We start from the raw sequence: 66,806 nt of genomic DNA on the forward strand, positions 1-66,806 counted from the left end.
TGTTAATGCGCTGAATTAGGTTGAAACATTTATTGGTTTGAGTTACCTGGTCTCCATGACTTATACAGACCTTTCCAAGATAAATGCATCAGTTAGACCTTTATTATGTGATTCATTGGCAGTGTGTGTAACTGTGTATTGAGTGTGAATAGACTTACAGTAGCAAATGTACAGAATAAAAGTCCATAAAAGGACAATGCCCCTGGAGCTGACTGTGTTGCCAAAATCCCATCCAATCCAAACAATGACATGCCATTGTTGACCATTGGCATAGAAGCCAGTATAGGGCCTTGTTCTTAAATGAAATATGCTATCATAGGGGAAATGTATGTAATAAATCTGTCGAGTGCTTGTGAATTGTATATGTTTTGTAAAAGTTCAATCTTTCTTTTTATATAGCTGTTATAAAAAGAATTCTGTTTTTTTTTGTAAGATGCTTTCCATTGGGAATTTATGCCACATTTATTTGCAATGGAATTTTTTGCTGGAGTCAATTTAGCTGTCTATGATTTCATACCTTTTTCTGCCGTATATTGCCTCATTTGTAATGTCAAGATGCAAGACTACAACTTATACAACTTATTAACAGCAAGTTTCCAATAGAAAACATTGCATGTTCAGCAGGGCAAGCAGGCCATTCAACCAGACTGAATTGAAGGCATAACCCACTGGGCACAGACATCGGTTTAATGTGTTGTTTGGATTTACATTTGGTTGAGTTGTCAACTAATGTGAAATGAACAAAACATTTCACCATGTCATTGGATTTAAGTTGGGTGAAAAAAAAAAAATACCCTGACGTTTATTCCGTTTTTTTAAATCCAATCAGTTTTCCATGTTGATTCAACGTCATCACATTGATTCATTTGGTTGAAATGATGTGGAAACAACGTTGATTCGTCCAGTTTTTGGGACTCCTCGGACTAGAGATCTTCACGGGTTCAACCGAACCCGAATACCCGAGACCCGATCTGGGACCGGGTCCAAAATTCAAACTTTCCCCTCGGGTCTGTGTCGGCTTCTGTGTGATTGTCATCAGGTCTCGGGTCTATGATAGGGGCGGCAAAATAGGGCGCTACAGATGGCTAAATCAGTCTGCTAATACAGGACTACTAAAGGCCCAGTGCACAAATCTTTTACATTTGAATTATATATATTTTTATTCCGATTTTTCAGGGGGTGCTGCAGCACCCTCTACACTGCTACTTCCCGTGGTAATGGGGTCTATGTAACTACAGCTGATAGACCCGAGTGGACCCGACCACAGCACTGCTTAGAATATAGAACATTTATTTTATGCTAATACAAGGAATTTATTGACTTATAGAAGGCTTAGCCAACATATAAAGACCTATTCATTAACCAGAAGAACAACTTGGCTGATTTAAAAAACAATGTCACTGGGTCCAATCAGGTCTGGTCTAGATCGGGTCTAGGTCTGGTTGTTGTAGGATCGTTCGGGTCCGGGTCTGATTGCCCTCGAGTCTGTTTGGGTCCAGGTCCAGGTCCAACTATTTTGCCCTGCGAAGACCTCTACCTAGAACTACTGCTGATTTTTAAAACTCAGTTAATGCACAAGTTACAGTAAGGTGACCAGAAAACATTAAAACTTTGTAGCCTAAAAAAGTTATGTACTACTGTATATAGTATACATAGGCCTACTGTTTAATTTTTTTTAGCCCCTGTCCTGCAGTCATTTTTTTTCACATCCCTACAATGAAGTTCTTGTGTGCCACTGTCTGCGAGAAGCCACGGAAATGCCTTGGCGCAGGAGCCGGAGACGTCATGGATTCCTGAGTGTGGGCTTTGCAGGAAAGCCCTGAGTCTCCGAGATGGAGCCGCTCCAGGTTTCCATGGCAAAGCGCATAAACAGGAGGAAACACTGAGGGAATCCCGTTATTTTACAGCATTGGACCATTATAAACACCCAGAGCGGGGAAGGAAGCCGCTCTTGATACTCAAGTAATCCTTAGAGCAAGGAAAGAAGTTCAAACCATAACCATAGCTTGCTGGAGTCTATTTTAGCTCCATGTTTTTGAATTTATAAAGGAGTATTGGAAGTCTAATATTTCATTTTTATATTGCCTTTTTTATGCAAGTGGGTTTCTACTGCTATTATAGCAGAATAGTTTTTCATTTTTATATATATTTTTAAACTTTATTTTCAAATGTTTAGAGAATCTTGGAGACTGGCACAGTACCACACCATGAGGTCGATGGATCAAGGTATGGATGCCGCGTGCTGAATAGTGATAATCTGGTAATTTATCAACCCTATTGATTTTCGAGTAGCCTAGTCCTAGACATGTGTTCATATATAATTGTACATTGTATAATCCACAAAATATGATATATTGACTGTGTAGTTGTATATCGTGTGTGGCATATCTGGACTGCCAGGTAGTGGGTTGGGTATCTTACTGATGCACATGAGTTGATCAGTTTATTCCATGGTGATTCCGCTATTTGCCTACATGCCCTGGACAGCGGCGAGGGGAACACTAGCGCTATGTAAGGTAGGCTACGCTACTGTAGTGTTAGACTTCACGTCATTGTAGTCACATGAAAATGAGCCTTCAGGTTGTAGTAGATTACATTTACATGTTTAACTATGAAAATAAAACATTCATGACTGCACGCTATAATGAGCAGTAAGGTATCAAAATTCATACTAACAATATAAGATGTATAATAGACATTGTTATCTGTTACCTAAAGCCTTATGGGGTTAGCTATGATAAAATATTAGCATTATGAATTGTGACTGATATGTGCACGCGCTCAGTGCACCCTGGGGAGTTCATCTTCTATGTTGACAATACCAAGGCAAGATGTGTATGGCTATTGAACAGTTTGGTTTGGGATGATTAAGGACATGATTAAACCTGCTTAGCTGATGTTTTGGTGGTGTCGAGAGGTGGAACTGCTTTGGACGGAGCGGTCAAATCGGTGAGCAGCTGCTCGTGTAATAGCTTTCTCGAAGACATACCCATCCCACTCGCGTTGGAAGTTCACGGCGAGAAAATGTAGGCTATATAGAAATAATTACGCTCAAATGGGAAATAATTAAATAAAACGATGTGTAGGCTTACATCTCACATCACATCTCAGTGTTCGAACTTGTAAACAAGGCTGCATGGGATTTATCTCAATGCTACTCGGCGCAGACATGGCAATGTAACGCCGGAGCAGCTTGTGGATTTGACAGCTCTACGCAATTCCTCCTCCCACACCGTCAAAACATCAACTAAGCAGATTTCGGCTAAAGCAGATCTGATTGAATCGGGCCCTTAAGGTCATCAATCATAAAAATGTGTAGGCTCTTTTTTTATTTATTACTTTTGACACATTTCTGCTATCAAGGCATAATTGTTCAGTTATTCCTGTTAGGAACAATTAGGACCCCTCCCAGACATATTTCCTACTTTTGCTGTAGGCCTAAACTTTCACAATGTACCTATTGTTGTATGGTGTTATGGCAAGATGTTATTATAACGCTATAACTTTACAATGGTTGTTATAGCTGATACAGTAGGGTTTACAAATGTAATACCTACACATGGTCTTAAACTTGTTCCACTTGTTTAGACACGAAGGAGTCGAATTTTTCTGTCAATTTTTCTCTAGCCTGATCCTAGCTAGATCTGTCTATGCTGTCTTACAATCTCATATGTTCATGGTCATGCCAAAGCACAAACTGACCTGGGACCAGCAGGCTAGCTCTCTCAATTCAATGTATATCAGGGCCGGTATTCATAAAATACCATTTCAATTCCCCTTGTCCTTGTAAGGGTGTATGGCGACCTGTGCGCGAGCGGTTCGCTGATGTGAACGTTGTGAACAGAGTGCCCCATGGTGGAGGTGGGATTATGGTATGGGCAGGCATAAACTACTGACAATGAACACAATTGAATTTTATCAATGGCAATTTGAATAAACAGAGGTACCGTGAGGAGATCCTGAGGCACATTGTTGTGCCATTCAACCTCCGCCATCACCTCATGTTTCAGCATGATAATGTATGGCCCCATGTTGCAAGGAGCTGTACACAATTCCTGGAAGCTGAAAATGTCCCAGTTCTTCCATGGCCTGCATACTCACCAGACATGTAACCCATTGAGCATGTTTGGGATGCTCTGGATCAACATTTGTTTTCCAGTTCCCGCCAATATCCAGTAACTTCACAAAGCCATTGAAAGGGAATGGAACAACGTTCCACAGGCCACAATCAACAGCCTGATCTACTCTATGTGAAGAAGATGTGTCATGCTGTCATGCTGTCATGAGGCAAATGGTGGTCACACCAGATACTGACTGGTTTTCTGATCCATGCCCCTACCTTTTTTTAAGGTATCTGTGACCAACAGATGCATATCTGTATTCACAGTCATGTGAAATCCATAGATTATGGCCTAATGAATTTATTTAAATTGACTGATTTCCTCATATGAACTGCAATTCTGTAAAATCTTTGAAATTGTTGCATGATGCGTTTATATTTTTGTTCAGTGTAGTTTATAAAGGGTTTAAAAGTAATTAATTAATGTATTCATTAGAACATAGACCATACCAGTAAACCCCCCAAACAATACAGAAAAAAAGGTCATTCATAATTATGTAATAATAATTATGTATAATTATTCATTTTATGTATTGACTCATTGATACAGCATGGGTGGGTGAAAATGCTGCAATTACTGTAACTTTTAATTCAAACTGTAAAGATATTGTGCACAATAGTAGCTTACAGTATGCTATAGCCTACTTGGACACAATATCTTTGCAGTTTGAATTAAAAGTTATAGTAAGATACCTAGACTATATATGTCATGCGTAATTGTTTGGTGCCAAACACCCGGGGGCAGCAGCACTTCAACTGTACCACTGATGCAACTCGTCACTATGAAGTTGTGCACCTGCAACTGTTCTGTCAGTGATCATAGGGAGGCGTGATCACTCCGCGTTTGACACCTTGCATCGTATTTATTTACTTTTCTGAAATAGACACCCCTTGTCTCACCATGCGGTTAAGTTTGAAACAGGAAGCTTAAGCTACTATTACGATACTGATCGTTCTTTTCAAAGCGTTTTACTGATGCATCAGGGTCGCATCATCGCTTCAATCGAGCAAGTAAATAGTCTCTCCGCCTCCAACGCCTCTGACATCGCATGGCCTTAGTGGATAAAGACAACAGCCAGCGTAATATCATTGATTCTACAAACTATTTATATTTCCTTTCGTTTTTCTCATAACTTAACTGAGTAAATAAGACAGATGAACTCGTTTTACGACGGAAAAAACCCTAGTGATTTAGGGTTGGAAGAGGAACTGAGTCAAGTGAACTGCCAAGATGAGTTGGAGTTTGACTACCTGTTTGAATACGAACCACCTTGCGACAACTTTCCCGGGGAAGATCAAGGTTTGTCCAAAGGTTTGTCAAGTCTCCCACGCGCTTTTCAACTTTTATATGCGTTATAGTACTTTAACGACAAATTACTTCTTAAACAATGTTCTGCTCTCAAAAACGTTTTAATTCATTGGCGTCATTGAAAACAAATATACAGGAAGTAATTTTGACAGTTACTTTTCTTCCACTTCTAGTTCTAGTAGTCATTACTAAACATAAATAAAAACGTTGACAAAAATGATACGATTGATCCTGTATTTCTTATGCATGTTTGTATACATTGTATAATCACACTGTAAAATAAGATGTTGATTCATTTGTAAGGCAACCAGCTGCAACAGGATTGTGAGTTGGCTCAACATTTGGGCATATAGCTGAACCAACATACATTCTCAAATTGAATTGTATGGTCATTCTACTTAGAATTTTAGATTGAGTGAACATACAATTCAACTTCAGAATTGTTTTGACATTATTTGCATATTTCCCAGTGTGCTTTGCCTTTTGAGTGAATTGTACTTACAACTCATGACTGTATTTGTCAGCAACAGAGATTATGGCTTTCAGTCCTTTAGCCTTCACCAAGTGAGTGTCTAAGTGAATATGTTATCTTTACAATTAAACTCTGACAATACATTGCAAATGGCCGTTCATTGAGAGCCTAGATATATCCTAACACAGTGGTCTGAGACTCCTGTTTCAAGTCTCCCTACTGGTTACCAGTACTGATGTGCAGTTCAAACTACTTGTTTTTGTAACAAATCATTTTACTGACTCTAGATTCATGATTCAACAAATGATACAGTTGGATTCGATCTCCATCTCAACCTAAAATAAAAGTTAAAGAATAGGATTAAGCCAGTGGCTCAGATGGAACTATCCAAGCAATAGATGCATCTTCTTTAAATGTTGATATTTGGTTGCGTTGTCAACCAAACACAATTCAATATTACTTTTGTAATACAGTAAATAGGCTAAAGTTAAGGCGATCTTACAGTATTTATTTGTCTTTAAAATTAGTAACACATCCCTGGACACATTTTGAGATTACTGTAACAATAAATGTCTTCTTATGCAATAATAGAACATGTGCATGTTAAAGATAGCATGGAAATGTCACAGGTCTGTGGAGATCTTCACAATTGATAGAACAAGCTGAGCAGAATCTCAAATGGCATTGACAACTTGCACCATGTACTTAAATAATCAATCCAGGTAATTTGGTTGTGCTAGTTTATGAAGCACAATGATAAAACATTAAGTTGTTGTAAAATAAACAAAATATCTGACATTGTATTCCCATTAAAAAAATGATCGAAAGCACAGTGATATCACATTTAGGTAACAACTAAACCAAAAATCAGACATTGATTTTCCATTGGAATTTGGTTGTGTTTTTAGATGGTTGAAAGTATAGTGATAACTCATTGGGAATTCAATAAACTTTTGACTGTCTTTTTGAGGTTGGAATCTCATTGATCAACGTATCAACCAAATATGAAATGACGTGGTGTGCCCAGTGAGTAGCAATCACAAATGTACATCGTTTGAAGCACACAGTCTCAGCCACGAATGACAGCTCCAATAAGGCAATTATGGTGAGCGAGAGGCTTGTAGAATCACTCAGGACCCACCGGTAGTGGGTCCTGCGTGATCTGGGAATTACTGAATCCAAAGAACTAAATGTTATTTTGACTAAACGAGTTTAAAAGATCAAAGTCAATAAAAAGAGCCAACCTTCCCATCACTACTTTACAGGCCACATCACTTTGCAAGTCACATTATGCTGGCTTGCAAAGTGATGTATATTTTGTATTGGAATCCAGCCAGAGTGAGGATATCCAACAATTCATCCCAGGTGCCTGGTGAGGGGAGGACGGCTCACAACAATGGCTGGAATAGAGAATCAGTTTTCAATGTTGATTAAACATCACATAACATTTTTTTGGTTGAAAATGACATGGAAACAACATTGATTCAACCAGTTTCTGCCTAGTGTGTCTGATTCCATTCAAGCCATTACTTTGAACCCATCCTCCCCAATTAAATATCCACCATGTGTTTGACAATATCAATCACACACGTATTGAGAATGACTAGCCAGGTAGGAAAGTATTGTTAGAGGCTACATAAATCATATGAACTGTAACGGCCATCTCATCAACGGGTGCAATAAGTCAAACCATTAACAGATTGGATTGGTTTCGAAAAATGTATGTTATTTATGTTTGTGTAGCATAAGATTAATCAACCCATCAATGTACATGCAAAAATACAGGTATTGAAAGAAACATTTCTGAAAATCAAACCTGCAGTATGGCATGCTGGGAAATATAATGGTGGGTGTGGTTTTGAGTGGTTTTGATCAAACATGAAGTTGTAATTTTACTCAACAAGCTAGTTCAAATTCAGCTCACTTCGAGCAGTTTGTTGACTAAACAAACTTTAACACGTTAGCTCAAATTCTTGTCCTTCTGAAGTCCACTCAACTCAAAGAATAAAGCAATTGGTTAAGTTGATTACAGTGCATTGGTAGAGCTAGTTTGAACACACTTTCCAACCACAAAACATCATGACATTTGTTTTATGTACATAATGGGTTAATGGTTACAAAAGGAGGACCCTTTTGATGTGATTTGTGAATAATTTCCAAATCTAAGCCTTTTGTTTTATATGATTGTTAATCAAACTGATCTAAGGGATTGAATAAAAATGATTAACAATATGGTTATTTGAAATGGTTTTGATTAATTTTGATTAATTGATTAATTCAATAAACACAGAATTTCAATTCAATGTGGCTCTCAACATGTGCATTGAAAACATGTACGTTTTGTAAGATTTGCGATTTCGGGGGAAAGTGAATATCTTTAGTGAGAAATGATTTTAGACTATGGGCAATCCCTTTTATAAATAATGTATTTTGTTGTACTTTCATGTGTTTTCCTAATGATTTATCTTCCTTGTTTCCTATCTCCTGTAGATGAGCCAAATCTCTCCTCACAGAGAGTCAGCCCTCCATCTGGTCTGGCCTACATCCAGGAGGAGGCTTCCCCCTACAGCATTAAGTGTAGTGAGCACAACCCAGAGAGCCTCTCTGGCTATGAGCACCTGGAAGCCAAAAACTACCTGGACCACTCCAGGCTTGGGGGCATTGCCCTGAGCCCCAGGATCGAGATCACACCGTCACGTGAGCACTACAGCGATGGACGTGATTCCCTGCAGAACCACACTCTGAACATCAGCCCCCGTCCCACCCTGACCGTCCCGGGCCACGAAAGCCTGGCCTACCGTGAGCCCCAGTGCTTGAGCCCAGCCTCCAGCAACTCCTCCACCAGCTGGCACTCGGAGAGCTACTCCCCCTGGGCCTCTCCCTGCGTGTCCCCTAGTAGTGGCCAGACCGGGGCTGGGGACCTCTGGCCCCGCTTCCAGAACATCCACACCGGCTCCCCCCGCACCTCCCCGGGCACCTCCCCCCGCACAGAGGAGGGCTGCATCGCCCCCCGCTCGCCCTCCCCATCCCTCAGGCCAGGATCCCGCTCCGCTTCCCCACAGGGCAAACGCACCTACGACATGTACAGGAACACCAGCCTGATCAACGGGATCCCTTCCAACAGTCCTTCCCCCCATAGGGGCCACGAGGAGCATCCCCAAAAGAACGCAGGGGCCCACTACGGGACCTCCAACAGTCTGGCTGAGGCCATGAACGGCTATGGCACTGTCCAGCCTGGTCTAGTCCCCACCAAGATAGTGAAGACAGCCAACCAGGCATATGCCTTCTACCCAGAGAACCACAGGGAGGTCAACTACCTGGTGTCCTGTGAGCAGGATGTTAAGAATAAAACTGGGTCTGAATCCTTCTTTGTGATCCCTCCCATCTGGACCAAGCAGATGGTCCCCAACCTCTGCAGGTGAATGGTGTAGGAAGCCTGTATAGGTGCACGTGCAGTTTTATTATGAATCTGATTTAGTTGTTCATTTGTATGTTTGTATGACCAAGCTTTCATTGCCCATTAGGAACCACAATTTAGCGTGCCTAGTCATTGCACAAGACAAATTAATACTTTTCCCCCATGTCTTATTTCCTTTAGCATCCCAGTTTCTTCTCTGCCCCCTCTGGAATGGCCTGTCCCCAGCCGTACAGACCAGTACAAGCTCCACGTTGACGTGCAGCCCAAGCCCCACCACCGAGCCCACTATGAGACAGAGGGGAGCAGGGGCGCGGTCAAAGCCCCCACTGGTGGTCATCCTGTTGTCCAGGTACGCTGCATCCCACTGGGCACGGACTTCAATTCAACGTCTGTTCCACTTTGGTTCAATGTCATTTCATTGAAATGACATGCAAACAATGTTGATTTAATCAGTGTGTCCCCAGTGGAATGGCTCTGTATCACTGTTAGAAAATAAGTTGATTTATGGAAGTCTTTTTTGGTTCTTGATAGAATCTTTTCACCCAATGAAGCACCCTAAAATAACCTTTTTAAGAACCCTTTGGTGAAAGGGATCTACCTTGAACCAAAAAGGATAATACATTTCCTGGAACCAAAAGAGTTAACCTACAGGTTCTAGGTAGCCCCCTTTAGTGTAGGACAGCCCTAATAGGAAGGCCTGTTGTGTGTAATGGTATTTTCTAGTCAGTACATAGCTATGCTACTATTGTCCCAGGGCCTGGCTTAGGAAAATTGCTACTGTGTGTTACTGTGTACGTTCTACAGTATATGTTATTTACCTCATCCTTTCTCTATCTCTCCCTTTCTCTCTATATTCCTCCCTTTCTCTATCTTTCCCTTTCTATCTCTCCCTGTCTCTCTCCTTCTAACGTTCTCTTCTTCCTAGCAGCCTGCCACACTCACTGAAATGAGTTATAATATGCACTGATATCTTACGCATGTCAGCTACTGTTTCATCAAGTCAACTCCCAGACTTGAATTCCAGCCATTATTACAGTAAACACCTTGCAGATTATTGTTTTTGTCTTCATTTACTATGAGCAACAGCTTTTGTGTTAATTGTTTCAAATCAAAGTGTCATGAGAACACTTGTCTTCTTGCAGAAAATACACTGCTGCTTTGCCTCTCACGGACCAATGTTTTAACCACAAGCAGTTTTTTTTGGCCCATTTACACACAGGTCACATTACCCCCAGTGTACTCTGGAGACAGGAATGGTGAACTTAAGTTCAGGCATACTCATATGAAAAAAAACGTTACGTTTTGCTATATAGAGCTAGTATCACTTTTTTACATGTTCAATCTAAGCTGAACATAACAGAAGGCATTTCCATATCATCCATATATTTAGGAAAGAAGTAGGAAATAGAACTTTCAGTTCATATTTTAATGTTTCCAAGGCAACATCTTGAAAGCTTACTTGTTGTTGTTGATTGCCAGAACCTGGCCAGGTGGAAATTAAGCATTTCTCACTTTCCATTTTCTCTGGCTCTCTTTGAGGTCAGTGAGCTGTGCCTGGTGTCGTCTGATCACGTGGCTGGCTAGGCGCGGCCAAACTACTCCCTCTCAGTCCCAGACTCTGAACTCCCTCCACTTTAATTTTCCTAGTCCCACTCGCTCTGACTCACTCACTGCAACCATAGCAACCAGCTTCTCAGATGGCCTGTTCTAAGATAGAATTCCTCTATTTTACTCATTGTGTCAGACTCAACTACCTGTGTTCAAGACCACTCATGTCACTATAGTTTTTGCTTACATTGAACAGTTGTAAGGAGTTTCACCAGTGAAAAAGCTCTACAACAGTGAATGTGAATATTGTAATTCTCACTTGACTTTAAAGAGGAAACTATGCTGTAGGCTACTCAGGTTCCTGGGATGTGCCTCTTTCTCTCAGTCAGCCCCCCCATGCTTGTTTCTCGTCTGTCTGTCTGAGCAACAAGGAAATTAGATGAGATGTGATCTCTGCCATGCCTCTTTCAGCCAAACTCTGCCCCCTCACTATACTCTTCTCACCTGTTGTAAAATACACAAACACACACACACAGATTAGTGGAGAGACCAGAGACTACCTCGGAAGGAAGCATGCAAAAACCACAATGTGTGAACTTGCAACTAAAATTATCTTTCTGAAAAATCATGAGCTTGAAAATGTGTGTGTGTGTGTGAGACAGAGAAACAGACAGGGTTTTGGTGATGAGTTAAGAGAACTATGTAAAGTGTAGACGTCTGACAAGGTTGTAAGCATATTTTGATTATTTATCTGAATGTTGGCAACAACTAGGCCTACAGCTACTTTGCAATTGTATGCAATGATTTTGATAAATATTTGTGATTAGGAGTTTTACATCATGTTATAAACATGTATTTACTATGTGGCCATCTCCAATTCTCCAAACCATTCCACTGTAGAAGTACTGGAATTAATGTAGACCTAGTCTTTATTTTGTCTTGAAAGTATCCGTGGTACATGTGGCTAAACTAAGGCAGTCATATTCTAATATGCATGCCAATGAATGATAGTGATTCCTATGGAGCTCCTTTGAATTCCAAAGACAGCTACTTTAGAACAAAGAGCTGCCATTCAAGGTTGAGGATACTAATGTTTCCAGCAGTAAGTGTTTCTGCTGAGCCAACATCTAAGTAATTTAGCAGACACTCTTATCCAAAACAACTTAGAGTAGTGAGTGCATACATTTCCATATATTTTTTGCACTGGTCCCACATTGTAATCGAACCAACAACCCTGGCATTGCAAGCGCCATGCTCTACCAACTGAGCCACATGTGACCCCACCAGGCTACCCTACCAGGGTGTTAGCTTTATGTTCATCCAAAACTGTTAGCAGAAAACTGTCAAAGAAGATGTAGTTATAGAGTCATTCACCCTCAAAAAGCACAAGAAAGTGGATTTCAACACCCACCATCTCAGATTGTTCTGAAATTGTTTTGTTTCTGTAGTTAGAAAAAACTAATATGAGCATCACTGCAACATTATTTTGGTGAAAAATATTTTAACTCTAATTGATTGCCCCCAAATTGTAAATTTAAATATATAGCATTCATGTAATATTTAATAAATATAGTACCCAATATCCAATTTTTACCAAAACTCTTCTTAACAATGATTGAGGAATCCAAATAAATGGTCAAAAGCCACCCATGGACCCCCCAATTCCCACACCAAGTAGTATGAAGCTGCGGCTTGGAGTACAGTTTAATCATACTATGTTATGTATTCTCAGTGAATTTGGTGGGGATTTTTCACCTGTTCAGAGAAATTAGCCATTGAAGTAGCTTGCATTTCCCTCCATAAATTAGTGTGAAAGTTCCAGATTTTGCCACTATTCCTGCTACTGCCAACCTATTATCCCTTTGCTGATCTCTTGTGTTTATTAAATGGCTCACAACAATGGTTTGTAGAAAACCAATCGCTTTTGCTCAAGATGAAAATGACTTGTGTCCTCACAAGTCAAGCCAGTCCTCCATGAAATCAATCAAATGTGTCCTTCTCTTAGCAACGAATGCCTCATCCAACTCTCCTAAAAGGTCCAACAATTCATGGAGGTCTGGCATAAATTGTGAAGATGACCACACCATTTATTTACATCATGAGCAAAAGCTATTGGTTTTCTACTCAAGGTTGCAACATAAATGATGTGACCCATTTAGTAAACACAAGAAACCAGCAACATTTGATAAAATGGTGTGGCAGTAGAAGGAACAACATAATCTATTGGGCAAAACCTGGCATTTTTACTCATTTATCGGGAAATATGTGAGCTACTTCAATGGCTAATTTCTCTGAACAGGGGGAAAAAACATCCACAAATTCACTGAGAATACATTACATAGTATGAATAAACTTTACTCTTCATACTACTTGCTAAAACCATAAAGAACTGATATTGGACATTTGGGTGGGCTTGACCATTTATTTGGATTCCTCAGGTCTTGATAATTGTTAAGGAGAGGTTTGGTTCAAATCGGATGTTGGGTTTTATGTTTATTGAATAGTAGTTGAATCCTATAAATTAAAATTTCAACAAAATAATGTTGTTGAATCCTATAAATTAAAATTTCAACAAAATAATGTTGCAGGAATGCTTATGTTATTTATTTTTTAACTACAGAAACCATTTCAGGAGCATCTGAGATGGTGGGTGTCATAGCTTGCTGAAATTAAATTAAATTGAATGACCATATAGGCAAATAATGAGAAATTATTAGGGGGGGCAGAACAGGCAGAATAGGAACTTGAAAAACTACCCATTATGAAAAGTGTGAACATCTTGACTTCATGTAAAAAATATATATTTATTAGAGTTTCTTCCAGTTGCATGGCTACAGGGGAAAGGAGCCACTGGGCCTGCAGATCTTCATCGGGACCGCAGATGAGAGGATCCTGAAGCCCCACGCTTTCTACCAGGTTCACCGCATCACGGGCAAGACAGTTACCACCACCAGCTACGAGAAGATCATCAACTCCACCAAAGTCCTGGAGATCCCTCTGGAGCCCAAGAATGACATGAAAGCAATGTGAGAGAAGTTAGAGTAGTGATTCATGTCAAACACCACCCATACAAAGCAGTGTCCTTTGAAGACTGGTTCAAACAGTATTTGTTTTCTTTCAAACTCGTTGAGCCTGTTTACTGAGCCTGTCTCCAATGCCACCAGATAAGCGGGAAAAATTTAAACTGATGGGAATATTCCATTGGTTCCAGGCATGCTCTTTTTCTCTCCCCAATTTTGTGGTATCCAATTGATAGTTAGTCTTGTCTCATCGCTGCAACTCCCGTAAGGACTCAGGAGAGGCGAAGGTCGAGAGCCGTGCATCCTCCGAAACACAACCAAGCCGCACTGCTTTTTTGACACAATGCCAACTTAATCCGGAAGCCAGCATCACCAATGTTTCGGAGGAAACACCGTACACCTGACTATGTCAGCATGCACTGCTCCCAGTCTGCCACAGGAGTCGCTAGTGCACGGTGGGACAAGGACATCCCTGCCGGCCAAACCCTCGCCTAACCCGGATGACGCTGGGCCAATTGTGCACCACACCAGGCTGCGACAGAGCCTGGTTGCACAGCTAGCACTGCGATGCAGTGCCTTAGACCACCGTACAACTTGGGAGGCTGTGCCAGACATGCTCAATCAAGTTTTTGAAATAAAACTCATACTAATTGAACCTAGATCTGATCTCATTAACCATATCAGTTGTGATCATAATGCAACACATGGGTATCTGTACAGGGCTTACAGTAGTTAATCCTCCTATCTCACAGAATCGACTGTGCTGGGATCCTGAAGCTCAGGAATGCTGATATTGAGCTGAGGAAGGGCGAGACGGACATCGGACGAAAGAACACTCGTGTGCGTCTAGTGTTCCGTGTTCATATACCCCAACCTAATGGGCAACACATCTCACTGCAAACCGCCTCCCATCCTATTGAGTGCTGTAAGTACATTCATAGTTATTTATTTAAAATGTATTTAACCAGGTCCCATTGAGGCCAGAATACCTATTTTCAAAGGCGGTCAAATATTACCCGTGCTCTTTAGTGTGATAAACATATAGTCTGTGGTTCTATGTGGTCTTTCCCTTCTATAGCCTTCTATTGATGTGCTATAATTAATTCAATAAGGCCTGAGGGGGTGTGGTATAGTGGTCATACCACAAACCCATGTGGTGCCTTATTGCCATTATAAACTGGATACCAACCTAAATAGATCAGTAAACAAGTATTTTAGCTTCATACCCATAATATAATGTCTGATATACACATAGCTGAAATTCTGTTTCAGGCAATCAGCATCCAGGACCCAAAGTACCTGATTTATAATGTGATTTAGGTTTAACATGTGGTTATAGTGTATTTTGATGTTACACAATGCAGTACATTTCTGTGTATGTTTCCTCTTCCCTGTTTTCATTGCACTGATGTTAACCAGAGGTAACACACATAATGAATAAACATGGCTAAAACTCAGAGTAGAGCTGATGGTCCAGGCACATGGATGTACAAAGACTCTTTTATGATTAGGCTAGCAGCTCTCAAACCTCAACTCTTTTAGGTGTGTGTTTGTTGTGTGTGTGTTTATGCGAGTGTGTGTGTTTGTGTGCTTGTGTGTGTCTGAATCCTAGTTAAAAGCAAAACATTACTTACGTGTAGGCTAACATGCCCAGGGAACATGAAGTCCATGTACCAGTGTATGCTATGCCAGTGACATGCGTATAGTTTGGTGGCTTTGTAGGCACTGGTTATCAAAGCCAGATTTACTCGCAAATAAACAATGAAGCCCAAGTTCACCATACAACAGATCGCTCCAATAACCAGAGTGACATAGGCTATTAACCAACATTTTCATGAAATGTAAATACCAATGTAGCAAAGCGATAACCTCCAATGGCAGGATATTTCAAATCATCTGACAAAATAACACACTGCTTAACTCAGCTCAGCCATATACCAACGTAGCATCCACATTTACAACTAAAAGGTGGCACCTTTTTACAATTCTTCCAATGCACGGTGTGTAAAAACACACAATAATATTATGATGTGAAATGTAATTACACACACGTACAGTGCATTCGGAAAGTATTCAGACCCCTTAACTTTTCTCACATTTTGTTACATTACATTCTTATTTTAAAATGGAATAAATATTTTTTCCCCCTCATGAATCTGCACACTAGACCCCATAATGACAAAGCAAAAACAGGGTTTTAGACATATTTATTACAAAATAACTGAAAAGATTACAAAATAACTTAAATATCACATTTACATAAGTATTCAGACCCTTTACTCAGTACTTTGTTGAAGCACCTTTGGCAGTGATTACAGCCTCAAGTCTTCTTGGGTATGATGATACAAGCTTGTCACACCTGTATTTGGGAAGTTTCACCTATTCTTCCCTGCAGACCATCTCAAGCTCTGTCAGGTTGGATGGGGAGCATTGCTGCTCAGCTATTTTTAAGTCTCCAGAGATGTTCGATTGGGTTCATGTCTGGGCTCTGGCTGGAGCACTCTAGGACATTCAGAGACTTGTCCCAAAGCCACTCCTGCATTGTTTTGGTTGTGTGCTTGGTGTCATTGTCCTGTTGGAAGGTGAAGCTTCTCCCCAGTCTAACGTCCTGAGTGCTCTGGAGCGGGTTTTCATCAAGGATCCCTCTGTACTTATCTCTGTTCATCTTTCCCTCAATCCTGACAAGTCTCCCAGTCCCTGCTGCTGAAAAACATCCCCAAAGCATGATGCTGCCACCACCATGCTTCACCGTCAGGATGGTATTATCCAGGTAATGAGTGGTGCCTGGTTTTCTCCAGATGTGACGCTTGGCATTCAGGCCAAAGAGTTCAATCTTGGTTTCATCAGACCAGAGAATCTAGTTTCTCATGGTCTGAGAGTCCTTTAGATGCCCTTTGGCCATCTCCAAGCAGGCTGTCATGTGCCTTTTACTGAGTAGTAGCTTCCGCCTGGCCACTCCACCATAAAGGCAGGATTGGTGGAGTGCTGCAGAGATGGCTGTCCATCTGGAAGATTCTACCATCTCCACAGAGGAACTCTGGAGTTCTGTCAGATTGACCATCGGGTTCTTGGTCATCTCCCTAACCAAGGCCCTTCTCCTCCGATTTCTCAGCTCTATGAAGAGTCTTGGTGGTTACAAAGTTATTCCATTTAAGGAGGATGTAGGCCACTGTGTTCTTGGGGTCTTCAATCCTTCCCCGGATCTGTGCCTCCACACAATCATGTCTCGGAGCTCTGCAGACAATTCCTTCGTTCTCATGTCTTGGTTTTTGCTCTGACATGCACTGTCAACTGTGGGAGCTTATACAGACAGGTGTGTGCCTTTCGAAATCATGTTCAATCAATTGAATTTACCCCAGGTTGTAGAAACATCCCAAGGATGTTCAATGGAAACAGGATGCACCTGAGCTCAATTTCGAGTCTCATAGAAAATGGTCTGAATACTTATGTAAGTTAGGTAATTCAGATTTGTATTTTTTATACATTTACAAAAATCTATTATCTATTTGTTTTGTCATTGTATGATATTGTGTGGAGATTTTAGAATAAGGCTGTAACGTAACAGAATGTGGAAAAAGTCAAGGGGTCTGAATCATTTTCCAGATGCACTGTATATAATAAATAACCCAGCAAACTAACATGGGTTCTGTGATTTTCTTTTTTTTTACCGAGGAGGCCAGTTGAGAACAAGCTCTCATTTACAACTGCGACCTAGCCAAGATAACGCAAAGCAGTGTTCCAAAAACAACAACAGAGTTACACATGGGATAAACAAATGTACAGTGAATAACACAATAGAAAAATATATGTACAGTGTGGTTAGGGAGATGTAGTAAGGTTAGGGAGGTAAGGCAATAAATAGGCCAAAGTGGAGAAATACAATTACAATTACAATTTAGCATTAGCACTGGAGTGATAGATGTGCAGATGATGATGTGCAAGTAGAGATACTGAGGTGCAAAAATAAATAAATAACAGTATGGGGATCAGTTAGTTGGGTGTGCTATTTACAGATGGTCTGTGTTCGTGAGGGAGATATAAGTCTCCAGCTTCAGGCATTTTTGCAATTCGTTCGAGTCATTGGCAGCAGAGAACTGGAAGGAAAGGCAGCCAAAGGAGGTGTTGGCTTTGGGGATGACAAGTGAGATATACCTGCTGGAGCTACGGGTGGGTGTTGCTATGGTGACCAGTGAGCTGAGATAAGGCGGGGCTTTACCTAGCAAAGACTTAGATGACATGGAGCCAGTGGGTTTGGCGACGAATATGTAGCGAGGGCCAGCCAACGAGAGCATACAGGTCGAGGTGGTGGGTAGTATATGGAACTTTGGTGACAAAACGGATGGCATAGTGATAGACTACTACATCCAATTTGCCAAGTAGAGTGTGGGAGGCTATTTTGTAAATGACATCCCTGAAGTCAAGGATCAGTAGGATAGTCAGTTTTACAAGGGTATGTTTGGCAGCATGAGTGAAGGAGGCTTTGTTGCGAAATAGGAAGCCAATTCTAGATTTGATTTTTGATTGGAGATGCTTAAAATGTGAATCTGGAAGGAGAGATTACAGTCTAACGAGCCACCTAGGTATTTGTAGTTGTCCACATATTCTAAATCAGAACCGTTCAGAGTAGTGATGCTAGGCGGGCGGGCAGGTGCGGGCAGCAATCGGTTGAAGAGCATGCATTTAGGTTTACTAGCATTTAAGAGCAGCTGGAGGCCACGAAGGAGTGTGTTGTATGGCGTTGAAGCTCGTTTAGAGGTTTGTTAACACAGTGTCTAAGGAAGGGCCAGATGTATACAGAATGGTGTCGTTTGCATAGAGGTGGATCAGAGAATCACCAGCAGCAAGAGCGACATCATTGATATATACAGAAAAAAGAGTTGGCCCAAGAATTGAAACCTGTGGCACCCCCATAGAGACCGCCAGAAGTCCGGACAACAGGCCCTTCGATTTGACAAACTGAACTATTTCTGAGTAGTTGGTGAACCAGGCAAGGCAGTCATTTGAGAAACCAAGGCTATTGAGTCTGCCGATAAGAATGCGGTGATTGACAGTCGAAAGCCTTGGCCAGGTCGATGAAAACGGTTGCAGAGTATTTTCTTTTATCTATGGCGGTTATGATATCGTTTAGTACCTTGAGCGTGGCTAAGGTGCACCCATGACCAGCTCGGAAACCAGATTGTATAGTGGAGAAGGTACGGTGGGATTCGAAATGGTTGGTGATCTGCTTGTTAACTTGGCTGTCAAAGACTTTAGAAAGGCAGGCCCGGTTGGATATAGGTCTGTAACAGTTTGGGTCTAGAGTGTCTTTGAAGAGGGGGATGACCGCGGCAGCTTTTCAATCTTTAGGGATCTCAGATGATACAAAAGAGAGGTTGAACCGGCTGATAATAGGGGTTGCAACAATTTTGGCAGATCATTTTAGAAAGAGAGGGTCCAGATTGTCTAGCCCAGCTGATTTATAGGTATCAAGATTTTCCAGCGCTTTCAGAACATCAGCTATCTGGATTTGGGTGAAGGATAAGCAGGGGGGGCTTGGGCAAGTTGCTGCGGCCGAGGTAGGGGTAGCCAGGTGGAAAGCATGGCTATCCGTAGAGAAATGCTTATTGAAATTCTTGATTATTGTAGATTTATCGGTGGTGACAGTGTTTCCTAGCCTCAGTGCAGTGGGCAGCTGGGAGGAGGTGCTCTTATTATCCATGGACATTACGATGTCCCAGAACCTTCTGGAATTAATGCTACAGGATGCAAATTTCTGTTTGAAAAGCTAGCCTTAGCTTTCCTAACTGAGTGTGTATATTGGTTCCTGACTTCCCTGAAAAGTTGCATATCGCGGGGGCTATTCGATGCTAATGCAGTATGCCACAGGACGTTTTTGTGCTTGTCAAGGGCAGTCAAGTCTGCCAAGGGTGCATGGTGGTTTAAGATGGTGAGGAAAGCACTTTTAAAGAACAACCAGGCATCCTCTACTGAACGGGATGAAGTCAATATCCTTCCAGGATCCCTGGGCCAGATCGATTAGAAAAGCCTGCTCACTGAAGTGTTTTAAGGAGCGATTGACAGTGATGAGGGGTGGTCATTTGACCGCGGGCCCATTGCGGATGCAGGCAATGAGACAGTGATTGCTGAAATCTTGGTTGAAGACAGAAGAGGTGTATTTAGTGGGCAAGTTAGTCAGGATGATACCTATGAGGGTGCCCATGTTTACGGATTTAGGGTTGTTCCTGGTAGGTTCCTTGATAGTTTGTGTAAGATTGAGGGCATCTAGCTTAGATTGTAGGACGGCCGGTGTGCTAAACATATCCCAGTTTAGGTCACCTAACAGTATGAACTCTGAAGATAGATGGGGCAAAATCAATTCACATATGGTGCCCTGGGCTGAGGGGGGTCTATATGGATGTCAGAAGGTGAATTCACCAATTTGTAAGTCGCTCTGGATAAGAGCGTCTGCTAAATGACTTAAATGTAAATGTAAATGTATAACATGCGGCAACAGTGAGACTTATTTCTGGAGCTCTGCAGGCTATCTCTGCAGCAGATTGCAACTCCGCAACCTTTGGCAGTTCTATCTTGACGGAAAATGTTGTAGTTGGGGATGGAAATTTCTGAATTTTTGTTGGTCTTCCTAAGCCAGGATTCAGACACGGCTAGGACTTCAGGGTTGGTGGAGTGTGCTAAAGCAGTGAATAAAACACACTTAGGGAGGAGGCTTCTGATGTTAACGTGCATGAAACCAAGGCTTTTACGGTTACAGAAGACAACAAATGGGAGCGCCTGGGGAATAGGTGTGATGCTGGGGGCTACAGGGCCTGGATTAACTTCTACATCACCAGAGGAACAGAGGAGGAGTAGGATAAGGGTACAGCTAAAGGCTTTAAGAACTGCTCGTCTAGTGCGTTGGGATCACGAGAATAAAGGTGGCAGATTTCTGGGCATGGTAGAATAGTTTCTCGGCATAATGTACAGCGAAGGGTATGGTAGGATGTGAGTACAGTGGGGGTAAACCTATGCATTGAGTGACGATGAGAGAGCTTGCATCTCTGGAGACACCAGCTAAGCCAGGTGAGGTCTCCCCATGTGTGGAGTGTGTGACAAAAGAGCTATCTCAGGCATGTTGAGCAGGACTAGGGGCTCTACAGTGAAATAAAACAATAACTAACCAAAACAGTAGAAGACAAGGCATTGACATAAGAGAGAGGCATGTGTAGCCGAGTGATCATAGGGTCCAATGAGCAGCAATAGGTGAGTCCCGGGAGCCGTTCGGTAGTCGCTACTATGCTTGGCGAGCGGGAGGCACGGCTTTCAAAAAGCTAGTGGGCCGTGGCTAGCAGATGGGTCTTCGGCAACATCACAACGGAAAAGCCTGTTGAAACCACATCGGACGATTACGTCGGCAGACCAGTCGTGATGGATAGGCTGGGCTCCGTGTCGGCAATAAAGGGTCCAGGCCAATTGGTAAAAGAGGTATTATAGCCCACGAATTAGCAGGTATAGCTCTTCGGCTAGCAAGGAGATGGTTCTAGCTCGAGGCTAGCTCAAGGCTAACTGACGCTTGCTTCGGGACAGAGGCATTAGCCAGCAGTAGCGACTCGGTTGTAGCTAGCTAGCTGTGATGATCCGGTGTAATGGCCCAGAGCTTGCGGCAGGAATCCGGAGATTTGGTGGAGAAAACCAGTCCGATATGCTCTGGGTTGATATTGGGCTGCGCAGACTGACAGGTATTGACCGAGCTAAAGCTGGCTGGTGTCCGGGCTAAAGGTCAAGACCGCTAGCCGTGGCAAACAGTGACTACTAGCTAGTAGCTAGTTAGCTGGCTATCTTCTGATGGAGGTTCCAGTTATAACGTTTAAAAATAGCAGATTCATACCACATTGGGTGAGGCGGGTTGCAGGAAAGTATATTTAAGTCATAGGTAGAAAGTGAAACAACGATAAACTCCATATTTACATGGGACAAGACAAACACACGTCCAACTTCTATGCCATCTTGGATACAAAGTTACCAGAACATTTGTTTGGTGGCAGAAAATGTTCACATAAACACTGTCCAGTTGTGCTGATGATTATACAATGTTTATATAAAATATTTGCCTCACGTTACAAGAACATTACCAGTAGGGATGACTATTTTCCTGAAAATCTACCAAGTTTCAATCAGAAGTGCCCATTTAAAGCATTTAAAACCAAAATATGGTCACTATGCCAAGTTTCTCCCAAAATAAGATTGTCACTGCACCACATTGTCGGCTTGACTGCACTATGTAAAGATTTCACAGCAAGTGAAACTGATATTTAGTAACGACAGAGTAACTTTGATCGCCAATGATATTGTTGTGAAATGCGAAACAGGCCGTTCATAAATTCAGAGTGTTATCATGTTTCTCCATTAATTCAGCGCATTTCATCTCGACACAGAGCGTGCTCAGGACACACAGAGCTCACCCCGAGTAGGCTGAAGTGTTGTCGAATCATAGAAACTTAATAACGGCAAGTAAACAAAAGTCAAATGACCAAAGTTGCTAAACTTGCTAGATAACTGTCAAATGACAGAAAATCTCAGATTTGGCAAAATCGCGTTGATGACTATACAGATAACTCCTGAATAGTGGGGAGATAAAAAGAGGAAATGTTTTGAATATCTAGGCCTAAACGCTGTTTCCTCGTCTCCTCACTCCGCTGCTGCCCTCTCCCACCGCGTTTAAATCAATATTGCCTACTGTTTACTAGAAATTTGGCTTTTTTGGGGGTTTGAGCCTATTTCATTTCTGTGATATCAGACTAGACCTGGGCTCAGGCTTCAGCTCACCAGGCTTGGGTCGGACCAGGATCGAGTTTTCAGTTCTGATGAGAACTCTGAACTGCATTCGGGACTCATGTGCAGTCTGGCAGTGTCAATTTTGCGTGTGTTTTGATTTTATGGCGACTTTGTTTGAAGTAAATACACTACGCTAAAGGGTTCCATCCGACAGCCTGTTTGGATAATGTGCTATTTTATTTTTGGCCAATCTGCTGCATGTTGTGTATTTTGTAGAATTTTATTTGTGAGACTTTGGGGGGAAATGTTGTGATTTCCCGGGTCTTGTCATATTTTGGGGGGAAATGTGAAGAGTGGTCCCGGGACAGTTCTGGAATCCCGGTTACCGGTGCTAATCCCTAGTTCCCAGAACACGTTTCGTCTACAACTCTAGGTTGTGGGAACAGTCTGGTGGGAACATTGTGCGGACATCACAAAAGACATGTTCCAAAAACACAAAAACTGTCCAGTTGTGCGGATGATTGTACAATGTTTCTTTTAGGGTACAAAAAAACATTCACCTGATCATACAAGAAAGTTAGCATTTTTAAAGTTCTTCAAGAGTTCCTTACACATTCCTTTCAGTTGTGGTAACATTGTGGGGACATGACAAGAGATATGTTCCCATAACAGAACTGTCCATTTGTGCTGATAATTACAATTTTTTTACACCTGATCTGGCAAAAACATTCCCAGAACACATTTGGTATGTTCTTTAAAAGTTCCTAAAATATCTATTTAGGCTGTGGGGATATTGAGGGAATATGACAACATATAGTTTCCCTAACACAAAATCTGTCCAGTTGTGATGACATTCTCACAATAGTTCAATCAGCGTGCACAAAACATTCCCACAATGTTTTTAGAATGTTATTCCTATGTTCCCAGAATGATAGAATTACATTTTGAACAGTCCATGGAGGTTTCTTTCACGTGTTAGCGTTATCTTACTGTTGAGGAAGTTAGTTGTACAAAAAAATCTGTAACAAACACATCCATCCAAACACACATGGCAATTATTTGGAATCACATGACAATTTATTAGACATTTATTGTACAAAATGTAGATTTTACCGTTTGTTGGTAGTTGTAAGTGAGGATCGAACCTGGGAACTTTGGAGTGTTTCTGGAATGAATCCGGTGCATCACAGGGATGGGACTAACACAAATACACAAGCTGTTCACACCTTTACTCTGACTTCCAGGTTGTGGTCATTGTCTTTGCAAAAGAGGATACCAATAAGTATCCTCTATTCTTTCTTACTCCACCAATCTTCTTTACATACTGTAAAGTTGGGATGTTTTGACTTTTATTTTCACTACAAACTTGATTTCAGAAATCATGTAAAAATGTTGCCTGGCAGATTGGAGTGAGGGGTATATAAACTCGTCCTCTCAATGTCAACTGCGTTCATTTTCAGCAAACTTAACGTGTGTAAATATTTGAATAAACATAACAAGATTCAACAACTGAAACATAAACTGAACAAGTTCCACAGACATGTGACTAACAGAAATTGAGAAATGTGTCCCTGAACAAAGGGCGGGTCAAAATCAAAAGTAACAGTCAGTATCTGGTGTCCACCAGCTGCATTAAGTACTGCAGTGCATCTCCTCCTCATGGACTGCACCATATTTGCCAGTTCTTGCTGTGAGATGTTACCCCCACTCTTCTACCAAGGCACCTGCATGTTCCCGGACATTTCTGGGGGGGAATGGCCCTAGCCATCTCCCTCTGATCCAACAGGTCCCAGACGTGCTCAATAGGATTGAGATCTGGGCTCTTTTCTGGCCATGGCAGAACACTGCCATTCCTGTCTTTCTGGAATTCATGCACAGAATGAGCAGTATGGCTGGTGGCATTGTCATGCTGGAGGGTCATGTCAGGATGAGCCTGCAGGAAGAAGACCACATGAGGGAGGAGGATGTCTTCCCTGTAACGCAAAGCGTTGAGATTGCCTGCAATGACAAGCTCAGTCCAATGATGCTGTGACACACCGCCCCAGTCCATGATGGACCCTCCACCTCCAAATCAATCCTGCTCCAGAGTACAGGCCTCGGTGTAACACTCATTTCTTCGACTATAAACGCAAATCTGACCATCACCCCTGGTGAGACAAATCTTCGACTCGTCAGTGAAGAGCACTTTTTGCCAGTCCTGTCTGGTCCAGCGACGGTGGGTTTGTGCTCATAGGCGACATTGTTGCCAGTGATGTCTGGTGAAGACCTGCCTTACAACAGCCCTACAAGCCCTCAGTCCAGCCTCTCTCAGCCTATTGCGGATAGTCTGAGCACTGATGGAGGGATTGGGCATTCCTGGTGTAACTCACGCAGGTGTGATGTTTGGATATACCGATCCTGCGAGGATGATCAGCTGTCCATCCTGTCTCCCTGTAGCGCTGTCTTAGGCATCTCACAGTACAGACATTGCAATTTATTGCTCTGGCCACATCTGCAGCCCTCATGCCTCGTTGCAGCATGCCTAAGGCACATTCACGCAGATGAGCAGGGACCCTGGGCATCTTTTTTTTGGTGTTTATCAGAGTCAGAGGAAAGGCCTCTTTAGTGTCCTAGGTTGTTATAACTGTGACCTTAATTGCCTACCGTCTATAAGCTGTTAGTGTCTTAGCGACCGTTCCGCAGGTGCATGTTCATTAATTGTTTATGGTTCATTGAACAAGCATGGGAAACAGTGTTTAAACCCTTTACAATGAAAATCTGTGAATTAAAGTTATTTGGATTTTTACGAATTTTCTTTGAAAGACAGAGTTCTGAAAAATGGAAATGTTCTTATTTTGCTGAGTGTAGATGTGCATATGTATGTACAGTGCCGCAGATAGCTTAGCAGTTAATCGAAAGGCTGCTGGTTTGAACCTCCAAGCCGACTAGGTGAAAAATCTGTTGATGTGCCCTTGAGCTCATCGAGTACACCAACCCTAATTGCTCCTGTAAGTTGCTCAGGATAACAACGTCTGCTAAAATACAAAAATGTAAATGTACCAAGACACATAGTTTGGATCATAATAGCTGTAGTTTGCATCATAATTTAAGGATTTTAGTACAAAGGGAAATCTACTAGAAACATTAGGATCCTGTTGGCGCAGCAGACTAAGTAGCCTACAAGGCTTGAAGATGGCAGTTTGTATGTTTAAATCTACTTAAATACCATTCCTTAAAATAGCTATAGCTATGTTAGGACAATACCCTAATAAAATATAATGATGTAAGAGGATTGAAATGCCGTTTTTGTTTAAAAGTTTGACGATTTCATATAATAATGTTACATTACACATCAATATTAGCAGAACATTATTATGCATTATCACGGAAGTATGTTTTTAGAAAAATGATGGATCATCATGGATCACCTTACAGAATATCTTCATGAGACCATTGTAGGAATATTCCCTGCTTGTTGTTATGGGTGTTTTGAATAACATATCCATCAACATTCGCAGAACATTTAGTTGTGCCAGTATGTTCTAAGAACATTACCGGAACATTGTGTTATTACATTACCTGGAACCTACTGAGAACATTTGGGGAATGTTCTGTGGTGGTTGTTACAGATGTTGTGCACAACATTTTAGTGAACGTTAGGAGAACATTCCAAGGATATTTTACTTAAAACATGTCCTTTTGTTAGATAAAACCCTAACTAGAACTTAATAGGAATCGTACATAATGTTCTGGGAATGTTCCTGGTTTGCTGGGAAGATTCTCACGAAATTTCCACATCAACAATCGAAATGACTGAAAATGTGTCTTGTCACAATGAAATTCTAGCTTGATAAATCAAAATGCATTCAAAGGAATGCTGCCTATTCACATGATTCAACAGTACAATCCTGCAGTGGCAGCGATGTGGAAGTCACAGCAGGAATCCCATGTCATTTAGTTTATTCTTCATGTACACAGCAGGCCAACAGACACGTGGGAGACGCATCCCTTGGTCCCACTTTCACACGGACACAAAATGTCATTCCCATTACGTCGACAGAGAAAAAGTAAACGTCCAAGATGTGTAAAAGTCTGGGTAAAAAGTATTAATTGGTAATGACGTTTCAGACAAGTGGACAGTCCTGTACTCGCTGTTTGCCTGCCCGACAGTTAGCAGTAAGGGATATGGTGGTTGCCTGTCATGTCTTGTAGAGGTATGCTGCCTCTGTCTGGTCGAAACTTTCATTATGGTTTGTGTTCCTCTCTTTCGAACCCTCCAAACAGAGCCTTACATTATTTCAACTTGGAATATTATTTGAGGTGCAGTATAGTCCGTTTGTCCGGTAGTTTTTGCTAGCTAGCTTCGAGTTTGATCAGTTCAAGGGACGTGAGCGCCAAATGATGTAGCTTATCCCAGGCAATAACCACACAACATGTTTAGGCCATACTCATGCTCAAAATATGAAATCGGTCTCAATGCAATAAATGAAGCTACTTCAAGCTAGGCGAAGCAGCGACGCATGTACATGTATTTGTGTCTTTTATTTGGCTTTTCATAGCAGTTTTTGTTTTCTAAATTAGATTATCACAGGGTAAGCACTGCCTACCCTGATTGCACATCACTGTGCTGTGCAAAATTATGTAGTGGGTGCTGTCCAACACTCGGATGCAATCTCACTCCGGAGTGTCAGAACATTATTGTCTGATGAGCGAAATAAAAATATGCAGTCATGCTCCACAGCAAACCTGGCATCACTGAAAACCAGTCAAGTAAAAGAACACCCCCAACACATCTGTTAAAATGGCCAATAAGCAAACTAAACTGTGCCAGTGGTGTGTGTGTTTGAAGAGACTAGCTTCCAGGTATTATCCTCTGTGTTGACTCACAGTATAGTAGGCTGTCCGAAGGTCACAACTGTTTGTCTAAACTTCACACACCTCACTGGAGATAGTCTTTCAGGCGGGACGTGATGATAAGCTTGAGTAAGTAACTTCCATTAATTTGGTCTCAATCTCATCATGTGTACAAAATGTTTTTAGATTTAATTGCCACACACTCTCTAATAGTAAACATGATCCGGCTAAAAGGAAGGCAACCCCTTATGCTGGCATTGCTGACAGTTGATCCCAATAATAAGGTCAGCCACTAAAAGAGAAGAGCAGAGAGTCAAGCCCTGATTTTCTGTAGTCAGGTATTGGTTCCCTAAACATGGCTGCCTCCATAGAAATATAATTACTAGAACGGATATTCCCTTTCAAGTCCCTGGGTCTGTAATGGGTGAACTGGTGGCCATATTGAATGCACCCATAGGTGTTCCAGTTGAATTGCCATGGTCTGTGGAGCTTTTCCGTTCTAGCAAATTATACTTCTATGGTTACCACTGTCTCTGTGGCTGCAACTTCAGTGCCACTGCTTGATTAAGCTATCAGTCCTGGAAATCTACAGTACCGGGAGAGGATACAGTACAGCAGCCAATCAGTGTCTACATCATGGACAGGTCACAGGGTTTATTGAACATACTCCAACATACGCTCCATTGCTTAATGATGATAGTGTTGGAGAGGTCCACCCTCCATGTTCCTTCCCCCTCCTCCCTCAACCCCTTTCTGTACTGTAGGCTACCACACGCTGTCATATGTTTCCACTGGACAGAGTCCCACTTCCATGATGTGCTCTGTTTGTCCGGGCCTGTGGCGTGTAGCCGCAATTGACACTAGAACCTCAAATTCAAACAAGATCTCTTCATTCATATATACCAAGTAATTGCCCCATATTAATGTCTACACAAATCTAATATTCAGACAAATATTTAAAGTGCACAATGAGGAAATATGTTTTTTTTTAATTAGCTGGTACTAGTCTCATTGTAATCAGTCAACAATTACCTTGTGACTTCAAAGCAAACATCAACCAGAGATCAAACAGACTATCCCAAAATGACCTACCACAGAGTGTGTAACATTGTCAAAGTAATGCCATGCTCTGTCTCCTGTCCTACAGCTCTACCCACTGCGCCAACACGGCCTGTCAGTACCACAGTGTGTAACGTCATGTTCTCTCTTCCATCTCACAGCCCAGCGTTCCGCCCATGAGTTGCCCATGGTGGATAAACAAGACATGGACAGCTGTTCTGTCCTGGGAGGTCAGCAGATGATTCTGACGGGGCAAAACTTCAGCTCCGACTCCAAGGTCATCTTTATGGAGAAAACCCGTGGTGAGTATTACTCAATATGAGTCAACACCTCTGGGGGTGGAAGTGGATGATGGCGGCATGGACCATATTCTATATGATGTCCCACCTCATCTGTTAAAAAATGTTACGGTTATTTTACTAGAGTGAAATGTTTGCCGGTATTCTTCTGACCGTTGTTAGATTCTGCTGAGAGAGAAAAAACACTCATACAATACGTGCCAGTAGCATTGAAAACGTTTTGGGAATTTTCCATTGGAAAACTGTGGGAATGTGGAAAACTTTACATAGGAATATATGGGTATTTATTCACTTTTTACCTTTTTGCAAGTGTTTACCCTCATAAACCAGCCATGATAATCAGATGTAGACAGTTATTTCCCATGCCCATTTAGAGGCAATTTACTTCACAGCCCTATATTATTATTATTATTATTATTATTATTATTATTATTATTACAAATTTACAAATTATTACAAATTTCGCTCACTAGTGCCACAGCACCCCCATGCTGCATTTTACCTATGAATAATTTGCATGATCCATCAGATAAGGCAGCAGCCTCACTCTCCTGTGCCCTCTCCTTCCTCGCCTGTTATCCATGTGTTATGTTATCATTATGCTGTTTATTTTGTTGTGCATGGAATAGGACCACTGTTAAGGAATAGGACCAAGCGGAATATGACCTAGCGGTTAAAAGCGTTAGTCCAGTAACCCGAAAGATCGCTGGTTCAAATTCCCGAGCCGGCAAGGTGAGCAAGGCGGTTAACCCTCAACAACAACTGCTCCCTGGGTGCTGATTAAGGCAGTCCCCCCCAGTATGTTAGGGGGGAAAAAAAGTGATACTAGGCTTACTTGTCACATCGCAGTACCAGAATTCAACCTAAGGTGCGCATTTACTAGTGTGTGTATTACTGCATTCTTATTGGTCTGCTCTATCCAGTCATAGGCCTTGTGACACAATTATTTAACTTGTACATTGGAATGGCAGAATCACCATTACAAGATCGTCTCAGATATTGCTGTATTAATCAATGCAATTGCGTAATAGTGACAAAGGCCACCATACTTTCTGTCTGTCATTTGAATCCTGACCTTTCCTCCTCACCCACCAGTCAGATATTTGCATGACATTCCAATTCTTTCTGATGCTAAACGGTGCCAACTCTTTTAGGATAAGGAGCTTATCACAGCAAGATAGGTTTATTTTAGAACTTCACACGATTATTTAACAAGCTTACTGAAGTATTAGTATATTGTGCAGATTGTTAATGTGCTTCATTGACAGCTTACAGGATTGTATGCTGAGGAGATGTACTTTGTTATAGTTGTCAGTCACAGTTTTCAGTACAGTCTTTGTTGTCCCGCTCTCTGTCGCCTCAATACAGACTGTCTGTGTAGTGAGGGATATATAATTTATGTCACCTCGTTGCACCTCAATATCCTCAATACTGAGTCCAGAGAGAAGAGTGGTCCTCATTGATCCATCTACAGCACTTACGGCAGCTACTTGGTTTACCTTGGCATTCGTCACCCAAACACTAACCATAACGCCAGCTCTTATAAAGCCAGATGCACAACGTAGGGACTATTCTAATGTAACTATTTATTCCCGGTTAGCTGTTATGTTATGTTTTTGTTATATATAGCTTGGCCATCCAGGCTTTGTTTATAACCTTCCATAAATCAGATCTAGGTTTTTATTTATGGTCCTTTAGTTGTTGTTGTTAATAGCCCTCAGATGTCTCTGGACTGCATGGGACGGCAGAAGAGTAGCCTAGTGTTTAGATGCTTTATCTGTTACTAGTCTGTTAGCATAATGGTTGTGACTCATTACATCCATGGCCTGTCTGAAGGCTGAGTATGGGGAGCTTTGAGGCATGGGCTTTCCAGGGGCCGAGTGTGGGGAGCTATGATACGTGGGCTCTCTAGGGGGCTGCATCAGCTAGAACTTGGACCTTGTCTGTCCAGGTTTTTTTTTTTAAATCAAGGCTTTCCTGCTGTCTGGTTACGACACACTGCACTAATGGCTAGTATTGGAGATGCAAAAAAAAGTAGATCTACGTAGAAGAGGGATTGCCATTGTTTTGGAGAGGTTCTCCATGTGACCCAGAGTTCTGGAACAGTAAGACTGTGAAATCCCTTTGAATGGGACACAACTGGCTCTGGCCTTCTCTGGCTCTAGGAGACATACGCATGCGTGCACGTGCACACACACTGTGCACACACACACGCAGCTGGCTTCAGCTGGGGCTCCTCTGGCTCGATCTCATGGACGTGGCTCCACGAGGGGAGGGGAGGAGAGGAGTGTTCCATAAGACATTATTTGAAGGTCCGTAATAAACCATTTATAAGGCATTAATAAATCATTACTCCCACATGAACCATTTACTAATCATTCGTAAAGTATTTTTGCAGTCCCTAATCTAAAGTGAGTGCTATTACATGTTTTGAGTGACTAATGTCAATTCTCACAAAAATAAGGGTGTAATGATTAATAAGTGGTGAGCAAACGGTTTGTAAATGTCTTATAAATGGTTTATTATGGACCCTTAACATAAAGTGTTACAGAGGATTCCCACAGTCAAGCCAAGCTGGACCTCTTCAACTCTTTCTGGCTGCCTCCATTCCTAATTACCAGAGAAAAAAGAAAAGACAAGGGGTGTCCCGTAGAGTAGTTTTGGAACAAAACGCAAACAAATGTAAAACGCCAAGAAAGCAACAGTCATCACCTGTCGTTACTCTGTACTGAAACGGTGCGAGTTGATCATAAAACAAGAGAAAAAGAAAATAAAGAACTTGGCAAGACATATGGAATCCCCCTTTCTCCTTCTGACTCATTTCAGCCATATGCGTTTAATTTGCAGTCTGACATAAAGGTTTCCTACATATTATTAAACAGATATCCGACTGCTAAATATTGGATTTCTTTCCTTTTGAGAAAATGCTTAAGCTGTTTATTTTTAATAGACAGCAAATCTAGTTAAAATGTCTAAAATGTTGATGATAACAAAAAAAAACATTTGGGGTTATTTGTGTGTTTCGGGTTGACATGTTGTCAGTTTGTTATCTTGCTTTTGAAAGTTTATGATCATCAATGACAAGAAGTCATCATCAGCATAATTTCCAACACCTGAGTTGTTGACCTATACTGTTTTTCCAGTTAACTGTAAATGACTGCAATATGATGTAATAACATTGAATGACACAGCTAAATGCAGATAGCAGCAACAATACCTGTGCTGTCATTTACCCAGCACATCAAAAATGTTCAACACATTAATGTTACGTTATTGAGCAAGACCTAACCTTGAGGTATCAAGTAATGCCCTACAGCGCATCTTCAAGACCCGGAATTATAATCTTAAACTCTGCAAAAATTCAATCGGAGTTCATTATTTATTTTTCTATCTTGGGAAAGGGCCATAAAAAAAATCTTCACAAGGCAAAGAGGAAAATAACATCTCTGAATTTAAAGGAAAACTCCACCGAAAAAGCATATTTTGGTATTTGTTTCATTATTCCATTGTTAAATGTCTCAAAAGATATGTAACTTTCAAAACACAGAAATCATCCCTGTATGATGCATTTTGCATCATATGATTCTGCGTTTTGCATCATATAATGCTACATTTATCATACAGGGATGTTTTCTGTATTTTGAAAGTTGCGCATCTTGAAAACTTGATAGTCCCAAAACGTTTTGCTTGTCAGCTATGTCAACAATGGTCTAATGAAACAAATACCAAAACATAGCTTTTGGGTGGAATTTTCCTTTAAGCAAAAATATGATCTTTTACATTTGAAGAGCCAACAACTGTAGGTTACACTCAAATTAAGCATACTATTTCATGGATAATAAACCTGTTAAACAGCCCTCACAAAATGAATACACGCCAAACCATTTCTCATTTTAAAAGATAAGGATACAAATGCTTTAATTAGAAACAACAATCCAATTAATTACAATTTTAAAAGCTTCCATGAAAATCTATAGAAATCTGAATTAAATTACCTTTACATAATAACAGAACTCATAAGTAACAGAATGGCCAGACTTACCAGACTTGATACAAACAGGGTTTATTGAAAATGTATTCACTATAATACAATATGCAAAAAAAACAAGATGTAGATATATCACTTATGGCTGTTGATGCCTAAAAGGCTTTAGACCTTCTTGTATGGCCTTTTCTATTCCAATCTTTGGAAGCATTCAACTTTCCAACTGAAATAATACATTTCATTAAAAAATATTATATAAATATCCTAAAGCAAATTTAAAAAAAATAATACATCATCTGCTGAAATTTCTTTAGAAAGGGGCACGAGACCGGGATGTCCTTTCTCCCCCCTCCTGTTTGTACAGGACCCAAACGTAACAGGTATCAGTATTGGTAAACATTAATATCAACTAAACTTATTTGCCACCGATCTGTTGATATACAATGACTAATTTTGAAAACTCAATGCCCCCCTTGTTAAGAATATTCAAATATCAGGATATAAAATGAACGTGAAAAAACTGAAATAATGGCAATAGGAAAAATAATAACTCATGATCTACAGCAATCCTTTACGTGGACCACAAAAAAAGATTAAATACTTAGGATGCTTAATAAGTAACAACAAATATATAATGATAATTAAATGGCGCAATCTTCCCAGAAATCGAAATAAAACTCTTTAGAATGGCATGCTTTTAAAACTTGTTAAAGGTACAGGTTCCCCAAGGGTACCCCCCCCCCCGCTCAACTCAAACGGTGGCGCACAGAATGCAAAAATATTCTTAGAAATATTATAGCTTCACACCTTAAGTCCAATAGCTCAAATGAAAGATAAACACCTTGTTCATCTACCCAGCGAGTCAGATTTCTAAAATGTTTTATGGCGAAAACATAGCACATATTTATGTCAAACCACCATAAAGACACAGACGATATACAGCCATTTTGTCGAACAAAAGATGCAATCACAAACGCAGGATTAAAAGAAAAATAATTCACTAACCTTTTGAAAATCTTCATCAGATGATAGTAATAGGACATGTTACACAGTACATTTATGTTTTTTTTCAATAATATGCAATATATATCCATAAATCTCCGTTTACATTGACGCCATGTTCAGAAAATCCTCAAAAATGTCCGGAGAAATTATAGATAGCTCCGCCAGATAACAGAAATACACATCATAAACTTTGATTAAATATACATGTTCTACATATAGTTAGAAATATACACTGCTTCTTAATGCAACCGCTGTGTCACATTTATTTTTAACGTTACAGAAATCGTTCACTATGCAATAATCTGAGGCGGCGCTCAGACGTAAGCAATATTTCTCCGCTATGTTGGAGTCAACAGAAATACAAAATTACAACATAAATATTCCCTTACCTTTGATGGTCTTCGATCAGAATGTAGTGGAAGGAGTCATACTTACCCAATACATTGTTTTGTTTCAGTTCGTGTGTCTTTGTATTAGCATCTGCTACCACTTTCACCTGAAATGCATCCAAAATGACATCTGGTCCCGAACAGTTGCGCATCAAAACTTCAAAATTACATATTATATGTCGACTAAACTGGTCAAACTAAGTGCAGAATCAAGCTTTAGGATGTTATAAACGTACAAAACAATTGGCGATTCAACCGGACAAAAGCAATTCTTCTCAGGCAAGCTGGAACAGAGGAAGGTCTGTGTCCAATTCGCGCCCTAACACGCATGTATTTTCTCGCGACACCCACTCTTTTGCCTCCCAAAGGGTCAAAGCTCGCGGGATTTGCACAATTAAACGCTCTACTGAATAAGGACATCTAGTGGAAGACATAGAAAGTGTTTCCAGATCCATAGCTGGTTGGGAAGGATGGGGGCGATGATGTCAAAGTTGCCCCAACTTTCAGGTTTCCGAAACTAGTTTGGGAGATTGGCTGCCCTGTGAGTTCTGCTATACTTACAGACATAATTCAAACGGTTTTAGAAGCTTTAGAGTGTTTTCTACCCAATAATAATTATTATATGCATATATTAGCAATTTTGGACAGATTTGTTTTCAGTTTACTATGGGCACGCAATTCATCCAAAGGGGGCAGTATTGTCCCTAGTATTAAGTATGCTTTTAACAAAGTATTTATATTTGGTAATACCTATTACCCCACCGAATACATTCTTTAAAAAAGTTTACTCGGCCATGAGAATTTATATGGGCAAATGAAACGCATAGAATAAATAGGAACGTTTTACATGTCCCTAAGTCTGAGGGTGGTTTATACCTTCCAGACTTGGAATTGTGTCAACTCTCCACCCAAAACTTTTACTTGAATGTTATTGTTAAATGCACTAAAGAGGAACAATGGGGATCTATTGGAGATGTGCATGCTCCTCCCCAGAATATTTTCACATGTCTGTTTTGAAAGGATGGAGTTAAGAACATGAACAACTTCATAGTTAAGAATCCCTTCATACCCAGACAGGTTTGGCCTATTTTTGATCACCAGTGCGTCAACCATCAGCCATTGGACCAAAGCTCTCCGCCAGGGTGCCTTTTTAGAATAGACTTTTCTTAACCTCTAAAATAATTCCAATATTGCTTGACACAGAGTAAATATGTGATTTTATGTATGATTTCTTACAATATATTATGGGAAATATAGGTTCAGATAATGGTTTTACTTCATGATAAATCTGTAGCTGTCTCTGACTGTAGGAGAGCAGAATGGTGAAAGAGGAAGTGGTGAGAGTAGATATATAATCTATGTGACACAAAGAGTCTCCTAACTCCTCTTGCGTGTTAATAATATGGCCTATGGGTTAGTGGCAGGCAGACAATGATGTGAAGGTTGAAACCAGGCATTGTTTTCTGAGACAAAGAGGAGAATCCTCTACCACGCTGGCTCAACCTGCCAAAGAGACAATAGAACTCATGAATTCACTATAAACACACGGAAACATCTGAGATATACATTTTTACTGGTTAGAAATAATTTTTAATTGGTTTGCAACTTAGCATGTTTTCAATTAATCAAAAGCAGAGTAGCAATTGCACACATTTTCTGGTTTTAGATAACCTCTCCCTGTACTGTGTTCCTGTTTTTGCTGTGTCCAACAGGGTGTTGTAATTCAGCCTGAAATATGTATATGACCTGAAACAACCATTCCCTTCTCTGTCTCTGCAGATGGACAGCAGATTTGGGAGATGGAGGCAACTGTAGACAAAGATAAATGTCAGCCTGTAAGTATCAGTACTTTTACAGATGGCCCACTTCTCGATGTCTGAAAAAGTGGTCAAAACAGTCCACTGATTATAATGTGGGAATTGTCTGTTCGTTTGTTTAAATAACGTTTTTTATAATAATGTCATACTTTGTCACCAATTTCATTGTTTACACATCTACAGTGGTTATACTCTGAATACAATTTCTAATAATAATGTGACAGATTGAAATTTAAATTATGTCATTTTAACAGAGTCTGCTGTTTGTTGAAATACCCTCCTATCGCGACCTGTCGATTTGCCATTCCGCCAAAGTGAACTTCTATGTCATCAACGGAAAGAGGAAGCGCAGCCAGCCTCAGCACTTCACATTCACTCCACTGGCAGGTATGGAACCATAAGCATCAGCAATAAGGAGGCAATACCCATCATATGACTGTGATGGTCTGAGTGAACTGTGTGTTATTTTAGGTGCTTTTGTGAAAGAGCAATACAATTATGTAGGAATGATATCAAGTCATGTTATTCCATGTCATTAATATGTCACTAAGATATATGATTGGTGTAGCAGATTATAGTTACTTTAAGCAGTATGACTTAACCCCCACTCATATCTCTGTTGTCTTCCGTCTCTCCCACAGTCCCGTCCATTAAAACAGAGCCTGTGGATGACTATCCTTTCTCCATGACCCAGATTATGGGTGTGTCCCCCCAGTCCTACTACCACCACAGCCCTGGGTCCCGTGGGATCATCCACCCAGACAACGGCCTGGTCTCCAGCATGGCCTCCTGCCAGCAGGTCCGCTCCGGCCTCCCCACCCCCGTCCCAGACACCTGCTTCCAGCAGCAGAGCCCAGCCATTGTGTACTCCCGTGGGGGAAAGAGTCTGAGCGGCAGTCCCGGGGGGCTCTACCAGCAAACTGGGGAGATGCGGGTGATGCCCGACCCACACCGCTCCGTCCTGGTTCACACGGGCTCCCCAGCTCAGTCGTCCCCGCTGGGGGCCCAGCAGCAGCAGCATGGAGGGGGCCAGGGCCAGCACCCCTCCATTATCCAGTTCTCCCCCAACAACCAACACCTGCTCCGGGGAAGCGACCCTCCACCTCTCCAGCCTGACAACCATCAGCACATCATCTACTGTGATGGCTACCCTCAGCAGTCTGGAGCCCAAGCTCACTCCCCTATCTCGGCCCACTCCCCCCAACATTACCCAACCACAGTGATCCAGCAGCAGCCCTATGTGCCCAAGGCGGTGCCCAAGGGTAGGTCTTCCCCTGGTGGGATGGAGGCCCAGAGATGCCCCCCTGGAGAGGAGCAGAGAGCCAGCCTCCCTGGAGGACGGGTCACAGTCAAGGAGGAGAACCTGGATCAAATGTACCTTGATGACGGTGAGTGTAAGTTAGTGCCAGGCTTTTATACATCAATATAATTAATGCTTTTGAATGATGCATGGTGGTGTAACATCCATGCGATTTTGTTATTTGCCTTCTCGGCAGAGTTCCTCTGTCCAGTGTCTGTGTTCTTTTGTGTTCCCCATCTTAATCTTTTATTTTTATTGTCCCAGAGTCGCCTCTTCAATGTTGACATTGAGACTGGTATTTTGAGGGTACTATTTAATGAAGCTGCCAGTTGAGGACTTGTGAGGTGTCTGTTTCTCAAACTAGACAATCTAATGTACTTTTGCTCAGTTGTGCACCGGGGCCTCCCACTCCTCTTTCTATTCTGGTTAGAGCCAGTCTGCGCTGTTCTGTGAAGGGAGTAGTACACAGCATTGTATGAGATCTCCAATTTCTTGGCAATTTCTCACATGGAATAGCCGTCATTTCTCAGAACAAGAATAGACTGACGAGATTCATAAGAAAGTTCTTTGTTTCTGGCCTGTAATCGAACCAACAAATGCTGATGCTCCAGATAGAACTAGTCCAAAGAAGGCCAGTTTTATTGATTCTTTAATCAGAACAACAGTTTTCAGCTGTGCTAGCATATTTGCAAAAAGGTTTTCTAATAATCAATCAATTGGCCAAATTTGGATTAGCTAACACAACGTGCCATTGGAACACAGGAGTGATGGTTGCTGATAATGTGTCTCTGTACGCCTATTGTAGCCGTTTCCAGCTACAATAGTCATTTACAACATTAACACACACTATATTTCTGATCAATTTGATGTTATTTTAATGGATAAAATGTGCTTTTCTTTCAAAAACAAGGACATTTCTAAGTGACCCCAAACTTTTGAATGGTAGTGTATATATTTATTTTGCAGGCTGTACCATATGACATGAAGTGAGTGAAGTTGTACACAATTGTGCACACTTTTCTGAGACCCGCTTTGGCTCGTGACCACTACTTTTAAAACTACTGGCTGAAATGATCCATAACCTCTGTAGCATAAAAAAATATTAAATAAAAATACTATGGTATGGGCCAATTATAGAATCAGGGTTGACCGTAACAGGGTTGACTGTAACAGGGTTGAATGGAAGCTTGTTGTGTGCAACAGGGAGATTCACAAAAGAAAATGTGTTAAAACATTTCTAGTCTACAGTACCAGTCAAAAGTTTGGACACACCTACTCATTCCAGGGTTTTTCTTACATTTTTACTAGTTTCTACATTGTAGAATAATAGTGAAGACGTCAAAACTATGAAATAGCACATATGTGACCGACTGCCTCGATTCGGTTTTATTTAGCAATATTTTAAATCATATCTTTTACATTGGATAAAAGCAGATACACAGAGCTACCAAATGGTATATAATACACCTCATTTGAGGAACAATGGGAAAGTAATTCTGCTTTGAAAGTTGATAAACTTGTAACTTCGCTTTGGAGAAAATGGCCTTTGAATGTTTTGGTACCCACTGGAGACCGCTTCTTTGTCTACACCAATTCAGCATCGTTCACACCCTCTTAAGCTTTTTCCCCAACCATCTCTTTAACTTCTTGACGCTACCCATCCCTTAAGCAGGATAATTGCGCCTCAGTCAAATAATATTACTAAAAATATTAATATTCGTGAAATCACAAGTGCAATATTGCAAAACACAGTTTAGCTTTTTGTTAATCCACTTGTCGTCTCAGATTTTGAAATTATGCTTTACAGCAAAAGCAATCCAAGCGTTTGTGTAAGTTTATCGATCGCATGACAAAACATTAAGTACACTTAGCATCAGGTAGCTTGGTCATGAAAATCAGAAAAGCAATCAAATTAATTGTTTACCTTTGATGATCTTCGGATGTTTTCACTCACGAGACACACAGTTACACAACAAATGTTCCTTTTGTTCCATAAAGATTATTTTTATATCCAAAATACCTATGTTTGTTTGGCGCACTATGTTCAGAAATCCACAGGAAAGAGCGGTCATGACAACGCAGACAAATTCCAAATAATATCCGTAATGTCCACAGAAACATGTCAAACGTTTTTTATAATCAATCTTCAGGTTGTTTTTAAAATATATAATTGATTATATATCAACCACAAATGTCTTTCACAGTAGGAGAGGGAAAGCAATACCTATTAAAAACTCTGTTGCGTGAGCAAACCTCATGTGACCACTTGACGCGATGTTATCATTCTGGCTAATTTTTTAAAATAAAAGCCTGAAACTATGTCTGAAGACTGTTGGCACCTTGAGGAAGCGATGGGAAAAGGAATCTGGTTGATATCCCTTTAAATGGAGCAATGGGAGGCTATGGAACATGGAGTTTTCAAAATAGAAGCCATTTCCTGGTTTGATTTTCTCAGGGTTTCGCCTGCAATATCAGTTCTGTTATACTCACAGACAATATTTTGACAGTTTTGGAAACTTTAGAGTGTTTTCTATCCCAATCTGTCAATTATATGCATATTCTAGCATCTGGTCCTGAGAAATAGGCCGTTTACTTTGGGAACATTATTTTTACAAACATAAAAATAGTGCCCCCTAGCTTCAAGAGGTTCAGGGTTGATCTGAGCATTCAATCATAACAACAACAGTCAAGCACCCAAACTAACCGGCTAACGTTAGCTACCTTGCTTGCTACTTCCAAACACAAATGAGAGAACAGCTCACTGACCATTTTACTCACCCAAGCAGAGCTGGATATTTTTATGTTTAACCAGAGTGTTGGTGACTGTAACTGTGCTGCTGGCAACAATTTATGCTTTTTTCCAACATTTTCTGACACGTCCACATTCAACGGGTGTTGAGTGTTCGTAAATTTGTCAGTTATTTTGCACTCTGGCATACTCAGACGAGAGTGCTCTGAAATCAGAGTGGATAACCAGAGCAAATTTACCAGCTATGTCTATCAACAGTTGTCGCAGTGACATTTTTGGTTACTACATGATTTCATGTGTTATTTCATAGTTTTGATGTCTTCACTATTTTTCTACAATGTAGAAAAATAGTAAAAATAAAGAAAAACCCTTGAATGAGTAGGTGTGTCCAAACTTTTGACTGGTACTGTATCTATCTATCGGTAGCAGGGTTGATGTGTTATGCTTAACGAGCTCAGTTTTCTACCACAAAACAACAGAAAATGTCCAAAAATATTAGACGCATCTGACCTGCATTTACATTATGATTTGACTATTAGATGTCAGTGTTTCTTTAAAAAATAGTTTCAACCAAAACAATAGATTGGTTCACATAACTGACCAATCCTGTTCAAATGATGGACAAACATAAATTATTCCCTAATCACATGTGCACTTTAACAACAATCCTTCCCAAGTTGCCAGTCCAGGAGATGTAGTTACATATGTTCAACTTAGTTTTCCACTCAATGAGGAAATAACATGGATTATGAATCATATATTTATACTTAACCATGTCAGCCCCATTATCACCCTGTGAGATCAGAATAACAGACCACATCCAAACTACATTTTGTTGCAGTGTGATCACCAGACCTGATAATGATGTTGTCCCTTTAAACCTCTCTTTGGTTGGGGAGGTAGCTAGTCCTCGTCAGTGACAGGTCATGTCCTAGACCATGTGGAAGTGTTGTAACCCTGGTGATCTGTAGTTTGAAGGATCACCATGTTGTTCAGTTCAGCACAACCCAGTAAGAAATAGAGAGAGAGAGAGAGAGAGAGAGAGAGAGGGATTTCTCTGGCATCACTACAGACCAGGAAATGAGACTTCTCTTTTTTTCTCTTTCTTTCAAAAAAAAGGAAAAAAAAAAAGGAAAAAAATTAAGCAGCCAGCTCTCCTGACCGACCGCCTGGATGTGTTGACACTGTTATGATCTGAAAAACAAGTTCCATGGTAACCATTGTCAAACAGTGGAATGGGCTGCTTCAGAGAGCCCGGGAAAGCCTCTTTGTTTGTTATACTTGGCTGGGGTTTCCCTTGGCCCCACACCCCTCAATTCTGTGGGGAACACACTGGAGGATTTGCTTTTTTCCATCCCTGGCCCAAGATTCTGCCAATCTGGCACAAGAAAATCCTATTTGCAGCTGCTCTCCTCCAGAAAATCCGGTCTGATCTCCATAAGATAGCGCTTAGGGTGGGAGTCGGGAGGCAACAGCAGCAGGAAAAAGGAAAGGGCTGAGTTTGGATGGAAAAAATGAAACTGAGAAAAGGGTCCAGCAGTGGACGAGTGGAATTTTGTTTTAGATGGCCTGACAGGGTTTCCCTCGGTAAACAGCAACAGCGTTTACTGTTTCTGATTTAACACAGATTAACTGGGAGAGTCATACTGGGAGATTCATACTGGGTGGACTGTGTTTGCAAGGTGTTGATCTGTGAGCTCCCTACCAATATCTCTCTCTCTCTGTCTTCCCTCTGTTCTAGACTTTTATTCTGGTAGCTACTAGAAAAATATCCCTAAAAATCTCATTAAACTGTTCAGAAGAGACGGCGTGAATCAGACCTTCATGGTCAAATTGCTGCAAAGAAACCACTACTAAAAGACACCAATAAGAACAAGATAATTGCTTGGGCCAAGAAACACGAGCAATGGACATTGGCTAGTGGAAATGTGTCCTTTGGTCTGGAGTCCAAATTGGACATTTTTGGTTCCAACGGCTGTGTCTTTGTGAGATGCGGTGTGGGTGAACGGATGATCTCCGCATGTGTATTTCACACCGCAAAGCTTGGAGGAGGAGGTGTTATGGTGTTGGGGTGCTTGGCTGGTGACACTGTCTGTGATTTATTTAGAATTCAAGGCACACTTAACCAGCATGTCTACCACAGCATTCTGCAGAGATACGCCATCCCACCTGGTTTGGTGGGACTATCACTTGTTTTTCAACAGGACAATGACCCAACACACCTCCAGGCTGTGTAAGGGCTAAGGAGAATGATGGAGTGCTGCATCAGATGACCTGGCCTCCACAATCAACTGACCTCAACCCAATTGAGGTGGTTTTGGATGAGTCGGACCGCAGAGTGAAAGAAAAGCAGCCAACAAGTGCTCAGTATATGTGGGAACTCCTTCTTCTTTTGGAAAGGCATTCCTCATGGAGCTGGTTGAGAGAATGCCAAGAGTGTGCAAAACTGTCATCAAGGCAAAGGGTGGCTATTTGAAGAATCTCAAGTATAAAATATACTTTCTTTGGTTACTACATGATTCCATATGTGTTATTTCATAGTTTTGATAACAAGGTAGAAAAGAGTAAAAATAAAGAATAACTCTTGAATGAGTAGGTGTCCTTAAACTTTTGACCGGTCAGATGGGGGAGCCACGGGAAGCATTGAACTACAGAAATTCAGCCGTGTCAAAATATTCATTTTAACAATAGATATTCTGCTGGTTAAAGCAACTGGGATATTATTCCATCTACTGAGGTCAGATTTAATTGATTTAATTTTTTCTGTCCATGGTTTTATCTAAAGAAGGAAATATTTATTTAAAATGGAAAACGATTGGGATTCCATATCATAGAGATTACAACCCATCCCAGATCCGGGAGAATTGTCATCAACTACACTAATAAGCATAGCGCAACGGTCAAAAAATATTACTAGAAAATATTCATATTCAGGAAATCACAAGTGAAATATAGAGAAACACAGCTTAGTCTTTTGTTAATCACCCTGTCACCTCAGATTTTGAAATTATGCTTTACAGCCAAAGCAAGACAAGCGTTTGTGTAAGTTTATTGATAGCCTAGCATAGCATTATGTCCAGCTAGCAGCAGGTAGCTTGGTCACGAAAATCAGAAAAGCTATCAAATTAACCGTTTACCTTTGATCTTCGGATGTTTTCACTGACAAGACTCCCAGTTAGACAGCAAATGTTCCTTTTGTTCCATAAAGATTATTTTTATACCCAAAATACCTCCGTTTGTTGGTCACGTTATGTTGAGAAATCCACGGTCACGACAACGCCGAAATTATATCCATAATATCGACAGAAACATGGCAAACGTTTTTTATAATCAATTCTCAAGGTGTTTTTCAAATATCTATTCGATAATATATCAACCGGGACAATTGGCAAGATTCACTCTGAGAGCCCTCAGCTGGCCACTTACGCAATGTAGTCGTTTACGATCATTCTTCAACATAAAGGCGTGAAACTACGTCTAAAGGCTGTAGACGCCTTGGGGAATATGTAGAAAAGGGAATCTGGTTGATCTCCCTTTCAATGACCAATAGGGATGCATAGGAACACAGCGGTTTCAAAATAAGAGGCACTTCCTGATTGGATTTTCCTCAGGGTTTCGCCTGCAATATCAGTTTTGTTATACTCACAGACAATATTTTGACAGTTTTGGAAGATTTAGAGTGTTTTCTATCCTAAGCTGTCAATTATATGCATATTCTAGCATCTGGTCCTGAGAAATAAGCCGTTGTCTTTGAGAACGTTATTTTTCCAAAAATAAAAAATAGTGCCCCTAGTTTCAAGAGGTTGACGGGAAATTTGTGGAGTGGTTGAAAAACTAGTTTTAATGACTCCAACAAAAGTGTTTGTAAACTTCTGACTTCAATTGTAGCTGACAGTCTAAACTTGACCTAATTTGTATTCATTATTACAGGAAAATAAACGCACAACAATGTTATTATTTACAAGTCAATGGCGAGCTAATTACAGAAAATAGTTTACGGTTGTGAGTGTGTTGAAGTAAAAGCAGGCTATTCTATGGGAGAATTTTAGAACTTGTCTCATTGGGCTTATGTTATATCCTAATTTGACTTTGACTAATTTGGTCCAGGTCATGTTGATCTTCACATTACTGTCTCTGGTAAACACACACTATATAAAATAAAATAAAAGTTTATTTGTCACATGCACAGGATACAGAAGGTGTTAACGGTACAGTGAAATGGTTACTTGCATAGTGGAGTCTTTTCTTAAGACATGTTAAGACTCCATGAACCATAATCCCAACTCATACTGTAACATTACTACCCTGCATGAATCTACAGGTTGCTGAAGGTAACCAACTAGCTAGCTAGCTAACATTAGATTATAACAAAACATGCAAATGGCTCCGAGATATAAATAATATTACTTCTCAGATCATACACATAACGTTAGCTAGCGAGTCAGCCAACCAGCTAACGTTAGCTGACTAGCTAACACTAAACTTTAACATGCAATGAAAACGACTTTCTGACAAAATTTTGAAATGTATAGTATCTGAAAAAATGTAGCTAGATAGACTCTCTTGACCGTAGACATAGATGAACGCTTCTCCCTCTCTGTCACGGATGCCATGGTTACCCTTAGTTTGAAGATGTAATCCAGAGATTTTTATACAACAGCTATTACAACAACCTTCTGTGTTCTCTTTTCGACTCCCTCCGCATTTGCCAACAAATGCCAACATTTTCTTTATCTCCTTAGCTATCATATTCTGCTTCCACCGGGCATTCCATTGATTTCAAAATGCCGTCTTCCAGACAGTGGAGAGCCTTATCAACACTTTTGCAGTTCTTTGTGATGGCTTTCAAAAAAGCCACTTTAGAAAGGATTACCTACACATACTAAGCAGCTCATGTTATAGACAGAAGCTACATGGCAGACCAATCCGAACTCATCTCTTGTCATGTCCAGCCCATCCATTATCTCAGCCAATCAGGTCTAGCGGGAAGGCTCCTGACTTTTTCTGTGGCTTAACCAACTAGGCTCGTAATTTTACATTTTCATTCATATTTGCACATGGCATACACATTTGTTATTAGGGCACATGAAGGTTCACATGTTCCAGAAGGCATTTCAGACAACAACAAAAAAACACATTTAAAAAATAAATAAAAATGTTCAAATGCCTCTCCTGTGAAGAAGTGACACGGGACCTATGCCTAGTTTCGTGAAACGAGTCACAAATGATTCTCTTTTCTGTGTGTCCTTTTGGGGCAGGTGTGTTTCTTTGAACATTGCTATATCAATATGGTTTCTTCTTAGGATATCAAGACAGCAGGAACTTTTAATATGTGAGTTTAGGCCTTTAAAATGTCAAGAGAGAATAGCTAGCATTGCGAATGTTTAAAAAAAAAGTAGTATTAATGTTGTAATTATTATCTTTAGTGTTAAAAAGCCCATGGATGTGAAACAAAAAGCAGGACCCACAGGGAAACCCACCCAGTGAACCATTCCCCCCTTCCCTCCCCTTATCTATAACATGTCTTAAACATCATATATGTTGGGGGGGTCTTAAGATATTGCAAAACATAAGTAAAGTAAAACATAAAATAACTAATAATTAACCTCTTTAGACCTTTACATTTAAGTTAGCAAATAAAAAAAAATATTGCAATTGAAATACAAGCCTAAACAGTCACATATCCTCACTATTATTAGCAATATACTCTAAGTTACCTTACACATAGGAGGAAGAATTTTTAAAAAAAGCAAAAAATTAATTGTGTAGAAGCCCATATGGGACTGACAATCTATCTTGCACAGTTTAGCCCATAGGGGTGTAATGTGCTGTTGCCCCGTAAGGAAGCAACCCTAGTCCGTATGGCTCTTCAATGTATGGTGTACTTCAATATATTGGAAATGTTTCATTAATTGGCGTGGAGTCATCAATGTCAAAATGTCCTGGAACATAGGCAATCTAATAATAACAATGTTCAGAAAGAAGAATAATAATAGTGTTCCTTTTACCCAATTGAGGGGTTTCTCATCATCGCCTTATGCTGAGGGCAGCACCACAGCCATAGGCTAGGCTGTGTGATTGTGCGTGGATAGCATACCTGAATATTCAGTCAGCCAAAAGCCTACATCTGTCAGCTCTTCCCCTTGTGTGTTGGACATTTTGTGTGCTTATCAAAGTAGTCTTGAGCCTCCTTGGCAGTAGAAAATGTGTGTGTTGTGGTCAAGATGAGATTTGCCAGTTGGATGAAGCTATATCTCAGGTTTATCTTATTTCTACTTTTTAACTACTTTGCTAACATTTTACCCAACCTTAACCTTAACGCCTAACTCTAACCTTAATCCCTAACCTTAACTCCTAACCCTTAACCCCTAGCCTAGGTAAGGTTAGTCACGTCACTAACCTCGCTAACTTTAGCCACCCAAAAAAATGTAATTCGTTTATGAAGAAAATCATGTACTGGACACGAATGCGTTATGAAAAAGAAAACACAAAAACATAATATATAGAAAATTGTATGGTGGACACCATTTTTTTTGTGTGTGTGTCTGTCAAGAATTTTGATTAAGTAATTTGTGTCTACTGTATTTCATGATAACCTGTGATGGTCTGTTGGCTATAGGTGCAGTTTGAGAGAGTATCAGTAGAATACGTTTTCTTAAACACAGCCTTCGGTTGTGGGGTGTGAATCCACCTCCCCAGTGCCACTTGTAGTTACACACCCCCGCTCCACCTTCAAACCCTTTCTACAAACAAAGCACAGGAAGATGGGGAATGCAGAAAGTCCCATTGTCTTTCACTACTGAGATGTCAAGGTGTGGTTTATGCCCTAAACATTCATTTATTTGAACTTCACAAAGACGTTTTCAGAGAAATAAGATTCTCAAATTAGTCACTCAGATCTCTCTTTCACACCTTGCTCATTTCGAAAAGGTTTTTTAACTCTGGGGCGTCATGATTCTGTGGTTTCGATTATAGAACTATATCATCTTGGTCGTGCTGCTCTCTATGGTGTGACCGAGATAAAGGGCAATAGAAGAAAGCAATGCATTTCACTATGAGTAAAACTAAAACATGGAATGGGCTTCACATACTGTACTCTAAAGACCTCTTCTAGAAGCTAGTGTCTTTGCTCATATACAGGCTAACACTGTCTTGTACTGTGAAGGTGCTGTCTATGACTTAGAAAGTGAGTCAGGATGCACTCTTGCACCTGCATCTTTCCATGCCCACTCATGCTATAGTTGTAGTGAAAAGGACTGGAATTAACCCCAGAGGCAGTGGCGCAGGTGAAAATATTCCAGCAGGTGAAAGGAGAGGAGAGCTACTATTCAGAGAAAAAGCACTCAATAACAGTATGCCGAGCACAGATTCGTTTTTAGGTCCCTTACGTCCCACTTATGAGCGAGCAGATCAACGACAACAATAGCAACATGCCCATGGTCACTCAGAGAACCAGAGTTAAGAAACTCAACTGGGTTAAAGACTACTGTATTCTGAGAAGTTTACTTTAGCACTCCACTCACTCACTCACTCACTCACTCACTCACTCACTCACTCACTCACTCACTCACTCACTCACTCACTCACACCACCACCTCATAGGAGGCAGTGTGAAGTGACTGAGTCAGCTACTGTACTGCGTGTGTCTCTCTCCCACCCCTGGTTGGTAAACAAACATGTTTATTGGTGCAGGACTCTAAAGCCAGACACTCATCTATTGTATGGTCAAGTCTGAGTGTTCCCTGGGCCAGCCTTAAATGGCCAGACTGTGCCAACCCTTCATGAGCTCAGTTAAAGCTCTCTACTGTATAACTTCCCAGCATGCCTTGCTCTGGAGCACGACTCGCCTCTCTAATCCCTCTTTTTTATACTCAGGAGAATCCTGTGGCACCGTTGAGTAGTTGAAGGTTTCTTTAAGGCATTAGGTGTCAAAGGGAATTCCACTAGAGGATAAAATAAACATGGACGTTGAGGTTCTGACGACAGCAGAGAGAGCTGGAGCAACCGGGCCGGTTTGGCCGCTCTAGTTGGTTTGCCCTCCCTGTTTCAGATACAGCTCTGCTCTGCTCCATAAAGTGTGCTTAGTGTTGAGCTGCTGTAAACAGCCATGGTTTATTTATTTTCTCTTTCAGATGATCAGAGACAGAAGGAGCCGAGAGGACTGGGAGGAGGATAGTCTAGCAGCTACTCTTAATGATAGAAGTGGGCCTACAGTTTGCTCTGCTGGCAGGCTGTTTTAGATCAGCTTCTGAGTTGTTTGTCAGGCAAAAAAATGCATATCTGATAGATAACTCAGTGACTTGCAATAACAAGCGAAGGTTATTGAAAACTACAGAATCATGTTTTATCTTAACTGTACCTGTTTTATCTCAATTGTAACTACACAAACAGGGTTCCAGTATTAGTGCATACTTTGCAACCAGTTTCACTGAGAATTAGTTAGGTAGGGTAACACCATGCCCAGACCGGACACGCGCATGCGCAAATTGATTTTGTCCCCCCACACCAAGCGCGATCACAACACGCAGGTTGAAATATCAAAACAAACTCAGAACCACTTATATTAATTTGTGGACAGGTCGAAAAACATTAAACATTTATGGCAATTTAGCTAGCTAGCTTGCAGGTGCTAGCTTATTTGTCCTATTTATATCTAGCTAGCTGTTGCTAGCTAATTTGTCCTATTTATCTAGCTTGCAGTTGCATTTTGGCTCAATTGATGTCATTGTCAACCAATTCCACACTATTATTCCTCCATTTTGGGCATGCCTTAAAATGTTCCCTAAAAGTCACAACATGAAGCCATGGCGCCAGGCTCTTATGTCATAGTGCCAGTATACATAGTGTGCTTCCAGAGCTGTTGGAGTTGTTAGTTACTGATAAAGACAGATCGACTGCAGTACAGAGGATGTGGCCTATCCGGACACACTACATGCTCATCATACTGGACATTCCTCTGAGCTTACTACAGGTTTTCCCTATTGTCAATGTGAATCAAAGTGCTGTTGTAGTGTAAGCTACTGCTACAGTAGCAATCTTATTGGTTCCGTGATGTTATACAATCACTCTTCGCTTTCACATAACCATCTGGCTGTGGTTTATGAATACAATACAGTATTCAGTTTGTCACCTTGCAGTATAGGTATAATTTTTTATATTTCACGATAGGCCTATAAATATGTTGTAATGGTCCCCATACAAACTGATCATATAAAGCTAAATAAGAAAGCTTTACAATCATTTTTTGTAGACTTTTTCAAATGGTAATATATCTGAATTACTTAAAGGTCCAACGCAGCCGTTTTTATCTTAATATCAGATCATTTATGGGTAACAATTAAGTACCTTACTGTGATTGTTTTCAATTAAAATGGTCAAAAATAAACAAAAATAGCTTCTTAGCAAAGAGCAATTTCTCGAGCAAGAATTGTTCTAGAATTATCTGGAAGTGGTCTGAGTGGGGAGGGGAAAACTGAAAACTACAGTAGCTGTTATTGGCAGAGAGGTTTGGAACTCCTACTTACTGGTCAATTAACTCATTTACCACCTAGTGACAAAACTCCATCAAACCAAAACAGGTTGAAATTTCAGGTGGTCTTTTCAAACAGCTCCTGCACTAAAAGGGCATTATCAATATTTTCACAATTGCACAGTATAATTCCAAATTGTGTTGAAAATTAAGTTTTTGACTGCACTGGGCCTTTAATGGTGGTGATCTGTTTTTAATACATCTTTATTTACCCTCATCGCAGAGCTCCCAGACATGAACTTTAGACAGGTTTCATCACATCACAATGCGTGTAAAATGTGTTTCCCCCACCTTACACACGACACGGTGTGTGTAAGCACTCCACACACCTTGACTGAGTCTATTTTTAGAACGCTGAAGCTGTGAAAGTTTCCATTTATTCCCCCTGTGCTGTGTGTCACCAGGCTGTCAGCAGAACAACAGGAAGTAATGGGGGAGTAAAAGAGCGGTAGAATCGAATACTGAGGCCCTCCTCCTAGTGGACACTCTGTGCCAATGCAGCTCATGAACTGTTGCGGCATATTTTGTTATCACTACTACAGCCATCCTGGACAGTAAAATCAGCAGCTCTTGGTGTTGTGTCCCTTGATGTTTTACTGTCGTATCAGTATGTTTTTGTCAAGATGTTATGCCCTTTTCTACGATGTAATGTACCTTTTATGAGCATTTGTTGTAAGAGAAAGGAAAATATGAAAAGGCCAGAAGTGAAAATTGCCCTCTCTGGAGCTATGAAATGCTGCCTGGGAAGAACATATGACAGGACAGTATTACATCAAACACATTTTATGCTCTGACTAACTAACGCCCAGTACTTGTTTCTCTTCTCCTCCCTGTAGTAAACGAGATCATAAGGAAGGATCTGACCGGCGTGCAGGCTAGAGGTCAGACATAGACGACAGCAAACAGGAAGTGGACAGCTGCAGCTCGCTCTGCGTCGCCACGGGAACTTCTTCTTCCCTGTGTGCCCAACTGTCCATCTCCATAACAACTATCAGCTACCAGCGTTTTGGCTGTTCAGTCCTTTTCCTTCAAATAACTTTCTCAGCTAAAAATTCAGTGCCTTTTACCCAATGCCAAAGAACGTTCTACCAAAGAAAATCTTCTTAATTTTTAGGATCATCGTAAACTAGATTATGCCTTGTTTTTTTGTATAATTTAGAAGAGAGGGTGAAAATTCATTAATTCAAGCAAGTCACAATCATGGCAGTAGCTGTGGCAATACTCGGTGTTAAAACCTTACGCAAACCTTTCAAGGAACTTTCACCCTCTAACCCTTCTTGTTGACACTTCTACTAATGACACCATGCATAAAATATGCCAACATGTCAGCATTGCACTGTGATATGTGTATTGTGTTATGAAAATGTAATGACCGAAATTCTTCTTGAGCTTACTTTGATCATCTCATCTTTCTACTCTAAAGGAGACGCACACTGCCATCCTAATAACCCAAAATATTTGATGGAGTGTTCAACTCCCCATATTCTTGCTTTTCAGTAATGTGCACTGTTTAGTAGGGGAATTGTTGTGTATGTATATTCTTACATGGTGTGTTGTCTTTATTTCAATATTTAATGTTTTTTTCCTCATTATGTTTGAGTCATGTGATGACCTTAATGCAACTAAAATGTATATTACAGTATAAGCACTTGATTTGCCGACGAGGCCAGTGTTTTTAATACAGGTTATTATTTTGAACTGCTTAGAGAAAAAGTATTGTACATTTCTCTATGAATTATTGAATATTGAATTAGCCTCAAAAGGCTTATATTCAAATAGTTACATGCAAATCCTTACACAGGAAATAATTAGTGGGAAATGTAATAGCGTATTGTTCCCAGTTACAAAATTAGCAGGCTATAAAGATGTCTAAGCAGGATAGTTTTTGAGTGTATGCCTACAATACATTTGACTACAATAGTCTTTCAGTGCCTTCAGAAAGAATTCATAACCCTTGACTTATTCCACAATTTGTTGTTACGTTACAGACGGAATTCAAAATGGATTAAAAAACAATCTTGCCTATCGACACACAATACCCCATAATGACCAAGTGAAAACATGTTATAAGAAATGTTTGCAAATGTATTGAAAATGAACTGCAGAAATATTTGATTGTCAATCTTTGGCAGTGATTACAGCTGTGAATCTTTCTGGGTAAGTCTTTCACACCTGGATTGTGCAACATTTGCCTGCTGAAAGGTAAATTTATCTCCCAGTGTCTGGTGGAAAGCAGTCTGAACTAGGTTTTCCTCTAGGATTTTGCCGGTGCTTAGCTCCATTCCCTTATTTTTTTATCCTGAAAAACTCCCTAGTCCTTGACGATTACAAGCATACCCTTAACATAATGCAGCCACCACTGTGCTTGAAAATATGGAGAGTGGTGCTCAGTAATATGTTTGGTGCAAATCCAATACAACACAACACTTTGTATTCAGGACAAAAACTGAATTGCTTTGCCACATTTGTTGCAGTATTACTTTAGTGCTGTGTTGCAAACAGGATGCATGTTTTGGAATATTTTTTTATTCTGCACAGGCTTCCTTCTTTTCACTCTGTCAATTAGGTTAGTATTGAGCAGTAACTACAATGTTGTTGACTTATCCTCAGTTTTCTCCTATCACAGCTGTTTTAAAGTCACCATTGGCCTCATGAGACCAATAGCTGCCCTTCTTTGCGAGGCATTGGAAAACCTCCCAGGTCTTTGTGGTTGAATCTGTGTTTGAAACACTGCTCGACTGAGGGACCTTACAAGATAATTGTGTGTGTGAGGTAGCCATTCAAAAATCATGTTGAACATTATTATTGCACACAGAGTGAGTCCATGCAACTTATTATGTGACTTGTTAAGCACATTTCTTAAAACTTTTGAACGTATTTAGGCTTGCCAATACAAAGGGGTTTAATACTTATGAACTCAAGATATTTCAGCTTTTCATATTTTATTAATTTGTAAAAAAATAAATATCTAAAAACATAATTCCACTTTGATATTATGGGTTATTGTGTGTAGGCCAGTGACACAAAATCTAAATTTAATACATTTTAAATTTGGGCTTTAACACAACAAAATGTGGAAAAGGGGTGTGAGTACTTTCTGATGGCACTGTATGCTTGCTCATTTTTGTTATTATTATTCTTATTTTATATAACTAGGCAAGTCAGTTAAGAACAAATTCTCATTTACAATGACTGCCTACACCGGCCAAACCCGGACCAATCTGGGCCAATTGTGCACCGCCCTATGGGACTCCCAGTCACGGACGGTTGTGATACAGCCTCATGGGTGCCCAACTTATTAGTTGCCTATTTGATTGTAACATTTATCAAAATCTTTGGCATTTTTAGTTCATACAGAGAGAAAAATGCACATAATATGTGTAAAACATATATTATAGCCTAGCTATTTCTATAGTTTTTTTTGTGTAATACATTTTTTTTCTTCCCGCAATGACAATCAGCAATATACAATATATGTAGTGCTTATTATTGTCTGCATATACAATAACATCCCAAGTATTCATACCTGTACTGTACATACTCTGCCTTACATTTCCAAGATAATCCCACATTTCCAAGATGAGCTGTGATTTCTTTATTCAGTGTCATTGTCATTATATGTGTATTTTGATGTACAATCAAACATGAAATCAATAGGATTTCCTGCATGTACAGTCAGGTCCATAATTATTGACCTTGTTGATAAAGCTGACCAAAAAGACACAAAATAAATAATACAAATACTGAGCTCTATTGTATGCAAACAAAATTTGGAAGTTATATTATTTTATAATAAGACAATTGCTCAGAGAAAGAGATTTTGTTTAACAAGTAATCATTTTTTCTAAATGTCAAAGGCGGGTCAAAATTATTGGCACCCCTGTTTTAAATACTCTAGCACACTCCCATTAGGAGGATAATGACAGTCTTAAAAAAAAAAGATGTTGGGAGGGATCTTAGAGCTCCATATATAATTTTTTTCAGATCCTTGATATGATTTGTTTGCTCTTATGGACTGCCCTCTTCAATTCAAACCACTGGTTTCCAATGGGGTTCAAGTCTGGACTGAAGTTTGATAAACGGCATTGGCACTTGGATTGGAACCGGTGCTCTGGTCAGAAGACAGGAAATAGAGCTCTTTGGACACGGACACCAGTGGTGGGTTTGGCGTTGAAAAACAGAAACAAATGCAGAAAATAACCTCATCTACTGTAAAATCAGGTGGTGGATCTTTGATGTTATAGGGTGGTTTTGCTTCCACTGGTCCTGGGGACCTTGTTAAAGTTCAACAAACAGCATCATGAACTTTACCAAGTACCAGGAAATTTTATCCCCCAAAAACCTGGTTGCCTCTCATTGGAGGTTGGAACTTGACCGCAAGTAGATCCTCCAGCAAGACTTTAAGTCCAAGCATTAACACAATCCACAAAGAAATGGTTAATTGACCACGAAATCTACAGATATGAACCCAATTGAAAACCTATGGTTTTAATTGAAGAGGCCAGTCCAGATGAAATATATATTCTGTACTGAAGAATGGTCTAAGATCCCTCATAACGTGTTCTCCAATCTCGTATTTTTTTTTTTAGAAAAAGCCTCAGTGTCGTTTATCTTCACATGGGGAGGGTGCTAGAGTATTGAAAACAGAGGTGCCAATCATGTTGACCCCAATCTTATTGCACATTTTATTTAATATTTAATGAAATATATTTCTCTGAAAAATTGTATTAGTATAAAATAATATAATTTGACATTTTTGGGGGCATGCAATACAGCTCAATATTTATATTATTTATTTTATACAGTCTTTTTTGCTCATCTTTATCAAGGGTGCCAATAATTATGGACCTGACTTTATATATTAACATTTTCCCAAGTGCTCAAAGTTCTTTTATATTGTGTGAAAAGGGATAGCTTACATTGGTGCAGAAAAGGACATTTGTTACGTATCCAGTGCAATATGTTAACATTTTTAAGAAGATTCCAAAGAAAATATGCTTTACTTAGATTATATATAGTTTAAAAAGTGTAAACCTGAACAGTGTCCAGTCATTCATGCCTTTGCTGTTTGTACTGAGATTTAAAAGTTAACAACCCAGAGACTGAATCTGCCTGTACGAGCCATTCTCTCAATGTACAGCATATAGTATGTTTGAAATATCCTGAATGTATACTTTACGAAATAGTTTTCCCCTTTATCTGTAAATAGTTCATTGCTTACAACTGCATAAATGCTTCTGTTTAAGCCAGTTTTTTTATTTCAAAGTTATAGAGTATGGTAGAAAATATGTTTTATGAACTGCATCAGTTGTTTTCTTGCATTTTATTTTGTTTTGTTAATCCAGTGTCTTAGTAATATACCAAAAGCCATTGCAAAAGTATTCATCCTCCTTGGTGTTTTTCCTAAAAGAAAATGTGCTTTACAACCTGTAATTTAAATGGATGTTTATTTGGATTTTGTGTAATGGACATACACAAAATAGTCCAAATTGGTGAAGGGAAATGAAAAAAATAACTTGTTTCAAAAGATTCTAAACGGACGAGTGGTGCGTGCATATACATTCACCCCTTTGCTATGAAGCCCCTAAATAAGATATGGTGCAACCAATTACCTTCAGAAGTCGCATAATTAGTTCAATAAAGTCCACCTGTGTGCAATCTAAGTGTCACATGATCTGTCACATGATCTTAGTATATATACACTTGCTCTGAATGGCCCCGGAGTCTGCAACACCACCAAGCAAGCAGCACCACGAAGACCAAGGAGCTCTCCAAACAGGTCAGGGACAAAGTTTGGAAAGAATATGGCACCACAACAAACCTGCTAAGAGAGGGCCGCCCACCAAAACTCACGGACCAGGCAAGGAGGGCATTAATCAGAGAGGCAGCAAAGAGACCAAAGATAACCCTGAAGGAGCTGCAAAGCTCCACAGCGGAGATTGGAGTATCTGTCCATAGGACCACTTTAAGCCGTACACTCCACAGAGCTGGGCTTTACGGAAGAGTGGCCAGAAAAAAAGCCATTGCTTAAAGAAAAAAATAAGCAAACATGTTTGGTGTTCGCCAAAAGGCATGTGGGAGACTCCCCGGTCAGATGAGACTAAAATGTAGCTTTTTGGCTATCAAGGAAAACGCTATGTCTGGCGCAAACCCAACACCTCTCATCACCCTGAGATAGCCATCCCCACAGTGAAGCATGGTGTTTGCAGCATCATGTTGTGGGGATGTTTTTCATCGGCAGGGACGGGGAAACTGGTCAGAATTGAAGGAATGATGGGTGGCGCTAAATACAGGGAAATCTGTTTCAGTCTTCCAGAGATTTGAGACTGGGACGGAGGTTCACCTTCCAGCAGGACAACAACCCTAAGCATACTGCTGAAGCAACACTTGAGTGGTTTAAGGGGTACCATTTAAATGTCTTGGAATGGCCTAGTCAAAGCCCAGACCTCAATCCAATTGAGAATCTGTGGTATGACTTAAAGATTGTTGTACACCAATGGGACCCATCCAACTTGAAGGAGCTGAAGCAGTTTTGCCTTGATGAATGGGCAAAAATCCCATTGGCTAGATGTTCCAAGCTTATAGAGACATACCTCAAGAGACTTGCAGCTGTAATAGCTGCAAAGATGGCGCTACAAAGTATTTACGTTTTTTTTTGGGGGGGGGGGGTGAATAGTTATGCACATTCAAGCTTTCTGTTTTTTGTCTTATTTCTTGTTTTTTTTCACAAGAAAAAATATTTTGCATCTTCAAGTGGTAGGCATGTTGTGTAAATCAAATGATTCAAACACCCAAAAATCTATTTTAATTCCAGGATGTAAGGAAACAAAATAGGAGTAATGCCAAGGGGGTGAATACTTTTGCAAGCCACTGTATAGCTGTATTAAACTCTTGGCGCACCCATCCCATTAGCGGGATCATTTTCGTCAACATCCGCTGAATTGCGGAGCGCCAAATTTAATTAAATTAATAAAAATATTTAATTTTCATGAAAGTGCAATATAGCAAAACACAGCTTAGCTTGTTGTTAATCTTCCTGGCGTGTCAGATTTAAAAAAAAGCTTTACAGCAAAAGCTATCCAAGCGTTTATGTTAGGACATCTCTCTCAACAGACAAAACATTACAAACAGCTAGCAGCAAAGTAGATTGTCAGAAAAGTCAGAAAAGCAATAACATGAATCGCTTACCTTTGATGATCTTCGGATGTTTGCACTCACAAGACTCCCAGTTACACAATAAATGTTGCTTTTGTTCGATAAAGATTATTTTTATATCCAAAAACCTCCATTTGGTTTGGCACGTTTTGTTCAGAAATCCACAGGCTCGTGCAGGTCATGACGGGCAGACGAAAATTCCAAATATTATCCGTAAAGTTCATAGAAACATGTCAAACGTTTTTTATAATCAATCCTCAGGTTGTTTCTACAATAAATAATCGATAATATTTCAACCAGACCGTTGCTTTTTCAATAGGAGAGAGAGAGAAAATGACTGCTCCAAGCTGTTGTGCATGCAAAACTCTGCTGGCACCCAGCCATCCACTGACGCGATGTGATTGTTCTCGCTAATTTTTCAGAATAAAAGGCTGAAACTATGTCTAAAGACTGTTCACACCATGTGGAAGCCATAAATAAAGGAATCTGGTTGATATCCCTTTAAATGGAGGGAAGGCATGCAATGGAACAGGGAGATTCATTTCTCTTAGGCACTTCCTGGTTGGATTTTCCTCAGGTTTTAGCCTGCAATATCAGTTCTGTTATACTCACAGACAATATTTTGACAGTTTTGGAAACTTTAGAGTGTTTTCTATCCTAACCTGACAATTATATGCATATTCTATATTCTGGGCCTGAGAAATAGGCAGTTTCATTTGGGTACGTTTTTCATCCAAACATCAAAATACTGCCCCCATATTAATATAAGTGATGTTGATATTAAGTTTGCATTTGAGAAACAGGTTATATTTATGTTTCAGATGTTTTACACAGTTTTTAACAAATCTATGCAATTTGAGTGCAGGCAATAATTTCCCCCATAGAATTAATTTAGCTTAATAATCAATATTTTACGTTTTCTGTTCTATATCTGGTGTATGTATGTTCCTTAAAACTCTGTAATATTCATATCTATTTTTCCAGAAGCAAATGTTGTATTTTTAAAATAGCAATAAAACATAAACAAATGAAACTACTGTTCTTGTCATTTTTGTGTGAGGCTTTTCTGCAGTTAATTTGACATGTACAGTAGGTACGTTTTAGTACTTCCAAGTTATCCTTATCCTGAAGTTAATTGATGATTTTCCTTATTTTTGCTTCCTCCATTGGTTGTTGGCAAGGTAATATTGTCACTGACGTCTTTCTTTAGACTGTTTGTGTTTTTTTGTGAAGGAGAACCTAACAGACACTGACTCATGCTACATAACCCCATACTTGTCCCCCTGCCTGGCACATCAATGGGGTGACCTTTTCTGTTATCCTCTCCTCATGTTCATTTTTACCACGGCTTCATCTATTACAGACAAACTCAGTGACAACACACACACACATACACACACTCCCACTTACAACCCCACCCCTCCTTCAAACAAATAACAACAAGAGAGTTGACTATAGCCCTGTAAGCCATGTTGCCAGGAGACAGCATGTTTGGAGCCTAATTCTGGTGACTGGGAGTACTGGAGGACTCTGTGAATGAACCCTGTGTTCAGGAAGTCTCTGCCTATGACCTCATAGCATGGGTGAAAAAACACAGCACGTGGGCTAGATGGAACGCTAGATTAGCATTTTTCACCCCACTCTTAGAGATATGCTGTGGCCCATGACTCATGTGCCCTTCCTCTCCAAATGAGGTACTAATGAGGTCAGACTGCTGTAGTACTGATTGACTGTGTGAGATTGAACCAGAACAAAAAAAACGAGCCTTAATGCGAATGGAATTTCATTCATTACAATCTGATGTCATCACTGGACTCAGCAGACTGTATTGAGTTAGCCTTAGTTATGCCAAATTGATAATAACACAACCATTATCAATGTCTCGTTCAGTTCAAATCAAATATAAAAATCTGTCCCTGATTGCAACCAAAGAAGGTTCTTGAGAGTGATGCCATAGGGGAACCATTTAAGGTTCTCTGAAGAGCCAAAAATGGGATGGTTCTTTGAAGAACCTTACAAAAATCCAAAACCAGAAATATTTTGGGCCTCCAGGAGCGTAATTGAATAGCCCTGTTGTAGTGTTTCAGGCCTTATTTGCATATTTTCCAGGGTGCCTTTCAAGTTAATTTTAGAGTTACCAGTACCACCCGTGTCTGTGTTTACTTGTGACAGAGACATGGTTGTTACATTCATTCATTTCCATTCCTGTGGAGGGCCTGGTTTTACTCTAATACAGTGGCCTGAAACTCATAGTTTACAGGCCACATCAGCCCTGTAAGTCACATTATGCTGGCTTGCAATTCAGAGTGACTGCTAGGGTTGAGAAGACTAAGTTATGAGACTACATTAAACATCTAAACTCGAACAACCATTTCAGTAACGGGTGCCATCAATAGTACCTTTTCCGTGCCTATCGGAGCTTGAGACTGGTCAGGTATGTTACTACTCAGAGGCCAGAATTTCCTTCTATAAAAATGTCAGGGCCCTTTACCAACAGTGATGGCCTGTTGGTGTTGAAAAATGTTGGAATTATCCAGTAGCAGACACACTTCTCAAAGACCTGCATGGTGTTCTCACTCATAGATGTTAGTTTCCTGCAGGGCTTACGGGCATAGGTAACACACGTAGGTAGGTAAGATGTGTACAAATACAACACTAAACTGTGGAGAAGTAAGTTAGCCTCCGCATCTGATTTAATTGACATAGGCTTATGTAGAAATACATAAATTATCCCTTATGCATTCGCCTACATTGTTATGTCAAAATCTCATGCATTTTCATTAATTATTTACTTACATTTTAATATGGGATTGTCTGCTGTCAGGTCTCCGTGGCAGCCCATCAATGAACATCCCATGATAGTTTACCAATGGGATGTCGAATCATGTTTAATTTTTAAAAATGTTATTAACCCTCAAGCTACCGACTGGGGTCATTCTGACGCCAGAGGCATATTTTTTTATCATAGTCCAAAGGTGGTTTACTCAATTCCTCAAAATTTTCACGACTGTCAATCAACCTCTTCAATCTAAATCATTGTTTAGTGTTGTAGTATAGAGCAATTTCAGTGCCAACAGAAGCTGTATTTGAATAAAAACATGTTTTATTTGTATTAAGATATTGGAATTAAATTCAATATTATTGAATTTGTAATACACAAATTGAATCATTGAAATCATACATTTAACTTATATTTCATCATTTGAAACTGAATTGAATTAATATTGCATTCGGTTTTAATATTCAAATTCAATATCTATATATATTTTATTTCAATATGGCAGATATTGGATTCATTGTCTGTGTATCAAGTTTACAAACGATAATTTCAAGTTCACCAAAGTTCACATATATTCAACTTCTCAGATTCAGTTCCCTAAATTCAAAATTCACAATTCAAAACCAGAGACAACATCCTGGTACTGTTTATAGAAAAGTACAGATAGAATCAAACGCTCTCTTAAATAATTTTCTGGCAGTTTCTGAAGCCAGTGTGGCATACAGTATTTAATTGATTTTCTTCCTATGAATTTGGCTCTAGCGTTTGAACCGTTTGGGCTACAAGCAATTATTACCCTATTCCTGAAAGCTTGGACTCTCTGGAACATGGGTGTTCCCTTCTGAGGCCTACTGCACAACAACAACACTTTCTGTGGCAAACAGAAGCAGAAGGATTTGTGCACCCCATTTAATGAGAGTGCAACAGAGGTGGTTTGGTGATCCATGCATGTGATGAGCAACATTTCCTGAGACCTGAAGATGTGTTAGTTTGTTCTTACCCAGGTCTGCTATGCGCCAGACAATGTAGAGACCTGAAAAATGACATTGTCTGGAGTATGAGTAAGAGTATAAGGTCAAAGGAGGCTGAAATGTACCTGACATCCACACTTTTTTTTGCCCCTTTTTTGGTGGTATCTAATTGGTAGTTACAGTCTTGTCCCATCGCTGCAACTCCCGTACGGACTCAAGAGAGGCAAAGGTCGAGAGCCGTGCATCCTCCAAAACACAACCCAGCAAAGCCACACTGCCCACTTAACCCGGAAGCCAGCAGCACAAATGTGTCGGAGGAAACCTGGCATCCATGTCAGCGTGCATTGCACCCGGTCCAACACAGGAGTCACTAGTGCACAATGGGACAGGAACATCCCTGCTAGCCAAACCCCCCCTAACCCAGACGAGGCTGGGCCAATTGTGCGCCGTCCAATTGGTCTCCCGGGTGCAGCAACAGAGTCTGGCCTCGAACCAGGACCTCTAGTGGCCTTAGACCACTGCGCCACTCAGGAGGCCCGAGGTCCACACTCTTTTGATGAGTAACCTTGCTGGAGATTTAAAGCCTTGTGTTAGCTTCCTGAAAACTCCCTACTAATGTGTCCTGCGTGTCCTGTGAGCATCATAGAGGGGGAACAGAAGGCATGACCATGTTCCAGCATTCAGGTAGCTTATAGCCCAAAGACTGGAACTTGGCTGCAAGTGGATCTTCCAGCAAGACAATAACCCCAAACACACATCAACATCTACAAAGAAATTGTAAATTGGCCACAAAATATTTTGCAATGACCATCTTAGTCTACGGACTTGAAACCCATTGAAAACCTGTGGTTTAAATTGAAGAGGGCAGTCCATAAGTACAGACAAAGGACATCAAGGATCTGGAATGATTATGTATGGAGGAATGGTCTTTAAGACCCCTCCCAATGTGTTCTCCAACTCATTTTAGAAATATACTTAATGCTGTTATTGCTGCAAGGTAGGGTATTGAAAGGTGTTGTAAACAGGGGTGTCAATAATTGTGGAAAAAATATTACTTCTTAAACAACATCTCTTTCTTTGAGAAATTGTATCAGTATAAAACAATTCTAATTTCCCCATTTCATTTAGCATACCTCAGTATTGAAATATTTATTTTGTACAGTCATTTTTGCTCATTTTTATCAAGGGTGTCAATAAATTCAGAACCCACTGTATATGTGAAGTTGCAGTCAAAACAGCTCATAAAAGTCTGTCATTGGTATGAATACTTGGTAAAACTGTAGTACATAAACCAGCTACCCTCTGAATGTACACATGGTGCTGTATTGTTGTGTATTATCATAAAGACTCTACTGAAAATGTTATGTACTGTAACTTAAAGGATTGGGTATGCTTTTTAAGCATGCTGTCCTCCCACTGAGCACAGACGTCAGTTCAACATCTAGTTTGGATTTACAATTGGTTGAGATGACAATTTACGTGAATTCAACGTGTAATCAACAAAAAAATGTAGGTAGAAGTCGGGTGAAAAAAGACTAAATAACCTTACGTTGATTACTTTTTGCAAATCCAATCAGTTTTCCACATTGATTCAACATCATCAAATAGATTTTTTGGATTGGAATTATGTGGAAACAACCAGTTTTAGCCCAGTGGGATAGCCCCTGCAGTACCACTCCCATTGTTTCACTAACAGTGATGCTAATGCTGGCTGTGGGAAAGTAAATAAAGAAAACTCAGTTTCACCTTTTGAAGTGAATTGAATTACTTTTTGTCAATGAAATTAAGCATATTTCAAATTCTGGTCTACTGCCCCTTTAAATGGCAGTTGTTCTTACCACATAAATATGACAATTCTGAAAACTAAATGATATTATAATCAAATGATAGTAAATGAGATTTTAATACTAATGTTTATTGAACATTGGAGAAAACAAATGCACATTATATAAAATAAAATGAAGATGTTCTATTTTGGTATTTCTTTTCAGATACCATTAATGACATGTTTTGATAAGAAATAAGTTGATATTTTGCTCTGACTGTTGCTTTTTCCAATAGTTGGTAATAAAAGTACAGTATGGACACACCTACTCATTCAAATAACACACATGTCAATAGAGTGCAAAGCTGTCATCAAGGCAAAGGGTGGGAACTTCCAAGAATATCAAACATAAAATATATTTTGATTTGTTTAACACTTCTTTGGTTACTACATGGTTCCATATGTGCTATTTCACAGATTTGGTGTCTTCACTGTTATTCTACAATGTAGAAAATAGTCAAGAATAAAGATAAACCCTTGAATGAGTCAGTGTGTCCAAACCTTTGACTGGTGCTGTATGTAAAATACGTTGGAAGCTTGAGGGTTAAGGAGACTTCTAACATTCATCATGTAGAATATTGCTTCAATGGAACCTTCAAATGCAGATTACGCCTTTTTTACAAATAGCCTCTGAAACTTTCCATAAGTCTAGATAAAAAGTGAGAGTACATTTTTGTTTTTCACTGACAGACTAATCAAATGCAATTCCAAAGGGAGTAGCGTGGCGTGCTTATACCCTGTGTTACAGCGACTACTAGTGTAGAATACAAGGAGGAGCAAAAAGGAACCCTATTCGGAACATGCTGAGTTGAGGGTAATGTGAACTTGTGCAGTATGGCTATCAGCACAGAGGCCATTCACTTCTATGGAAAAAGCATAGTGAAAGGATTACCAGGTGACATTATTTGTGCCATGTCTCAGTGTAATATTCTCTTGTCTTTGTTTGTCTTTGTTTGCATATGCCAGCACTTCTATTGGTCTGAATTGAATTCTGCAATTTGCAAAATGCAATTAGCGTGAACATTTTGACTATGGAAATTATGAAGATTGTATGAGAACATACAATTCCACTGTATAATCTGTCCATTAAAATAAGTAGGCCTATTCAAACACAACAATCCTTCAGAGTACTGTACTGTATGTGCAATCTCCACATGCAGAAATTAAACACGTGGGAAGAGAAGCCTAGGTCTAACTACAATGCACAATGCCACACAATTTATCCCATGTGCTCTTCCATTTGTCTATCTACAGTTTGGCCACAGTTTACAGCTGTACCAGGTATGTATGCTGTTAGAATGGTTCATTATTATTAACATTCAGTCTCATTCCCTCATTGCCGCAGATGGAACAATAGTCCTCCCACTGTAAATATGCCTGCCGCCCACCTAGCTTCAATTGGAGATAGGTCATCTATATATTGTAGTCCCCTGCTCTTGTTGTAGTTAAGAGTTCCATGTTTTACATAATGCTTCATAGCACTGCTGCAGTCTACTTTTCTGCCACTTGAATGGCCTAGGAGCACAGTTAGACTGGAACTTTCTGGCTGTTTAGTGTGGGAAATGCGGCTATAACAATTGAATTTCAATGTTGCGTTATGCTTCTCAGATCTCAGAAGCTACAGTTTTCAAGGGTTCTTTCCCTGCAGCGTGTAGTTTTATGTACAATACAAAATTTCCAGCAGATTAAGACCAGCAGATTGAGACCCATTGCCAATGAGAATAAACTGAGCATTTTGTTCATGACATCATTTTGTCAGCGACATCATACACCAGAGATGGATTCTCCTGCACAACGTCTCACAGCACGGCTCTGCCTTGAGATAATGATTATTTTGGCCTTTTGTGAGTTTAAGGGATGACCTTTTAGCTCGCTGGTGCAATATATAGCCCTATAAACTATAATAACATGATTCTCCCAGTACCATAGGTCCCTCAACTAAGATCAGTAGTACTCATGCTATACCTCTTGAGTATCAGTCTAACACTCCTTGGGTTCCACTGTTTGTTGTGGACATGATGCTCTGCAGTAAAACAGGGGGGGGGACTGACGTCTGTGCTCAGTGGGATGACACAAATAATGTTTCCCTGTGGGAGGGCAACACTGTGGAAGGAGCAGATCTCCATGTCACTTGGTAGGAGCGGCCTCCCAGGTAGGATGCAGTCCAAGAGTGTGCAGAGCCTGAGACGCCCAGTCCTGAGAGGCTGGAGAAGAGGGTCTGATGGTTCATGGTGTTGAATGCAGCGGACAGATCTAGGAGGATGAGAACAAAGGAGAGAGAGCCAGCTTTGGCAATAAGGAGAGCCTCCATGACACAGAGAAGTGCAGTCTCAGTTGAGTGACCCGTCTTGAAGCCTGACTGGTTAGGGTCAAGAAGATGGTTCTGAGAGAGATAACGAGAGAGTTGATCAGAGACAGCGTGCTCAATTGTTTTGGAAAGAAAATAAAGAAGGGGTACAGGTCTATCGTTTTTGACGTCAGATGAGTCGAGTGTTGGTTTCTTGACGAATGGAGCGACTCTGGACATTTTGAAGTCAGAGGAGACGCAGTCAGTGGTCAGGGATGAGTTGTGACTGTTGGCTTTTAACCAGAGAAGATGACCTATATGGTTTCTAACGGAGATGAAGAGAGGGATGAGAAAGCAAGAAAGCAAGAGAAAGCACAGCTAGCTTTTACTACACAGTGCAAACAAAAGCCTGATGTATTATTCCTCTGCTGGCTGCCAGCTCATGATTGGTATCAAATAAAATAAAATTGTATTAATCACATACTCTGAATACAACAGGTATTACAGTGAAATGCTTACTTACAAGCCCCCAACCAACAATGCAGTTAAAAAAAATACAAATAAGAATAAGAAATAAAAGTAACAAGTAGTTAAAGAGCAGCAGTAAAATAACAATAGTGAGAATATAAACAGGGGGTACCGGTACAGAGTCAATGTGCGGGGGCACCAGTTAGTCGAGGTAATTCAGGTAATATGTACATGTAGGTAGAGATATTAAAGTAACTATGCATAGATAATAACAGAGTACCAGCGGCGTAAATGGGAGGGGCAATGCAAATAGTCTGGGTAGCCATTTGATTAGATGTTCAGGAGTCTTATGGCTTGGGGGTAGAAACTGTTTAGAAGCCTCTTGACCTAGACCTGGTGCTCCGGTACCGCTTGCCATGTGGTAGTAGAGAGAGTCAGGATGCTCTCGATGGTGCAGCTGTAGAACCGTTTGAGGATCTGAGGACCCACGCCAAATATTTGTGGCTATTTGAGTTTGTTGCTTTTTAAAAATATATTTGTAATTGATTACCAGATGCCATAGAGGCAGTGCAGGGGAAACGGAAGTGTGGTGAATAAATGTGTCTGTTTGACAACACATTTTGTCATCCTCCAAGTAGTGTACAGTAATTCTGGCATGCACTGTAATAAGGAAAGTGGCGTTGGCATAAATACAGATGTAGGATCTTAATTTGAGCCAGATTCTTTAGTGAGAATATAATTCTGCATCAACAGGAAATGTGAATTATTATGTGCATTAATGTCACGGGCGTCGTAAGAAATGGACCAAAGTGCAGCGTGGTGAGCGTACATTTTCCTTTTTATTAGAATGTCGCCAACAGAAACCATACAACACTACCGTGAAGCTTACCAGGGCTATGATGCCTCTAACAAAGTTAACTACCCACACTGAAAGGAGGGAAAAAGGGCTACCTAAGTATGATTCCCAATCAGAGACAACGATAGACAGCTGTCCCTGATTGAGAACCATACCTGGCCAAAACATAGAAATAAAGAAACATAGAAAACCAAACATGGTGTGACAATCAGGGTGTGACAATTAAAGTTAATATAAAGTCTGAAATTTCAAATTGGAAATTACAAACTTCAGAAGTCTTTTTGAACCTCAAGTTGCATTGCAGGAAATGTCTCCTGCAACTGGGTGATCAAATTAAGGTCCTACATCTGTGACAGCCCAAAGTGCCCAGTATTACATTATATAAACTCTGCCACATCCTGTCAGGCTCTCAGATTTCAGATGCACTCAGGCCTGTGGGAGGGAGAAGTCAAGTCTGTCCAGGAAATGAAGGTGACAACAACAGAGACTGACTGTATCTTCTATTCCAACCACGTGCTTCCCAGCTAACCGGTAATGATGGCCATTGTCTACCGCCCACATACTTAGTCTTCTCCTTTCTGTGAAGTCACCATGCAATGTAGCATATTGAACTCCATGCATTATTAAAATATACAATTTATATGCATACCCAGATGATGTTAGCTGAACACCAAAAAGGAAGATTCATTAGTGGTTGATAGCGGATGGTTTGACAATTTGTCATTTTTCACTTGACTGATTCTGAACTAAATTAAATGTGTCGAAAAATGTGTTATTGGCTGTCCAATTAGTGAGAGAACCCCATGTAGGCCTAATGGGACAACATTTCCATTTCCTTTGGTTTTCCTACTGTTGGGGGTGC

The 66,806-nt window shown here is 40.3% G+C and overlaps 1 protein-coding gene across 4 annotated transcripts; it reads left to right on the forward strand.

The window, feature by feature from the left end:
- Positions 1-1,951: 1,951 nt before the first annotated feature.
- On the forward strand, positions 1,952-50,929 carry LOC135528394 (nuclear factor of activated T-cells, cytoplasmic 2-like). 4 transcript variants are annotated; one of them, XM_064957447.1, is made up of 10 exons: positions 1,952-2,226; positions 8,392-9,319; positions 9,500-9,668; positions 13,691-13,893; positions 14,640-14,812; positions 28,692-28,832; positions 35,988-36,043; positions 36,280-36,412; positions 36,667-37,419; positions 50,440-50,929. In XM_064957447.1, exons 1-10 carry the CDS (start codon positions 2,169-2,171, stop codon positions 50,493-50,495), a joined length of 2,670 nt encoding a protein of 889 aa, XP_064813519.1. In that variant the 5' UTR covers positions 1,952-2,168; the 3' UTR covers positions 50,496-50,929. The 4 variants fall into 4 exon arrangements, with proteins under 4 accessions (XP_064813519.1, XP_064813516.1, XP_064813517.1 ...); XM_064957444.1 differs by lacking the exon at positions 1,952-2,226 and adding an exon at positions 4,950-5,432; XM_064957445.1 differs by lacking the exon at positions 1,952-2,226 and adding an exon at positions 4,950-5,432 and having other exon boundaries at positions 36,667-37,413.
- Positions 50,930-66,806: the final 15,877 nt, after the last annotated feature.

Source organism: Oncorhynchus masou, chromosome 33 (assembly GCF_036934945.1).
Source record: "Oncorhynchus masou masou isolate Uvic2021 chromosome 33, UVic_Omas_1.1, whole genome shotgun sequence".
NCBI lineage: Eukaryota > Metazoa > Chordata > Actinopteri > Salmoniformes > Salmonidae > Oncorhynchus > Oncorhynchus masou.

Excerpts from the sequence above, each read along its gene's own strand:
- LOC135528394 (XM_064957444.1), top strand. The coding sequence starts at position 5,276 with ATGAACTCGTTTTACGACGGAAAAAACCCTAGTGATTTAGGGTTGGAA. Across the intron at positions 5,433-8,391 it reads AGATCAAGGTTTGTCCAAAG|ATGAGCCAAATCTCTCCTCA; the intron begins GTTTGTCAAGTC and ends TATCTCCTGTAG. Across the intron at positions 13,894-14,639 it reads AAGAATGACATGAAAGCAAT|AATCGACTGTGCTGGGATCC; the intron begins GTGAGAGAAGTT and ends CCTATCTCACAG.